The 68,983-nt window shown below is 45.3% G+C and overlaps 4 protein-coding genes and 2 pseudogenes across 6 annotated transcripts; 4 read left to right on the forward strand and 2 right to left on the reverse strand.

Annotated features, from left to right (window-relative positions):
• Window positions 1-7,958: 7,958 nt before the first annotated feature.
• Window positions 7,959-12,311, forward strand: LOC101778453 (probable LRR receptor-like serine/threonine-protein kinase At2g16250). The gene is made up of 4 exons (XM_004955366.2): window positions 7,959-9,750; window positions 10,737-10,865; window positions 11,405-11,427; window positions 11,549-12,311. Exons 1-4 carry the CDS (start codon window positions 8,153-8,155, stop codon window positions 12,121-12,123), a joined length of 2,325 nt encoding a protein of 774 aa, XP_004955423.1. The 5' UTR covers window positions 7,959-8,152; the 3' UTR covers window positions 12,124-12,311.
• A 3,606-nt stretch (window positions 12,312-15,917) lies between these two features.
• On the forward strand, window positions 15,918-16,643 carry LOC101781678 (annotated as a pseudogene).
• A 2,685-nt stretch (window positions 16,644-19,328) lies between these two features.
• Window positions 19,329-21,219, reverse strand: LOC101782082. 3 transcript variants are annotated; one of them, XM_022824427.1, is made up of 6 exons: window positions 21,041-21,218; window positions 20,701-20,770; window positions 20,357-20,616; window positions 20,144-20,269; window positions 19,925-20,018; window positions 19,329-19,791 (listed from the first exon to the last, which is right to left on the reverse strand). In XM_022824427.1, exons 1-6 carry the CDS (start codon window positions 21,110-21,112, stop codon window positions 19,718-19,720), a joined length of 696 nt encoding a protein of 231 aa, XP_022680162.1. In that variant the 5' UTR covers window positions 21,113-21,218; the 3' UTR covers window positions 19,329-19,717. The 3 variants fall into 3 exon arrangements, with proteins under 3 accessions (XP_022680162.1, XP_004958934.1, XP_022680163.1); XM_004958877.4 differs by having other exon boundaries at window positions 21,056-21,217; XM_022824428.1 differs by lacking the exon at window positions 19,925-20,018 and having other exon boundaries at window positions 21,041-21,219.
• Window positions 21,111-25,874, forward strand: LOC105913709 (annotated as a pseudogene).
• A 1,378-nt stretch (window positions 25,875-27,252) lies between these two features.
• Window positions 27,253-28,564, reverse strand: LOC101782491 (BTB/POZ and MATH domain-containing protein 1). Its single transcript, XM_004958878.1, has 2 exons — window positions 27,356-28,564; window positions 27,253-27,261 (listed from the first exon to the last, which is right to left on the reverse strand). Exons 1-2 carry the CDS (start codon window positions 28,562-28,564, stop codon window positions 27,253-27,255), a joined length of 1,218 nt encoding a protein of 405 aa, XP_004958935.1.
• A 534-nt stretch (window positions 28,565-29,098) lies between these two features.
• LOC101782902 (transcription termination factor MTERF2, chloroplastic-like) lies at window positions 29,099-34,143 on the forward strand. Its single transcript, XM_022824070.1, has 6 exons — window positions 29,099-29,362; window positions 29,543-29,948; window positions 30,367-30,582; window positions 30,847-30,954; window positions 33,292-33,566; window positions 33,770-34,143. Exons 1-6 carry the CDS (start codon window positions 29,229-29,231, stop codon window positions 34,008-34,010), a joined length of 1,380 nt encoding a protein of 459 aa, XP_022679805.1. The 5' UTR covers window positions 29,099-29,228; the 3' UTR covers window positions 34,011-34,143.
• The last annotated feature ends 34,840 nt before the right edge of the window (window positions 34,144-68,983 follow it).

The raw sequence follows: 68,983 nt of genomic DNA on the forward strand, positions 1-68,983 counted from the left end.
AGCAAGTCTATAAGCAAGGGTGTTTGGGTCATAAGCAACTTATTTGCTTAAATATAAGTTGCTTATTTATAAGCAAGGCTAACCAAACAGGCCCTATCACGTACGGCCACGTCACACGCTAGCTGTTCCGTTCCATTCCATCCATTGTCCCCAGGTGATCGAGCTGCCTGTATGTTGACTCAACCTCGGGTGTTGCGTCCACGGAGACGCTGAGCAGAGAGCAGGCCCGGCTCTGACCCCAGGGCCCATGACACAGTGGGGCCTAGAATTCTATACGTACAAGCACATGTGTATACCTGCATTATTTGAGGCCTCGAAGGCTGCTAACTTGCTAGACAGAGTCAATTAACGACTCATCTTCATTCTACTCTGCTCCAATTGGTGACTGAATCTTTACTTACTTCCTTAGCACCTAACAGGTTATTGACTTCCTGTCTAGATTTCTAGAGTTTTATTTTATATTTCTCATGTTTAATTTCCTTTGCAATTTAGGCCAAAGGGCCCATAGTTTTGTATGCTCAAGGGCCCTCAAAATTGTAGAGCCGGACCTGGCAGAGAGCACATCAGTTCAGCACTTGGCTCCAAAACTGCAATCCATGGCGGCTCTCTGACTCAACTTTTGGCCAGGTTAGTTAGGACTTAGGAGAATCTCAATCCATCAATCATTTGTACGTGCTGTGCCCACAGGTTAGGCCACCATACGTTAGGCAGCTGCCCTACCCATGCATCTTTATCAGTTTCGAAGCTTAATAATTATTCCCTCCCATCTTCAAATAATTGTCGTTTCCATCATCAAGACACCGATTTTCACAGTGAAATCATGGTACTGCAAAACACATTATATCGAATGACTACTGAAAACGAATCTAACCATTCCATTTTCAAAAGTCGATTCAAAATATCCGAAAGGAGACTTGACGATACAAACTAATTAAAATGTGTTGAGTGCACGCATCTCAAACCAACAAAAATTTGAGGGCCAGAGGGGGTAACTATCAAGTCTAACTGCAACTTTTTTTCCTCTCTCTCTACAATCAACAAAGTTGATCGTTCAACTTTGACCATCACTGTATATTTACAGAAATATTTACAGAAATAGCTAGCTAGCTATTAGTCTGCTGCGTTCAACGTTTTTAAGGATGTGACGGGTCTCCCAACCCTATCATGCATGGAAAAAATAACACAGCTGGCGTTGAACGTGTCAGCAATGGCTGCCTCGAGGTGAATTATTCTCGCATGATGGCTGCAGCGTTAACAATAATTTTCCTCATTCGCGTATACGGGCTCCATTCCAATAATTCCCTCGCCGCTCCATCCACCCGTCAGTTCTGGATCAGGAGAGATCCCAGCCGTTGATCTACATTCTTGGCGATGCGTGAAGGACATGTCTAACGCCGTGCGTCACCGTGCGGACCAGCTAATCATCAACTACTAATCCATCTCTGATTAAGACCACGGCCATCACCACTGGACGCGACGACTTCGAAAACATTAATCTTATATCTCAGCAAAACGAAGAAAAGGTTGAAATGTCGTACGTGTCCATGGAATCGTACGTTCAGCACCTGCAAGCCACAAAATGTAAACTACGCAACCTTGTAAAACGGGATAAAATTCAGCTGAATTAGCATATCAAAGTCGTCGTGTAATACCTAACTACCCGTCAGTGTAGACGAATGAGACTAGATGCATGCGTGTATAAAAAAAACACGTCAATACGTGACTGCGCTGCTTGCAATTCCTCTGGAAAATAACTTTTTTTTCTCTCCTTATTTTAACTTTTGTGAATGAATATGTAAAATGACAGTTTCGTCTCGTAGTAGTTGGAGACCTGTATGTTCTTCCTCCGGCCATTTCCTTTTTTCAGTTTTATATATATGTATTGGAGACGGTTGTAACACCTCAGGTGTTAATCCTAGGATTAGTGAACCTCATTAGAGCATAATAAGCATTATGAATTTAAACTGTGCCTAATTGCTTAAATAAGCATTATGAAGTTAAAATAAGCATTATGGCATTGCATTGCTTAAACACCTCCTAATTGTTGTTTACTTGTCCAAATACAACTTTATGAAGTAACTCAAAATTTTGCTGTGCCTCCTGTTATTTAATTTAATACTAGATTCTAAATTATGAATTTACAGAATTTCCTTAATTTTTGGATGATGTTTGATAGGGCTAAAAATTCAGTGAAGCTTAAATTCAACTATTTTCCTTTTCAAATTCTGTGCAAACCAGTTGAGCTCTGCCTTTGGTTACAGTTTCTTTTTGTTCTTTGTGATTTTATTTTTAAATGGGTATTTTTGGGAGTTTTTTTATCAGCTCTAGCTTGCTCATTGGAAGAGGGAAAGATATTTTCAGAAAAATGGCGCGGTGCCACATGTCATTGCCTCTCTTCTCCCTCCTCCCTTTCCTCCGTCGCTGCCGCTGCCGCCGTGTAAGGCTCGCCGCCACGCGCCGGCGTCCGCACCCGCAGGGCCCCAACCCTCCACGCGCCAGCTCTCTCTCTGTCTCGCTGCGCTAAGGCCATGAGTGGCCGTACCGCGCGTGCCACGGCCGTCCTCTGATGGCCAGCGCCGCCGTGCCCGAACGACGGCTGCCGCGATGTCAAGCAGACCAACTCGCCGTCCTTTCCTTAACTCATCGCCAAGCCATCCTCACCCCACTGTCGCTCGACCTTATCTTCTCAAAGCCGCTGGCCTCCTTCCTTCACCCTCCTTCTCCCTCTCACTTCCACTCCCCACGGCCAAAACCAAAAACAACCGAGCCGAGCAAGCAGCTCCCACCCGCCGGCCAAATCCGCCTAGTCCACTCCACCATTTTCCAATCCACGCCGCCCACAGCTATCTACCCGTCTCAGCTACCTCCACCACTACCTATTTCCCGTCTCCATCGGCCAGAGCGCCGGGGGTTGCCGCCACCCGCCACCACCTACCTCACCGTCGACGCCCACCTTACCAGCCTCCTCTTCGTCAACCAACAACAAAAAACGAGCTTTTGGTGAGCCCCTGGTAGTGATGCGCCCTCTATTTCATGGAGATAGGCTAGTTGCCGCGCTCGATTATGAGCTCGCCGCCGGAGTGCCGCCACCGCTAGCCGCGGGTTAGGCTATGGTTAGGGTTCCGGGGAAAGAAGTAGGGGAGGAGGTGAGACAGGTGATGGGGAAGGCGAGGGGTAGTCAACGGGGTGGGAAAAGCCGCCACCGTGCCGGCGTGGCTGCACCGCCACCGCCGGCCATGCACGCTTGCGGGCGAGCGTGAGAAGGAAGCAGGCCAGGGTGCTGTGTGTGAGAGAAATAGAAGTTCCAGGGGGTTTCCGTTAAATCTTGGGTTTAAGTTCTAAGGTGGAAAAGTTCAAGGGGCCTAATTAAAATATCTGGAGGTTTTAGCGTAAAAGGAAGGGCTGATATGTGATTAAAGTTTGTTTTTGAGGGCTTATTTGAAAATGTACTTTTTTCTTTTCGTCTTTATTTTTATTTGAAAAGGGCTGAAATTTTGGAAATCCCTATAAAATTGTAGAAAAAGGGTAGAATGCAAACTAAAAATTTTTATACTTCTCATGCAATCTAGTTTAATATAAAAATGACGTTGTGCCTGTTTCTGTTATCAATATTTTCATATATTTTATCATGTGAAAACCATGTTTAATGCTTAGTAAATTGTAGAAAAATACAAAAATGGTAAAATTAGTTTTGTTAGCTTCCTGGTGATGCGTAGACTCTAGATCTCCAACTTTAACTCATGAAAATGGTAGTCTCCATGTAGTTTTAGATTCACTTCCGTTTTGTTGAATGAATCTTGGTAAATGCTTGTAAAATTCTATAAACAATCTAAAAATGCAATGTAAATTCTTTTGTATCTCTGACGACCTTTTTTACTTACGAAAATTACTTATTCTGGTTAATAGTATGTTTTTGATGTTGAATAAAATGTATGTTTTTTAATGCCCTTTAATTGGAATCAATAGCTCTAGTGTTTATAAAATCTTGATAAATTCTAATTAATCCATATTAGTTTTTAAAACTATTTTGAGAAGTTTGTAGAACAAAATTATTGACAAGACTATAGTTATAGTTCATTCTTCATATCTGCAGTTTTATCATGTTTGATTTTTAATACATTTTGTGGTAGTCCAATCATGCTGAACTTTCTACAGTAAATTTGTGGTGTGATGAGAAAGCTCATGTACATCAGTCATGTTGATATACCAATAGATGATTCCTGAACATTTATTCATGTTGAGAGTTGGTTTATTTATTAAAGATAATTGCTACTAGAATTACAGGTCAATGAATTATTCTTTATGCTCTTTATCAATAGTATATTCATCTTTGAAAAGTTCACTAGCGAAACCGTTATATTTACTTGCGTGTGTCATTTATTGAGTCTCTAGCATGTTGTCACCATAGCTTCATGCATGAACACCTTAGTAGTTCTTGGTTTATATAAATCATGTTCTTGTGTAGATAGCAATGCACTTTTATGCTCTACTTTGAACTTTTAATCTTGTATGATTGAGTTGCTGCACTCTTTAAACTTGATTCTATGCTTGTGTCATCGCTTTTCATTTAGCTCACACATATGCATTGTCATGTAGATAATCCGCTAGCCGACAGTATTTATGAACTAATTGCTAGGCCCGAGAGTGAGCCGCTCGAAGCTTCCCCAGTTGAAGAACCGCAAGCCCCGAACCAAAGTTCGGAAGAGCTCAAAGCTTGGGTTGAAGGCAAGCACCTGAGCATGACCCCTAATTTCAAAACTATGCAATTATCTTACTTAAGTAATTACCTTATGCATTAAGTTTCTAGGAGTTGAATGAAACCTTAGCTGCATGATCCCTAGGACTCCCATGTTCAAATACTAGTATGTATAGGTCGATCGAAATCCCATGCTTAATTAAGATGGTAGAAGTCGAGTGATTATCTGTCACTCGCGAGATATAGGCTCTTTACTAGTCATGGTTAAAATCCAGAATTAATGTGAACATGAGAAAAGTTGGAGACCGGGTGGAGATATAAATGGTGTTGGTTATTGTTTTTGGTGGCCCTCTTCTTGTGTCAATTAAGGCCTGTTCGTTGTGGCCCCCTTTTGATCAAGTTTGAACTGTACTATCCATATGCCGGAAGTAAGAGGTAGTTGAAATTGGTAAAATCTAGTACCATATTGCGTGATGGTAGATTGAATTCGGTCCTGTTTCATATTCGTGTGCTAGTCAGTAACTCACGGCAAGCTCGGGGAGGTACTGGTGGGAATTAGTACTCGAGGGTCGCCGGGTGGCTCAAATGCTATTGCTCTTTAAGGGAACCATTTGCCATATGCGGCTCGACGGGGTATGCATATGTCTTGTGTCTAGGTCCACCTTGCAAGGTTATAAATCAAATCGATTCGCCACCGCTCTCAGTTAAGATAACCTTGATCACTGAGTCACAACGTAGTAAGAAGTGGAATGAAAGAAATTGAGAACGATGATTATGTTGTTATTTAATCAATTATTTTTCAATGCTGAAAAGTTTGGAATGTGATGCTCACTTAGAATGGTTAGTTCAACTTCAATTTGAAGGCTAAAACTTGATAGTAAGGATCCACTCTTAGTTACTTTTTGGCAAAACAAACTCCTCAGCCAAAAGCCTCGCATCCTAGGAGTCGACTAAGTATATACCATAGTCGGGTAAGTCTTGCTGAGTATTAGTATACTCAATCTTGCTTTATTGTTTACTTTCAGGTCTTAGTGGGGAAGAAGTGATAGAACTGGTTGCTGGTCAATCTTGGGATGGCTGTCCTTTGCCTGAAGGGTGGTCGGTTGAGTGGTCCTTGGCCTCGTCTTGAGGTGGTTTCATGTTGGATGACATGTTGTTGGGCTACCCATGTCGTATGTATCTTCCTTCGCACTTTATCGTTTAGACTTCCACTGTGTTTTATTTAAGAACTCCAGCTTGTAATCTATTTATTTATTTCGAACTCAGTTTGTAAATTAAGTTTGGAAACTCTATGTTGTAAAATGAATGCCATGTTGTATTGTCTGCGCTCATCTTGGTGTGAGATTTGTTGCATATTATTTCGATCAATGGAATAAGTGGTTAAATTGGGCTTGACCTGACAGACTATCAAGTTATACCGTTTTAAGTGCGTATTGACCAGATTAATCATTAAGAGGATGGTTAGCACACTTAAGCTAGTTTTAGTAGTTGGATGGCTCTCATCATTTTCAAGCACTCTAAAATTTTCTGTTATATATATACTTCATTCGGTAAGAAAAATATGGAGTATGCATCAAGTAACATCACCATAAAGCACCGAAATAGAACAGAAGCATACGACTAAAAGAAGATATTAATAATATGTTGGAGACAACCTGGGGTATGTTTAACTTACCTGATGAAGATATTTAAAGCTGATCTTATGGTGATTTGTTCAGTAGTTCCACCTTTAATTTAGTGTCATCTCGGAACGCGCCAATTGAAAAAATATAGGTAGAAAATGCCATGTGTGTTGCAAAAGACGGTCATTTGGATGCATGTATAGAAAAATAGCACAACAAAGCAAAATAATAGGGTGAAACCTTTTATTTAACACTACAAAAGTTCAAAGTTGATGGTTATTTTTTTATGAAAGGGAGCCATAAGCTTGTTTCTTTTGTATGCTTGAAATCCCTTGAAGTTCCATATGTCGTTATAACTTCAAAGAGGTTTTTATCGGTAGAGTCACATGCCCCATTCATTCAAAAAAGGGGTTATTATTGTTACAAACTCGAGTTCTTCGAAGAGGATTGCTCAAACAAGCGATACCGAGCATCTACCATCTATTCAAACATGAGCTTGAATTTAGCTACCTAGTTCAGTGTGATTCCTTCTGCTATTAGGTGATCTCCAAAGTTATGCTTTGTTTAAAAACACTTCTTTCTTTTTTCCCACAAATTATTTATATATGTTCATCCGCCGCAAAACCTTAGGCAAACATACACATAAACCTACAAATGCCAGCTGAGGGTGTTTTTTGGGCAAGAGAGAAAACAATACGTGGGACAAAAGAGAGGTGGGATCACTCCATTCTAACTAGAATTTTGGTTTTGACGTTCTTGGAACAAAAGAAACATAAAACCTTCCACACTCTTAGAACAAATTATATCAAAAAAAAAAGAAGAAGAAATCATCAACTGCATGGTTCACTAACCCCTGCGCGAGATGTCATGTTCTTGGTATGTAGACATCAAAGACCATTTAACCGTTGTGCAGCACACCATCTAGTCTCAGTAAAAACATTCCTATACATAACACACTACGCTTGTTGATATATGTACACTTGTCGCTTGTTATCAACGTCCGCACGTCACTTTGGTCTGAAAGGAAAAGGACATTACAGTCCACATCTATCTGAACGCGCAAAAATTAAATACATGAATATCCCATGGATTCACAGCTATGAAAATCATACCACCCCAGCTAACAACAGATCAGGAGTCGTACAAGGAGCAAGCCTCCAAAACTTGAGCCGAGCTGAACATTCCTCGGTATGGAACCTACGACGAACCAGTAAAACCCGGGGCCCCACATCGTTAGAATCAACCGCACTGCCTCCTCCTCACCTGGCCTGGTCACAGACACATGGGCCCCATGTGGTGGCAGCCCACTAGGCCGAGCCCCGGGCCCACCAGCACTACACGCGCTCTGTCCGCTCCACCCCGACCCGAGCCGCCGCCTCCGGGGCGGCCCCACGCGCCCCCGCGTCGCCGACAAGTGGGCCCCACCATCTGTCCACCCCCCGCGTCGCCGGCCTGCCGGCCGCCTCCCCACCGGTGCACGGCGCTGCAGGCACGGGCGCATTGACGCGCGGCGGCCGCGGCGATGCCCGTGAGCCCGGGCCCACGTGAAAGCGGCCCGCGACGGCTGGGCGTGGGCCCCACATCCCCACCTCTAGTAGTCTAAAACTCGCCCCCGCGCACGCCCCGATGCGCCAGTTTCCTCTGGCTTCTATTCTTCTCCACCCCCGCTTGCTCGCCGTCGTGCTCTCGTGGGTTGGTCAACCCCCTCCCCAAGCAATTCCGCGAGCACCTCGCGCGCGTCGCCGCCCACCCACATGGCCGCGCGGTCGCCGCCCGCGGCCCGCTGCTAGACGCCTCGCGCGCCCGCCGCGGCCTCCCGGCTGCTGGTGCTACCATGTTCCTCCTCCCGCGGCAGTGGCTGCTGCTCCTCGCGGCGGTGCTAGCGACGGCGGCGGCCGTGGCGCGGGGGCAGGCGCCGCTGGCGTCGCGGGCGGACCTGGGGGGGCTCTACAGCCTTCGCGCCTCCCTGGGGCTGCGGGCGCGGGACTGGCCGCTCAAGTCGGACCCCTGCGCGGCGTGGTCGGGCGTCGCCTGCCGCGCCGGCCGCGTCGTGAACGTCACCGTCGCGGGGCTCCGCCGCACGCGCCTCGCCGCCCTGGCCCCGCGCCTCGCGCTCGACGGGCTCCGGAACCTCACCGCGCTCGAGCGCTTCAACGCCTCCGGGTTCCCGCTGCCCGGGGAGATCCCCGACTGGTTCGGCTCGAGCCTCCCGCCCTCGCTCGCCGTGCTCGACCTCTCCTCCGCCGCGGTCAATGGGACGCTCCCCGCCAATCTCGGCGCGTCGGGGAACCTCACGATCGTGCTCCTGTCCGGGAACGGCCTCTCGGGTGCCGTCCCGGCGCCGTTGCTCTCCGACAGAGGACCTCGCGTCCTCGACCTCTCCCGCAACAACTTCACCGGCGGGCTGCCCAACGTTTCCGCCGTCGCCGGCGGCGCGTCGATGTTTAACATCTCCGGGAATTCGCTGTACGGCGTGGCCGGCTATGCCATTGCGGCGCTGAGGAGAAGGTTTCAGGTCGTCGACGTGTCCAGCAACTACTTGGATGGAGCTTTGAACGGGTCCGATGGAGTAGTGATTACCACGACGAATTGCTTCCACGGCGTGCCGGGTCAGCGCAGCCGTGTGGATTGCGAGGAGTTTTACAGGAAGCAGGGCGTGAACCTTGTTGATGCTCCAGCTCCCTCGCCGTTGCCGTCGGCTTCGCCTCTGCCACAGCCATCACCGGAGGTGAAGAGGAAGAAGCAGGGTATCTCCAAAAATGTACTCATTGGAGTCCTTGTAGCTGCGGGAGCATTGATGGTTCTGTTTTTGGCTGTATTGCTGTTCTGCTTGGTGAAGATGAGCAGCAGGGGAAGAAGCAGAGGGAGGGGAGTGGAGATAAACGAGGAAGGTACTGGCACACGCTCTGCGCGTAGGAGGGACAGCAGTGTGAATCCAGTGGCGTCATCTCCATCAGCAGTTTCTCCAAGAGCCAATGGTGGACCTAAAAAGGATGTGTCTGCCATTGCCGGTGATTTCAGCTATGAGGAATTGGTAGATGCCACTGGGGGTTTCGGTGACGACAAGCTCATCAAGCATGGGCATTCAGGAGATATCTATCACGGTGTCTTGGAGAATGGCTCACATGTCATTGTTAAGAAGGTCGGTTCAAAGGGTATCAACAAGCATGCTAGTGAATTGGACTTCTATTCGAGGTACTCCCATGACAGGATTGTTCCGCTACTCGGGTATTTGAGCAAGGATGATGAGGAATTCCTGGCTTACAAGTATATGCCAAAGGGAGACTTGACCGATGCATTGCACAAGAAACCTGTAGACACTGCAGATGGCTTGCCCTCGCTGGATTGGATAACTAGACTGAAGATTGCGACTGGTGTGGCTGAGGCAATGTGCTTCCTTCATGACGAGTGTAGCCCACCATTAGTTCACAGGTATGCCTTTCTATATGATCCAGGCATCTACTTTTTCCATTTGGTACTGTGGCGCTATGCTGTTGTTGCTTGGTACAGACCTAATATTCAAAAAATTAGTCATCCATGTACTAGTTTTTATTTTGTCCCAATACTTAGACTCTTAGATCATAGTCTAGAAAACCATGGAAGGTCCAGATGCCTTCCTTTTCAGCATCTTGTTGGCAAATTAAGGAGACAGTTACATCAAAGACCACAAAAGAGGTAGGAACAGTGAAGAAGTATCTAATCTTATGAGATAATTTACATCTTTAGTTTTATAATTGTTGTGGGTCCCCTTTGTTGCTTTTATGATGGCACCAATGCATTTCATGTTATCGAGGCACTGTTGCTGAAGAAAATGAATTTCTCTATGCTTCAGTCTTTTGTTTGTGAATCACTTGCTAGTGTGAAGAGGATCTCAGGCCTGTAGACTGACCATGGTCTGTCTCTGTATATTGACTAGAAACAACCCAGTGTAAAAAAAACATTTTGGTATGATTTGTCGTTTTCTTGTAATTCTTTATGTTGGAAAAGAAGTATTGCTAGTATGTATGACTATCTCAACTCATTTATGCATTATTCTGGAACGGCATGCTCTTTCCTTTTACTAAAGTCTAGAACAAGTATACCATGGCATTCAGTCTCTATCACAGAATTACATTTGCATTTGACAAAATTTACCTTTGTGTTATGCGGATGTCATCAATCATTCAATGAATCTTTGTTTAAAGTATGTTAACATAACTAGAAGTAGCCTTCTTTTGTTCCTCCTACAATTTTTGTTTGACTAATAACTTTTACTTGTATCACCTTGGCTTGTCTATCCTATCAGTAGGTGAGTTCAAGTTTTCTTAGTTTACAGGAATACCTCCAGTTTCATGCATGGTGCTCAATGCCTGTATTTTCCTTTATGTCATTGTTGACATCTGATTTATTGAGTACTCATTTCTTTATTGCGATTGCAGAGATATCCAAGCAAGCAGTGTCCTTCTTGATGATAAATACGAAGTGCGACTTGGGAGTATGAGTGACATATGCGCCCAGCAAAGTGGGGGAAGCCAGAATGTCTTCTCTCGGATATTGAGATCGTCAAAGTAAGATTACCTTTCACTTTTCTTTCCTTTTCATGTAGCACACAAGAGAACAATATTCTCATTAAATGGCTGAATTTTATGTTTTTTTAGTTTGCTTTGATTTTTATTGGTGTTAGTATGTAGGCAGTGTTGATTTGGGTACTGAAATGCACTCATAAAAGGCATAGTAAAATAAACATCACCTTTATTCTTACATATAGGTTAGTTTACTTAAGTTGTCTTTGTAGGCTCCGTTGAATGTATTGTGGTTGAGATGTCTACCCAATACGTGATGTTACCATCGCTAGTTGAGTGGGAGTAGTTAAATGATACATGAACATGTTGTTGGTGATATTGCACTGAATTTCAGATAACCTAAGGAATCTGGTTTTCAGGCATGTATTGGTTTATTGTTGGTGACTGGTAGTTGGTAGTTCACTGTCTTGTGCTGCTACTGTGTGTAGTTGAGCAAACTCCAACCTTGTGTGTGCCTGAGACCATTTGTGTTTTCCTCTGAAGTTGGTAACTGACCTTTGGTATCTGACGCTTTGTTGTGGCAGGTCTCTCGACAAGCACACATCAGGTTCGTAAATGTTCCACATCTGCTGCTCCTTTTTGTAATCCATGTTCATATGAACAAACTCTGGAAAATTTGTCAACGAAAAACTCCTAAAAAAAAAATTCTCCTCTACCTTGCATGACAGGTCCACCGGCCACTTGCTCCTACGACGTCCTCTGCTTCGGCAAGGTGCTGCTGGAGCTGGTGACCGGCAACTTCGGCATCAGCGGGTCGAACGACGCCGCCTCGGAGGAATGGCTGGCGAACACTCTTAACCAGATCAACGGCGGCGACAAGGCGAGCGTCACGAGCATCATCGACCCCTTGCTCCTCGTCGACGAGGACCACCAGGAGGAGGTGTGGGCGGCGGCGATCATCGCCAAGGCCTGCCTGAGCGCCAAGCCCTCGCGGCGGCCGTCGGCGCGGCACGTGCTCCGCGCCCTGGAGAGCCCGCTGCGGGTGGTGCGGCAGAGCTCATCGTCCCGGTCCGACTCGGCCCGGCTGCGGAGCTCGTCGTCGAGGAGCTCGTGGCAGTCCGTGTTCTTACAGGGGAACAACCACCGGGTGCAGAGCCTGGACCGGCGGCACTCGGTGAGGTCTCACGGGAGCGGCGGGGAGGCGTCGTTCTCGTTCTCGTTCAAGAGGGCCGTGGCGGCGGCCCCGGAGGTCGCGCCGGAGCCGGTGGCGGCGGCGCTCGACGAGGAAGCCGTTGTTGTGTAGTGTTACTGGTAGCGAGTAGGACGCCATTTCTTGGGTTCTTTCTTACAGGCATTCCTGATTCTTTCCTTACGTGATGTCAGTCACATCGCATTGTGTGTATAATTTGTTGTTGTTGTCTGATGCGTTGATGCGGTGTTCCAACATGACAAGAAAATAAAAACTGTGCATAAAGAGCATGTTTTCAAATATTTTGAGTGAATTTTAAACTTCTTTTTAGGATTTCTCCTCCATAGTCCTCAGCTTCTTCTCCGTGCAGATGGCAATTAAAAACGGAAAGGTGATATGCAAATGGGCCGCCGTGGGCGCACAGATGGCTCTCCGGCCCAGCCTAGCCCACCCAAATTAAGGGCATTGATCCATCACTATATGGTACACGTGGCCCAATAGGGTAAACAAGACGAGAGGCGGAAGCAGCAGCGGCATGGCGTCACGATTCCTCCTCCGCGCTGGCGCCCTGTCGGCGCGCGGCCACCGCCTCCTCGCCGGTCAGATCGTGGGCACGCCGCCGTTGGCTGCCGCTGCAAGCGTCGCACTCGCCGGTCAGGTCTGCCGTCCGTTCCCAACCGTCACCTCCAACCCCGACGTGACGCTGATCACATCTCTTTCCACTGGATCGTGCTAACGCGAGCTAAGCCTAGCTAGATCTGTACTATCGCGTTCGTTCTTCAAAAACGCTGCCTAATTCGTTTTAAAACCCAAACTTTGTTAGTTTGAATGAATTAGCCGATCTTGTTTGATTTTAAATCTGTTGTAGGCTGCTGCTGCAGCAGCAGCCGCCGGCCTGATCCTCGTTCAGATTTCAGAAGGCGAATGAAAATTTAAATTCGTTTTCTTTTCACTGAACCCTTGTTACAAGTGGCAATTATCCGGCACCACTGTACAGCAGTGTCATTGTCACGAAGATCAAATACGAGGCTAGAGATCGTCCCCAATTCCCATTGGATGATTGTTGCATTGGCTCTCATTTTTCTTTTCCCCAAAATGTTTGCAAATGCGGTTCTTTACTCTTCCCTATGGATGGCCAATGCAAGTTCAGCAGAGCTTTCAAAAAAGGTGGGAAAAAGTTGCAATTATTGTATGCTATAGATGAAATTTGTTTTCTTTAATCCCTACATTGATGCATTGTAATAATTACTATAACAAGAAATTAAAAATCGATGCAGGGCCTTCGTCATTACTCAGCTACATCCAGACCTCGCAGCAGCATAGCCGAGCTGGACGAAGCCATGGCGAACGTGGAGGGGAGACTGGACGCGATCGAGGCGGCAAACCGTCATCAGCACAGCAGCAAGGCGATCCTGACCAAGAGATCCAGCATCAGATGGGTGCCTCCCGAAGCCGGGTGGGGTCAAGATAAACGTGGACGCCTGCTTCGCGGAAGAGTTCGGCGAGGCCACGACCGGGGTGGTGATCCGCGACGAGCGCGGCGGGGTGATCCTGTCGGCGACGCAGGAGCTCCGATCCCCGCCGTGCTGGAGGAGCTGCCGGCCCGCTCCTCCAAGGAAGAAGCCCGGCTGGCGGCGTGCAGGAGAGGGCTTGCACTGGCTCTCGAGCACGCGCAGGCAACGCGTGCGATAATGGAGTCCGATTCCGCCGTCTGCATCGACGCCCTCACGCGGACGTGCAGAGACCCTTCCCGGCTGCTGGCGATCAACCGGGAGATCATGGAGCTCAAAGGAAGGATTCGAGGAGCTCAGGTTCGCCAAGTCCATCAAGAGGCGCCAGAACACTGTGGCTCACCTCCTGGCCCTGGAGGCTAGGGGCTGGGGCAGCTCCGTGTGCTTCAAGGGGGTTCCAGCCTTCAAGGTTGTGCTCAGCAACAGGTGCTTGCTGAATCATCGAGTCCTACGGTCCTATCCCCAGATGATTAATTGATATACTCTGTCCCCCTTTCGCGAGAGAATCGGATTAAAAAAACATTCATTCGTCATAGAAGTAATTAATTGATACTAATGGATTGCTCAATTAGAATCTTTATTTTCTTGTGTTTTTTTGCAATTCTTTATGAGGTGCTCGTGTTTCTTTTCTCATGCCAATTCACAGTCCTTGCCATGTGTAACCTTTTCTGTTTTACTGTTTATGATACATGCGTATGATCCGGCGTTCCAACGTGACTAAATGGGTATTGTGCATAAAGAACATTTTCTTAAGAAAGGAAATACCTTTTCCTTTTTTTCTGAGTAAATTTTATTTTTTTGAGGGACGAGTAAATTTTATAAATGAAACATTCCCACACGAAATATATCTTTCTCGCTCGCTCGCTCGGAGTGTGCAAATGGGCCGTCGCACACAGGTGGCGGCCCGGTATGGCCCAAACTTTTGCTCACTGATGTCGGGCGAAGCGGGAGGTTGCTGCGCTGAAACAGCCGAAGAGCGACGGGGAAAAGAGCGGCGGCGGCATGGCGGCGCGACTCCTCCGCAATGTGGCATCCGCTGCGGCCTGATCGGCGCGCGGCCACCGCGTCACCGACCCCTCTGGCGCCATTGCTGGTCCCGGAAGCCGAGGCATCGCCCCCGCCGCTCAGGTCTGTTCTTTCCCCATCGAATCCCCTTGCTCAGCTTCCCGTGTGTGCTATCCCTAGCTCCGTGCACGCGATGCCCCGTTGCTGCCCAGCTGTGATTGGCTGGGAGGCGAGGATCTCCTCGGCGTCCATCTAATTCATCTGGGCGCACCAATACTAGCGAGCTTGGGATGTTTCTTTTTATTTTTATTTCATGCCTTCCCGAGTCATGGAGTCGGGCGTGAGCATTTCGAAATCCTGTCTGGCTGTCCGCACTGAAATCTCTACAGGATTTTTAGTCCCGCTGCTCCATCCGCGAAATTGAGCGAGCATATTCACTTTTTACTTGAATCTACCGTGTGTGCTACTTGACAATTTGTAGTTGCAGTAGCCTGAATTTTCCTTCCTGCATGTTAGACTGCTCGATTATTATTATTTTTCCTCCTTTAAAATTGATGATGCATTCCTGAAGACAAGCCAGCATTTTTATCAATCCTTGAATATCAAACAAAACCTAAGGAACAGGGCAAGCAAGGAACAGAACCACCTTATGGCCTTGGTCGAAAAATCAGGTGCAGAACTCAATTATAGGGTCATTTGCATTATTGTGTCCTGAGGCTGAATCTGAATGCATCACAGAAACCTGATCCCTGATTATGTGCGCTGTTTGTTTAGTTCCACAAGCACCTTTTTTGTCCTCACACTGCTTGCAGCAATGAAAGTTTCATTAGAAAGTTTTTCATTGTGTGACAATGCAAAAAGGAGTTTATCACTGATGATCATGTTAGCTAATTGGCTTGATGGTTGGTTTACCTTGCAGTAGTGTGGTTTGAGGAGAATTAGTGCTTGGCCCAAATCCTTGCACACTTTTTTGATGATCGCACATTCATGTTACTGTTTAAGCAAATCAATCTTTGATCAAAGTAGACAGCCTACAACCAACAACTCAGTTGAATCCATAGTGGCATAGTCCCATACTCAGTGTTATGTGTGGCTGGTTGAATGAACAACACCAATTGGTTAAAAATGCAGTCATCTTACATTTTGCATATCTCTAATTGAGCAATGGTAAAACAACTTTCCTTAGTCCAATCATATCAGATTGGACAAACAAATTAAATTAAGATCTGTCCTTGCTCAAAACAGATCAGATTGAACAAATCTATCTCCTTTTTTTTGGGTTTCCTTTTGGTTGTCACTCTACATGGTACATGTAGTTCATCCTTTTTTTTATAATGCATTATAAGAAGGCAATGCTTTTACTGAGCTAATTACAAAATTTCCATGCAGGGCCTTCGTCATTATGCAACACCATCCAGTGAAGCAGTGGGCTCGGAATTGGATGCACCCAAGGTGAAGCGTAATCGATCAAGTATCTCAAAGAAAAGCGGAACAGCCATGATGCTTCCACTCCATCTCCATTACGAAGATGTACTTCGTCAGGATCTGTTGCTCAAACAGAATCATGCCAATATCATGCAAGTTCCTGGATTGTATGAGATCAGATTAGTACCAAAAGCAGGTTCTGATTTGAGGGTCCCAATCGGAAAACTGGCAATGGAGATTTTGAGCGGCCAGAGATTCAAAGAGGCACAAGTTGACCCTTTTGCTAAAGCAAGAAAGTCTGCTCGAACCAATCCATTCATTGGGCTGGCAAAGACAGTGGCAGCGTCTTTGCACGACAGAGTGTTCTCCGAGGGCATGCAATGTACAATTTCTTGGTCAGAATGTTGACAGTGATGTCCATGCTCGATTCTCAGGCCGAAATTCGGGAAAACACCATAAACTTCTTCATGGAGACGGAGTTCTGTGAGTTCTCCCCGGAACTGGAAGACCACTTTGAGATCTTTGAGCATATCTGAGTGTTCAACGTAACTATTGTCACTTTGGCCGACACAAAAGATGAGACCTCACTACTGTGGAGCGGCTTCATGCTAAATGATGAGGGGGAAACCAAGTAAGGTAATACCGTAATAGTGCCTATCTTTCTCTACGCTGTAATATCCCTGACACTGTACTTTCTGCCCTGCTTGAACTGAACCTTCAGTTGACTGTTTGGCAGGGGCTGAAGGCAGTCGCTGATGTCAAAATGGTTCTGGAGTTTTGGTGGTTCTTGCTCAAGGAGTAGAATGCAGCATCCATCAGTTTTGTAGACTGAATGAAGCCTGCGTGATTGTTATTTCTTATTTGTAGCGATGTATGGAGCTCATGTTTGATTACTACATCTAGTACTATGGACTTAATAATCTAGGCTCTAAAAGTGTCTTTCGCTTATTTCTGTGGTTCCTGATGTGGCAGTAATATAGAATGCTCGTTTCTGTTTGTCAAAAACATTACAAGAGAGGGCAATGAAACGGAGCTCATCTTTACTACATGTAGTACTGTGAACTTATTATTAGTTCAAGTTCCATTTTGCTTGTCTCTGGCTCCTGTCCTGTAACATGGAAAGCCTGGCTGTTTCTCGAAACCTTTTCTTTTCAGCTGGAGGGAGAGCCGCAGAGGGTCAACCCCTGCCGGGGAGCACGAAACAGAGCTCGGGTCTGCTCCCATGGCCAAGGAGCTAGATTTTGATAGGAATTTGGAACTCTTGGAAGATGGTGGGAAAAATTAGAGAGATACGGTGGGCACCGAAGCAGGAAGACGGGCAGAAGTACACTGATCCTCTTTGTTAGCCATCAGAAGGTGAGAGAGGTATAAAGGAGGCATGTAATTAGAGTTTGCTCATGGTTTTATACTAGAGGGTAGGTGGGTTTGTATGGACGTTAACAATAGTAGAAAAATTCACATTCGGCCAAATTTTGGATCGGTTTGGTTTTATTTTGATGCTCACCAAAATGGGTAAATTTCAGGTTATTTTGGACTGAGTTGCAGAGCCCTACTTCTATGCATTAAATGAAGTGCAATGGAAAAATTACACCTTGATTTCCACGATGGATAATTATTGCCAAAAGACTTTCCAAGTAAATGGTCGAGGTCCATAAATGTTAGATGGGGATTGTTTAGACTTGGGCAACGTTAGAGGGTGTTTGGATCCATGGATTAATTTATAGTTCATGTCACATCGGATGTTTGGATACCAATTAGAAGGACTAAACGTGAACTAATTATAAAACTAATTGCATACATGAGGGTTAATTCACGAGACGAATCTATTACACCTAATTAATCCATAATTATCACATGTTTACTGTAGCACCACATGGGCTAATCATGGACTAATTAGGTGCCTTAATATATGGCAACATATCATGTGCAAACCAACTAACCTGTGCAAACTTGGAAACTAACAATCAGGACCACTAGATGCTGATCCAATGGATGGAGTGAAAGGTGGGACGATTTTGCGCTTAAACCCCCCACCTGCCAGCCTTTATTCCAAAAAACCCCTGCCCTCTATTTCCCCATCGCCCTGGGCGTTTCACTGGGCAGGCTGCCGCCACACCCGTCACGCCGTGCGCCCGGTGCCAGTCCCGCCGCTGAGCGCCCGTGTCCCGCCGCCGCCCGGCGCCCGTGTCCCACCGCCGCCCCTTCTCCCTCCGCTAACAGTTTCCGATGCCCGATTGCCGCCGGGCAGGTCAATCGTCGCCATCGTGAGTCCTGCCAGCCTTCGCGAGTCACGCCAGGTGAGTTCATTTTTTAAACTACTGGCCAACGTTGATTCCTTTTTAAACTACTGGCCAACGTTGCCAACGTTGATTCCGGAAAGCAGCACAAAAGTAACTCACCTGGTTTTTGTATCATTCCGCTAGTGTGCCCGATTTCCTTTTCGTTTGATCTGCTACTCCATCTGGTGACCTTGTGTTTGCCTTGCTATCTTGCAGGAGAATGTACCCGGACGGTGCGACGATGCGGAACGACGGCGACAGCGGCATGGCCGCGTGCAGCTCCGCCCACGACATGGACACCGGCTTGGGCGAGACATTGACAGGGAATGACGCGTCAAGTTATGGACAGCGAACGGGCATGGACGGCGGACAGCAGCAAGAGCTGCAGCAGCTATGGACAGGGAATGACACCCTCTCTAAAGCCGTCGCCGTTGATCCCGCCGTCGCCGGACTTACAGGAAGAAGTTTTGAGGCTGCCACCATGGATCATTTGAAGCCTGTGGTTGGAATGATGTTTGATACACTTACAGATGTGGAGAAATTTTACAAATCATATGCACATGATGCTGGTTTCTCTGTTCGTGTTGGTCAGCACAAGAAGCAAAATGATGAAATATTATTCAAGCGGTATTATTGTTCAAGGGAAGGGTACAGAAAGGAGAATGTAAAAAATGTTATTGACGAATCCGGAAAAAAGAGAAAGACACATAATGTGATGGAAACCAGATGTGGTTGTGAGGCACATATTGTTGTCAAGCTTTGCAGTGACAAGAAGTATCAAATAGCTTCAATGGTTGAGGAGCACAACCATGGTTTTGTGTCACCAGATAAGAGGCATTTGCTAAGATCCAATCGTAATGTTAGTGAGAGAGCAAAGAGTACTTTGTTCAGTTGTCATAAGGCCAGCATTGGCACCTCACAGGCATATAGACTTCTCCATGATGCACGCAATTGCCCAAACAATGTTGTTGGCTGATTTTTCAAGTTCATGTAATCATTTAAGACCTTTTGGAATGCTTGTTGAGTGATATTTCAAGTTCACGTACCCATTGAAGACTTTTTGGAATGCTACTTGTAAACACTTTCATCATAGAGCATATATCATTATACAACATGGACATGGAGTCCACTGCAATTTATTTCATCAGTGCATTTGCATAAATATCATTGCATTTACATCCTTACACATAAGTCAGTCATTACACATATTACTGCCTTACACAGAGTACATTCAGATTGCTAATGAATCACTAATTTCATTGCAAATGCAAGACTCAAAGTAACAGCTAGAGGCAGCCCTTCAGGAACAGCAACAACAATAATAGTGACTGCTGTTACAAAGTAGTTCACTATGGTCAACAATAATCGGCTTCTCAATTTCGGATGGCTTCAAGCTTCATCTCACGTTTCCTTGGTAAAACACGTTTAGTGTTCTCACGTCATAAAACATTTAACCTTAGATTTCCTTGGTAACCACGTTTAGTGTTCTCACGCAGCAGGAATAATTTTAGAAGATCTCTTAACCTTAAAGTTTATAGCTGGCTTGACTCTTTCGTGAATTCCTGTGGAATATTTTGTTAGCAACAAGAATATAAAAACAATTAGTAGCTTTTAAGCACGATTACATCCCAAAGCCAACATCTATTCTTCAAAAAAAAAAGCCAACACCTATTCTTCAAAAAAAAAAGCCAACACCTTTGACAACTTCATGTGAAAGGGTAGGAATATAAATCCCAGCATATGATTCACCAGCTATGTAAAATGGATTTGTCAGGAACTCATGGTAGAGCTGAAACCACCGTTAAGAGTAAATGAAAAAAGCAGAGAGAAAGAACTCAGGTTTTTGTTCCTCAAGAAGATGATAAATATCCAGAACCAACATGATGAACCTCTACATATACGAATACGATATACCTTGAAAAGAAAAGTATGCAAATCATGAGCAGTCTGAAGGTCGCCAGTTGTATAAGGTTTGGACTTATCCTTCACGTATGACAGACCAACACCAGCAGGGGAGTCCAAGTATATCACACTAGACACCTGAAACGAAATGGAACAACGCAATTCTCGTTAAGATTATTGAAGAACAGATAGTTTCTGCGCTTACATTATGTAAATAGATCCAACCTTGGACCAGCTGTACGGGTTGCGATGAAGCTTTGGCAGGCTTCCAGCTGACCCTCCTGACTCAAAGTTGAATGGTCCTGAACGAGAAAGCCACAGAGGATGCAGCATCAGTTCCAGATTCAGAAGGCACAAGCTGGGTACTGAAAGCTTCCCCTTGTTCCATGCTCCTGAAAGCTTCAAATCATGCTCCTGAAAGCCAGAGGGTACTGAAAGCTTCGAATCATGCTCCATCCTCCTATATTTCCCCTTGTTCCATGCTCCTGAAAGCTGGTACTCTCAAATCATGCTTGTCATAATGCTTCATTTGAATTCTTTATCAAATTATGACAACACAGCTTGCAAACCTGCGGGCTTGCTATCAATCTCGATATCAAAGTAGACCTTGTGGGTGACCTCCGTCAGGTCCTTCTTCGCCTGAAATCCCGATAAATTTTTCCATGACGCATCCATATCGATATCCATACAGGAAAAAAAAACAAATCAGAAATCAAACACAACAGTTAGCTACTTGTATAGTTGGATCCGTATCTAACAGATTCAGACACCAGCGCAAGGGTCGCAGATAATCAAATCGACGAATAGCTAGAGCAGTAACGCGTACTAATAAGATCAGATCGTGGAAACAAACACGCAGATGGGGAGAAGGAGAAGTGCAAACTATGGGTAGGTGGGCAGGGGACGGACGAGGTTGATGAGAACCTGGGCGAGGCGAGCGTCAGGGCGGCAGCGGGGGACAGGGGCGGCGCTGAGGGCCATGGGCGGCGGCGGCGAGCATGCGGGCGGTGATGGACAGGGGCGGCGCCGGGTGCACGGGCGATCCCTTCACGTGGCGGCGGCCTGGGTGAAACGGAAGGAAAGGCACGGGGTGATGGGGAAACAGGAGGAGGAACGGAGTTAGAATCGCCGGGGGGTTTTTGGAAAAAAGGCTGGCAGGTGGGGGGGCTTAAGCGCAAAATCGTCCCACCTTTCACCCCATCCATTGGATCAGCATCTAGTGGTCCTGATTGTTAGTTTCTAAGTTTGCACAGGTTGGTTGGTTTGCACATGATATGTTGCCTTAATATATTCGTCTCACGAATTAGCCCTCATTTATGCAATTAGTTTTATTATTAGACTATATTTAATACTCCTAATTAGTGTGCAAACATTTGATGTGATAGAGATTTAGTTCGGATATCCAATAGATTTGTCTTGCAGTCTTGGAGTACTAAAAATCATACCCCAAGACACATACCCCAAGAGATAGGGATGCTATTGAATCTAGCAGTTTTAGATTTGTCTGAAAACCTTCTGAGTGGCTCGATTCCCCCGAGCCTAGGAGAAAAACTTGCAGGGCTAAAATAATACTTGGGTTTCTATAGCAATCTCATACAAGGACCCATTCCTCAGAGTATAGGAAACCTTACGGGACAGAGCTCTCTGATCCTTTCCGATAACTAGATAGCCGGTTCTATTCCTCCGACCATATGAAACCTTACCAAACTCAACCTGCTAAGCTTGTACACCAACCGAATTGCCGGTTCCATTCCTCGAACGATAGGGAACCTTGATCAGCTGAACATTTTAGAACTTTATGACAACCAGATTGCTGGTGATATGCCCAATGAGATGGGCAATCTCATCGATGTCGTCATCCTGTACCTGGACGGCAACAAGATTTCAGGATCAATCCCAGCGACTTTTGGGAACCTGACAAACATGAGAAACCTGAGCTTGTTTGATAACCAGCTGTCAGGGACTGTCCCGCGAGAATTCGCGAACCTCACAGGTATGGTCAAATTCAGCATAGGGAACAACTCCATCTCGGGATCTTTCCCGTCAGACGTGTGCAAGGGAGGACGGCTTCAGATGTTTGTTGTCTGCATGAACAACCTAACTGGCCCTGTTCCGGCGAGCTTAAGGACATGTAACAGCTTGACAAATTCACGGGTGACATATTTGTTGCCCGTAGCGAACATGATCCATTAGATTATAGTTTGTGATTTTGGTGATTGAGTGACAACATATTTATTGGGAGTAATGTCTTGTCTAGTATGTACATTGTAGATTTTTTAGATCCTAAGAATGCAAATCGAACCATGGTAAGGTCCAAATCATAGTATTTAAGTATCCAAGTTATAGTATTCTTGATATCCAAATCATGGTATTCAAGTTTTCAAGCTATGGTATTCAAGTGACCGAGCTATGCTATCTAGGATTATTTTGTGGTATTCAAGCATCCAAATGACAGAGCATCCAAGTGACAGTATGTTTGGTGCTTGCAATGGACGAGTTAAAGAAAAAAAAGGTACCATCAGATGTTCTGACGGTTCATCGGAGCAAGTGTTGAAGTGAGCATCGGACGAATTGGTACAACTGCAGGCGGCAACCTGAGTCAAGATCATTGGATGTTCCGATGCCCATCGGAGCAAGCGTTGGAGTGAGCATTGGACGAATTGGTACAACTGCAGGCGGCAACCTGAGTCAAGACCATTGGATGTTCTGATGCCCCATTTTCAAGAAGCGTCAGATGAATTCTGAGGTGAAGGTGCGGGAAGCAGAGGAAACCCTAGACCATCGAATATTCCAATGCTAGGTCAAGAGTAGCGTCGGACGAAGCATATTTACTTTGGAATCATCCATAGAGGTTTTGGGAGAAAACCCCTCAGCACCGGATGTTCCGATGGTGCCATCGGAGGAACCATCGGATGAATTTTGGATTTGTCAGTGAAGAACTTGGGCGTGGAGAGGCCAACGGCTTTGCACTGGATTTTTCGATGCATGCCAAAACAGACCATCAGAACATCTGATGGTATACTTTAACTAGCCGTTGGAGCAACGGCTCTTTGATGCCTTGGGCTATTTATACCCCCTCCACTCGCCCATTTGGAGTTGCTGGAGTGCGCAGGAATCCATTGGAGATCAAGACTCATCAAGAACACATTCAAGCCACCAAAAGTACTTAAGTGATTTATCAAAATCTTAGCACAAGCTTAGGAGAGTGATTAGTGCTAGGATAGGCCTAGAGAAAGAGAGAGTGCAATGTGTGCCTACCTTGTGATCGGTTCTAGGAGTGAACCATAGTTACAAGGTGTGTCGGCACCTTGGAGTCTTGGTGGCTCACCGGCGAGTCTTCGACCCTCCGACTTGGTGTGGAGCGGCGACGACGATCGTGTGCGGGGGACATGGAGACCCCCTTCCTTCGTGGAGAAGCTCCTTAGTGGAGACCGCATCAAGGCGACTGGGGAACTTGATGTGAGCCTTAGTGGCTAAGCCTTTATGGTAAGTCAAGGGGTGTCCCGAAGAGACTTGGTGACCGGGAAGCAATACTCTTGTGTCAGTGCTTCAACAACGTGGGCTAGTGGTGGTTTAGTGCTTACCGATACCACGGGATAAATCATCGTGTCAAGAGTTTACTTCTCCTCATCCTCACCTCTTACGTTTCCGTATTTCATACTTACAACTTGTGTGCCTTTACTTTCTTAGTGTAGTATCTTGCCTGGATTGGCTCTAGGTTGCAAAACTTATTTTGTGATGAGAGTTTTACACTAGATCAACTATAGTTGCACATCTTAATAGTATGATCTAGTTTAAGTTTGATGCAAAAGTAGTAGAAGCCATAGGTGCCTAATTCACCCCCTCCCCCTTTTAGACTAGGAGTACCGATTCCTTACGGTACCTATCCACATCTTATTAAAGCAAACTTGAGATCAAACAACCTTCATGGGGAGCTCACCCCAAACTGGGCAGCATCCACCACCATGATTATGTTCAACGCAGGAGAAAATATGATCACCGGAAGAATACCACCCGAACTGTCGAAACTGACCAACTTGGAATCGCTTAAGCTCTACTCCAATTTTCTCACTGGTGAGATACCACCTGAAATTGGCGACTTAACCAACCTTTACACACTCCATTTAACAAATAACCAGCTGTCAGGGCCAATACCTTCTCAGTTTGGTCAACTAAGCAACTTGCAGTTACTTCATTTGGGTTTGAAAAAGTTTGAGTGGGCAAATTCCAGAGGAGCTAGGAAGATGCAACAAGCTACTGTCCTTGTACCTGAACAACAATAGCTTGACTCGAAACTTGCCTGGTGCAATAGGAAATTTGGTGAATCTACAAATTATGTTGGGTGTCAACAGCAACAAGCTTAGTGGTAGACTGCCACGGCAGCTTGGGAACTTGGCAATGTTAGAATCTTTAAATCTCTCTCACAACCAATTCTAGGGAGGTATACCGCCCATTTTTGCAAGTATGGTTAGTCTGAGAACCCTAGATGTCTCATACAACAACTTGGAAGGACCACTGCCAACGGGGCTTCATCTGCAAAATCTATCAATAGCTTGGTTTGTCCATAATAAAGGTCTCTGCGGCAATCTCAGAGGCTTCCTTCCACTATGTCCTACAACGCCAGATCATCATAAGGGGAAAGAAAAATTCCATTCTCTGATGATTGCAGTTCTTGTCCCAGTGGGTGCTGTTATTGCACTTACAATTGTTGCCGCTGTAATGTTTTTCTACAAAAAGGAGAAGCAGCAAGAAAGGGTTACTACTGAAATAAGAGAAGTATTCTCCGTATGGAACTTTGATGGGAAACTAGCATTTGAGGATATTGTCAGGGCAACTGAGAATTTCAGCGACAAGTACATCATTGGAGTGGGAGAGGATATGGCTCCGTGTACAAGGCACAACTCCAAGATGGACATCAAGTGGCCGTGAAGAAGCTTCACCCAACTGAAGAGGAGATCGATGATGAAAGAAGACTTCATGATGAAATTGAAATCTTAGTAAAGATTCGACAACGAAGCATTGTCAAGTTATATGGGTTTTGTTCCCACCCACATTACAAATGTCTTGTCTACGATTATATGGAGAGGGGAAGCCTTTGCGCTGCCCAACAACATGAGGATGTAGCCAAGGAGATGGATTGGACAAGAAGAATTGCTCTTGTAAAGGATGTGGCTCATGCTATATCGTATTTGCACCATGATTGCAGCCCACCAATAATACATCGAGATATAACAAGCAATAATATATGGCTGGGCAGGAATCTCAAGGCACACGTTTCAGATTTCGGCACTGCAAGAATTCTAAAGCCTGATTCATCAAATTGGAGTGCCCTAGCAGGAAAATATGGCTACATAGCTCCAGGTATGTCAAAAACTTTTTGTCTGTCAACCGCTAACTGCTACTAGTCTTCTTTGAAATCAAAGAAGGCTAATACTCTCATTTATTTGGAATAGAGATGTCGTACACATCTGTGGTGACAGAGAAATGTGATGTTTTTAGCTTTGGTGTGGTTGTGCTGGAGGTGCTATTGGGAAAGCATCCAGGAGACCTACTTCAGTCTCATTTAGAGGATCATATGTTAGTCAAGGAATTTCTCGACCAACGGCCTCCCCAACCAACAAAAATAGAGGAGAATGATGTGACTGAACTAGCTCAAGTAGCACTGGCTTGTTTGCAAGCTTCTCCTCAAGCACGACCAACAATGAAGGAGGTTTACCAAGGGCTAAACAAGTCTGGATCTTGACTTTATGTATACTTACACAAGGCCGGCCAACTAAAGGATGCATAAATGTGTTCCAAAGGACTTGCTGCAATGTTACTCAATTATTTTTTTAATCAAGGAAAATATCCGGTCTTAAACATTCACGTGTGAATGTCTATAACCACAAAGAAACAAATCTAGCTACATAGCCATATGATACATAAGTACTTAGACTCCAAATCCTCTACACAGAGACACTCAAAATAAAAAGAAAGGAAGCTAAAGACTAAGCGAGAAAATAAAGACTAAGCTTCAATCTTCTTCCATGTCTTTGCTTCAAACTTGAGTTGTCCTCATGCAGCAACTCACGGAGCAACAGTCCTTCATCTCTCTTGTCTACTTAGAAACAGTTGATGATAAAACATTACTGCCACAATATAAGCAATCTTGACCATGGCATCGCAGGGCTCAACAACTCCTCCATGACGACGCTCTCAAGAGGGAAGCGACATAAAGATGCTGCCGCCGCTGGAACCAGCCAAGTATTTCACCTGAAGAAGACGGCGATATCCTTCCAACGACGCATTGAGGAAGGAATGCACAATATCACCGCCGCCGTTGACCGATACAAGATCAAGTAGAGCTTTCACCCAAAAGACCTGCCATGAGCCCAATCTGCTGCACCATCAGTTCCAGCGATGTGCGTGCCAACTGCGACCTGCCGTAGGCAGCCATCCTAGGGAACCGCGTGCCCACTGCGGCCTGCCGAGAGCCTGGCGTCCCCTGGCCGCGCGCCGGTCGCAGGCACAGCCGCTGCCGCGCTACGGAAGGAGAGACGCCGCGCGCTAGCCGCGGGCGCCGCCGCAACTGTGCCACAGAGGGTGCCGGGTCACTCCGCTCGCCGCCTGCTGGGCCCTGCCGCTCGCTGGCCGCACGCCGAGCCCCGCCGCACGCCGGGCTCCGTCACCGCTGCCGGGAGGCACCGAACGGCCCCGACGTGCCGCTGCCCCGAGGCAGCAGATCCGACGGCTGGGGGTGCGGATCCGGCCATCCACAGGCGGATCCAGCGGCGCACCGCCGGAGACAGCCGCCGCCGCCATGGACGACCAAAGAGAGTACGAGGGGGAGGGAGGAAGGAGAGAAGGAGGGAGGGGCGGTGGAGCTCCGCCGCCACCTTCCTATTTGTGCATTTCTTCGTGGAATTGAGGCAGATACTTCCTTGTACTATCAAAGAGTGGTTGATAATTTTATCTATAGAACTGACAAAATGTGTACTTGACTTTTCTCATTATCTATTTAAATGTAACTGAACTGGTTCTTGAAAAAGAGTGAAAAATAAGAACATTACGTGTGCAAACCACATGACCTTTCTTCCAACAAAAGACCAACCACACAAGCTTTATTAGAATTCGATCATCAGCTACATCATCTACTTAAACACAATAAACGCAAAACAGAGCCCATAAGCCAAATAACAAGATGAAAATGCAAGCATAGAAGTAAAACGAGGCATCTACGCTGACCATCAGGGGATTGCTCGGCGTCGCCTCCCTTGCATCCAGAATCTTGCCGAGTATTTCCCTGACAACGGAGGGGCAGCTCCTCGCCAGATGCTCGACGTCGTCGGTCGCCATGACTGCCCTCGTGTTCCTCCCGGAGGCGATGAACTCCAGGCACTTCTTCTTGAGATTCAAGCACTGGTGGTGCTCCGCTAGCGCCAACATCGGCAACACCGTGCTCACGCTGACACTGTGCCTGCACAGCTTGTTCTCGGTGAGTGACTTCAGATCCTTGAGGTTGAATCGATCTGCCGCCACGAGCAGGTCCTGGGCCAACGCGGCGGCTTCTTCCCGTGCGGTCGCCGTCGCCGGCAGTGTGTCGGTGTAGATGTAGTGCAGCAGGGCCTCGAACGCGTCCGGGTGCATGTCGCAGATGCGGATGTAGCCGGTGGTCTTCTCCTTGTCCGGGCCGAAGAAGTCCGCCATGAAAACCGGTGACCGGGCGGCGAGCACGACCTTGTGCGCGGCGAACACCCTGCCGCAGACCTCGAAGTCCACGTCCGACCCTGCCTCGGTCTCGAGGAGGCGGCCGAGATCCGCCGGCAGCCCGGACATGGAACGCAGCGCCCTCACGGCCGGTGGCGCCGCCGGCAGTGGGGAAGACGGTGGAGGCGCCCTGCTTGCTCCCGCCGCCGGCGGTGCTGCCTGCTGGACGGATGGTTGCGGCGGCGAGGGCCTCGCGACGGCCGGAGTGGCGCCGGCGGTGGGGAAGACGGTGAAGTCGCACCGGATCACGAAGCGATTGTGCTTGACGACGAGGTCCAATTTATCGAGGTCCTCCCGCGAGACGAAGCGCTCGCAGCCGAGCGTTTCCTGCCGCCCGCCGCCAATGGCGCCGGCGACCGTGGAGGACACGAGGCGCGGCGCCGCGCAGCCCACCTTGTGCAGCGCGAACCTCGACTCCACGCGGACGACGTCGTCGTCGGCGACGGGTCCGGCTCCGGCGTCGTCCAGAAGGAGGTAGACAGATACGGAGCCGGTGGTGCCGGCGAGCCTCCCGTTGGGGTAGAAGGCGATGCGCCAGGAGTGGCCGCCGGCGGCCACCGCGATGGACCTGAGGCACCTGCCATTGGCCAGCTTCTTTGTCTCCGAGTAGCTGTCGACGAGCAACGAGAGCCTTCTGTCGCACGGCGACATCGCGGTGCCCGGCGGCGGCGGCGGTGGCGCCGCCATGGCAGAACCCTAGAGGCGGACGTTGCCACGAATAAGCCACGCCCGATGTAGAGATGGGAGAAACAGGAATTTTATTATAACAGAAACGCAAAGAGGCGACGCGTCGTACGTCGGGGGTCCTCCGCTCCATGGGCCCGCGCTGCATCTAATTTTCGCCGTCCGATGCAGCCCCGCGCGGGGGACGGTAACCCAGTACAGCAGCCCCGCGCGGGGGACGGCATCGATATCGCGGTCGCGGAGGTGGCAGCGGACGCCGCTGCCGCGCCAGGCCGGCGTCCGCGCTCGCCTCCACCGCGCCCTCACTCCCCTCGCCCAACTCGGTGCGGGTCGTGCAGGGCCTGCTCCTCCCCAACTCCGCCTCGCCTCCTCCTCCTCCGACGTGCTTGCGGGCACCGGCGTCGCCGTCACTGTCGAGGTCCCCGACGCGCTGCTCCAGCCCCTCGCCTCCTCAACCAAGGCCGCCGCCGCCTGATTCTGCCGCTTCCCGGGCTCCGTCTCCGCCCCAACGAGCTCCGCCGCCCCTATTGGGCTCGCGGAGGCGGAGGATGCCATCCTGCGGCGCGCCCTCGAGGTGCGCCGCGCGGTGGCCGCCGAGGCGCTCGTGGCCGCGCTCAGCGGCGGGAAGGTCGGCGGCCTGACGTACGTCAAGAACCTCACAGCGCGGATGGGGCCGTTTGTCGACCGCGTCGTCGTCGAGGCCGCCGCAATGCGGCGGGACCGGCCCGACCTCGCGCACATGTCCTTCAACGCGCGGGCGAAGGCGTACATCCAGGAGTCCGGCCTTGTCGAGCTAGTCAAGTAAAGATCCCAGCTTTGCAATCCTTCATCTGTTTCCTTTGTTTATTTCTGTTCTGTTTGCACAAGAATTGTGATAATTCGAATACCAGAGGCATTGCAAATCATAAAAATGCAAGTTTGTAGTTTATACACGTGAAATTTTCCTATTATGATTGTGATGATTACAATTACATACTTCAGGTGGTTCAAGCACAATTCGATGACATATCCCCAAATTGCCAAAGTTGTTTGCGCTTGTTCTGGCGATTTGGGGAAAGTAAGGACGATGATAAAGTGGCTGAGGTCAATTTATGTAAAAGGAGATTTTTTGGGGCGTGTCCTTGCAAACGGTGGATCTTTTCTGAACCGAAGCTTTGAAGAGTTGGAAGATATTATTGGCTACCTGGAAAGCTGTGGCGTGAGGAGAGACTGGATTGGTTATGTGGTCAGTAGATGTCCCCAGCTGCTGAATCTGTCCATGGATGAGTTGGAGACACGAGTGAGGTTTTATACAGATATGGGTATGGATGAGAAAGACTTTGGCACGATGGTCTATGATTATCCAAGAGATCTTGGATTTTTAAGCTTGGAAGAGATGAACAGTAAGGTGTTTGCTTTACGTTTAGTTTTACTTCTGTGCTATATTCGGCGCACACTGCACATTGGCAGGATTATTAGCCTCTTTTCTTTTATGCAGTTCATTTTCTGTTCCTTGTTATGAAAAAAAGTAAAGAATTGATCTTCAGAATGGTTGAAGCTCTATTTATTTCAGCTCACTAATCACTATGAACAAAAATAGGATGAACAAAACTGAGTCGCGGTATGCCTTTCGCCTGCTGAAAAAATAGGATCAATGTGCTGATGAGTAATATGTGCTGAAAGTGTGAACTGCTAAGGAACTCATTGACTAACCTTCCTTGTACCTTTGGAAGGTTTTTGATAAACTAATTAGTTAGTTGAATATTATATTCAGTTCTTGACTTCTATTTTTCTAGTTGGTAATGAAATATCATTCTGGTTCACAGGTTCAATATCTGAAAGAGTTTGGTTTGAGCACTGAAGAACTTGGGAGGCTACTGGCTTTCAAGCCACAACTCATGGCCTGTAGCATTGAAGAAAGGTGGAAGCCTCTTGTGAAGTATCTGTATCACCTTAACGTTTCACGGGATGGCATGAAGCGAATGCTGTTGGTCCAACCTACAATATTCTGTCTTGATTTGGAGACAGTGATAGCACCAAAGGTAACTTCTTAGTTGCTTTGAAATATATTTGCATCTTTTTAGCTGTTACACACTTCTTTTCTACTTTTGGTATTCACAAAAAATGTTATGATTTGTTAAGCTGCTCCATAAAAATAGTTTGATTTTTCAGACTTGCTCTTCAAAGCTCCAATAGGACTAAGTAATTATTTGTTTCTGCAAAGTGTGCTACTGGGATTTAGAGCTCTGAATGTTCTGAAGTCAATTAATATGACTCATCTACCTCTATGCAAAATTCTGTTTCAGGTACAATTTCTACAAGATATTGGTGTACGGAGTGATGCAATTGGCAATGTGCTTGTGAAGTTCCCTCCTGTATTAACTTATAGCCTATACAAGAAAATACGCCCAGTGGTGCGTTCTTATATCTTGTTATTATTCTTTTCAGTTTTGATAATATTGATTCATTTTGTTTGGATTTTATTACATCGGCTTTTACTATACTTGGTTTCAATAGGAAATTAGTGTACAAATTGTAGGAATTTTATTTCACTGACAGTTGGGACAGTACAGATAGAACCATAGTAAGTACTGAGTAGTACAGTGAGTCAAATCTCAGAAAGCCTCATTCTATCTATAGCATTAACTTCATTTTTTTTATATAATTGGGACCTTTGAATAACGAAACTATTTGACTATTCAGTGTGCAGTTACTTAAATAATTCTCCGTATTGGTTCATCATGATGAGCTAACACATAAGCAGTCAATTTGTGCATATACTAATTGGTCAGACTCCTTCGAGTGATCTGTTCCTTCTGTTTGTTTCCCCTTTCTTTTCTCCTTTTCTTCTCTCTGTACAGAACTTTTGTTTTTCATATTTAATAATATTACTAGCATAAATGCCCGTGCGTTGCTACGGTTTCTTACCTGCTCCCAAGTTCTCATTCGCTAGCTCCTAGTTTGCTTGCTTCACTTCCTAATCTAGTTTAGAATGTTTCATAATATTTGTATACATCTCTGATAATAATAAGCGGACAACTCCTTTGAATTCTACATGGCCTATTTGAACGGTGGAATCTCAATTTTTATACATATGTAATGTGTCCTACATCTGGTTCAAACATGCATTAAAACTTCTGGTAAGATTCAGTACTAATGCAACTTCTGTCTTAGCTTTTATGAATATGCAATTTAAACATAAGAGATTGTCCACAAAACTTTCAACCTATAAAAAGAAAAAAATTGCAAGGCTAAAATAAATGCTCAGTCCTTGATTATAATATGCTCAACAATTCATGCTTGGGCTTGACAGCCTGACATCATGGCCTAGTTGCTCCAAGAAACATGAGCAATCAACCAATGCAAGTATCCTTATGCAATTTGCTCCTCGTAATATAGTTAATGATGACCAAATGTTCTACCTACAAATTAAAGACTCGGCCAAATCCGCATTGGAGGATTCGACGTTTCTTCCCAGACTTTTTCGCGAGACCACATCAGGTCGGCAATCCATGGCGGCCACCGGCCAGCACCTTCCTGCCGCCACACCCCTGGCCTCGCATGGCCGCCGCAGGACGGGGCGCGAAGAGGAGGGGTCGCTGCCCCTTGAGCTCGCCGTGGCCACATCGCAACGACTTCGCCCAACCTCCCAATGCCGCTCCTCGAGCTCACCGTTGCCGTGCCGCCGCCTGCTTGAACCTTGCCCCCGACCTTTGCCGCCCCTCAAGCTCCCACTGCGGTCCGTGCGTTTGCAGTGATGCCGTCCGCACGTGCTTCCCACCGCAGCCCGCGCGTCCGTGGTGCTGCGGCTCGCAGTCGTCACCACTGGTGTTGGCCATGGCGAACATGATCGGGTTGACGGTGAAGAGCAGCACAAATCGGGCTTCCTGATGCTGAGCATGAGCTCCCTGCAACCCAAACCGAGCTTCAGACACAAAGCTTGAGCTCTCCGCTTCCAAAATCGATCTTCCAGATGCCAAGCTTGAGCTTCCCGCTGCCTGCGAGGATGGACTAGAAGGGTGTGACTACTGCCGCCCGTGGTGTTGGCGCAGGAAGAGGAAGGGGCAACCTCCCTCGACGCTTGCGCTCTGCAGCCACCACGGCCATGGTCTTGTGCCTTAGATTTCTTGTATCCCGCGTCACTGGGAGAGTTGAGGGAGGGGGAATCGTAGCATGTGCCTTCAGCCGTCGTTGCTTGCAGCGATTTGCACCGGAAGCAAAGAGGCTGCCAGAAAGAGGAGGGGTAGGCTCGCCGCTTGCCGGTTTTGCTTGGCTTGGGCTCACGAAGGGAGTGCAGGACGGAGAAAGAAAGCAGACGACAGGTGAGAGAAAACGAACTACGGCAGTTTAACTCCCAGGACTGCGGGTTGATTACGAAAAACTTGAGAAACTTTTTTGCAAAATGATCACGACGGTTGGAAGAAACAACCGCACTTTAATATTAGGTATAGATATCCAGGAGGGGCTTCTTTAAAAAAGAACTTTGTGCAACATTTTTTCAGTTAATCTATTACATATAAAAGATTTGAACCTAATATGCATCTTTCAGCGATGATGCAATACTTGAAATTGAACATCTCAAGTTAACATCAGTAAATTTGATAACTGTCCTAGTGCCTTGTTTGAAAACACAAGTGTTATGGTGGAACAAGGGACATAATTTTTTCAAAGTAGAGTGTTTGTTTCCAGATTTTTTACTTTTACATATTCCTTCTGCTACTAAATCTCTCTTACACGTGTGCAAACCGTAGGTTATTTTTCTGTTGACGAAAGGTGGAGTAAAACAGGATGACATTGGAAAGGTTATTGCTCTGGATCCACAGCTCTTGGGCTGTAGTATTGCACACAAGCTAGAAGTTAGTGTCAAGTATTTCCGGTCATTGGGGATCTACCACTTTGTGCTCGGTCAGATGGTTGCCAACTTCCCAGCACTTCTTAGATACAACGTGGATATCCTAAGACCAAAATACCAGTACTTGAGGCGTGTGATGGTGCGGCCACTGAAAGATCTCATCGAGTTTCCACGGTGAGTTGGAGTTCATGTTTTCTTCTAAAACAAAGATATTGATAGCCTAATTGATGCCTATCCTTGTGAGTTGTAATTGATGGGTGTCCTTGTTGTGAGTTGTGACCCTCACCCCTTGTGCCTTTGTGAGTTGTAATTGATGGGTGTCCTTGTTGTGAGTTGTGACCCTCACCCCTTGTGCCTCGCTGCTGGATGGTTGTCAGGTTCTTCAGTTACTCCCTGGAGGACAGGATAGAGCCTCGGCACCAAACACTGGTGGCCAACAGGATCAACATGAAGCTGCGGTACATGTTGACTGGATCTGATGAAGAATTTGCAGAGAGGGTGCAGGAGGCCGTCGAGAGGAGAGCGAGATTCGAAGCTGGAAAAGGTGTTGCAGAGACAATTCCAGATGCTCCAGAGACATCTGAGGAGGAAGAAACTACAGAAGCAGCAGCATGCTGAAACAGCGTGGAGGTAAATTAGATAGATGTAGTATTTCTGAAAAAAAGAAAAGAAAAGAAAGAAAACAATCATAGCTTGCCTCCTTGCCTTGTACATGTTCTGAAGGAAAAAAAAAACAGGTATTTTAGATTTTTTTTGAACTGTAACCCAGAATGTAAAAGCACTATGTTCGTAATCCATGAGCCATGCCGAATTAACAAAGATAAAAGAGTAAAATATACGGCAGCCTGAACCTGTCATGGTGTCATCTAGGTTACTAAACTTTTAAAATGCATTTTCAAGTGTTTGAACTTATCTTAAGATGACATCCGAGTCCTTAAACACTCAAAACACATTTTCAAGTCTCTCAACTTATCTCAGGGTGTCATCCGAGTTTTTCAACTCTTAAAGTGCATTTTAAGATCCATTATCAAGTGCCAAGCAACACATGCATGATCACCAGCATTGCCATCAGCGACAAATGACAGGTTTTAGGATTCGAAAATATATTTTGAGAGTTTAGGAATCCGGATGAAACTTGAGGACAAGTTTGGGGGCTAAATATGCACTTTGAGAGTTTAAGCATCTTGAGACAAGTTTGCGGATATGAAAATACATTTTGAGAGTTCAGTGACCTGGATAAACACCATCGCTGGTGTATTTTAACTCTAGATAAAATTATAGACATTCTCTCAGTGATCAAAAGTAAAATCATACACGTATAATATTCATGAATACATACATGTGCATACATACAGAATTACAAAACTAACATATGTATGGAAAACTTTACACAAGAATAGGGATAAAATGAAGCCATCACAAGGAAAACACCAACTGACAACAGAACACAGACATCTGTTTGAAACACTGCAGAGTGCGACGTATGCGGCATACGTGGCTTGCTTAATTAGGCCTTGGGAGGTGGCGCCAGGAAGGGGATTGTTGGCATGCCGGGGATGGACACGGACGGCATCGGCGGCAGCGTCACCTTCGGCATGCCAGGGATCGGCGGCAGGGTCACCTTGGGCACGGCAGGCACGACGGTGGCGGGAAGCGGCGGGAGCGCGGCGCCCGGCACGGCTGGCATCGCGGGCACCGCTGGCACGGTCACCGCCGGCATCGGCGGCAAGGTCACCGCGGGCACCGCTGGCATAGGAGGCACAGCTAATAGTTTTAGAAACAAAGATCAGAGCTGGTACATTCCCTTTGACTTTCGTTGTTTCCTTCAGATAGTAACAACTATACGCTTGCCGAACTTGTTTCCACTTGCAGTCTAGGAGAGTCCGTCCATCTTTGGTGCCGCAAAACTAACACAGCTAGCTCTGCAAATGTTTGCTTCCTAGGAGTTTTTGATTTGTTCCGATTAGGTAGTACAATACCCCATGGTTAGTGGGGTCTTTAAGTTAGCCGGGGACTAGGATAACTACTATTATTATGCTTGGATGCAGGGGAGTTCTTATCTCCTTTTAAGATCGATTGCACGGAAAATTTGGATCACTAGTGTCTTGTAAACATGAGTACAGAATGTTACTGCTTCAAAGTAATACACGCATGTGAACATATCCATACATTATCTGCCAGTTGCAACGAGGTTCTCACCATTATCTGTAATCTCTGTTATCCAACTTGAGAGGCATGAATTCCGCGACAAGCTACTCCTTGAAGTTGTGGTTTTAAAAAAGAACACGAGCCACGTAGTTGTACCTCTGTTATCGATCATTCATCCTTGAATACCCAGAAGTTAGTACTTATGCATTGCAATCTCAACTGCATTTCCTTAATCCTAGGGTGGACGCAACAATGGATCTAGAGTTACTAGGAAGCCATTAACGGATGCAGACCTAGATAGAATTTTTAAGATTCAGTCAAATTTCTAATATTTTTGAAGCTTTAAGATTCAGTCTTGTAAGGCCCTTACCAATCCCAAGACTTGCACTAGCATTAACATGATATCATTGCGCGGTATGCTGATATCTAAATGACTGCGGAAGAGAGTCTCTTGTTCTTCTTGGCTTTCCATTTTTACCGAAATACCTTTTCTCGTAAAGTTGTTTTTATTAGCACAATGCATTAACACATCCTTGCAAGAGTTGCTAATTTCCAGAAAACGACATCCTTGCAAGAGTTGCTAATTTCCAGAAAATGATTATACATCCAACTCGAACGAAGGGTTGCGTGCCATTCATCCAAAAATAGGAGAATATAATAGAATGATGTTTGAATGGAGTAAAACCAGGAAAATAGATCTCGCCAAACAACTATTGCATTAACAGTGACTAGCACTAATAGTAAGATTGCGAGCAGGATCACCTGTTTGTATCGAAGAGTTGTTAAGGCAAATATCAGTCGGGGTTTCATTTTCATTAACAGTGTGGCATGCCATCATTTTTGGTCATGTGGCAAAGAAAACAATAAAAAGAAAAGATGCAGTTTATCAAACTACCAAGATGCAGTTTACTCTCTTGCTTATATTGTCTACGAAGTAATAAAAAAATAAATATTGTGTTGGAAGGATTATTACGATCATTAAATAAATATTCTCTTGCACATGTGGCACCAATGAAATGCCAATATGACGCACCTTTCAGCACCAAGGATTTTCAGTAGCACTTGCAACTTTAGCCACCTGTCTTTCGTAAAAAAAAAAAAGGCATGTGTACGTTAAGCACAGTAGAGCACTAGAGCTCCTCTTGCAAACCATGGCGCACAACCGATTGATGTATATACGCAAAGTCGCGGGAACCTGTCTCCCATGGCGCGAAAATTTCGTTTCCCCCCAAACCCACGGCCGCCTTGTCTTCTCGGAGAAGCTTTACGGCCGCGGCGGCAACCGGCGACGACACGGTGTTCCTGCAGCGCGGTCGCCTCTCCAACCCCCGCAAGCTCCCGTCAACAGCCCGAAGGCGCGGCGCGCCCCGCTGCAAGCCTGCAACCACTCACCGCCGTCGACGACGGGACGGCGGCGCTCGCCGCCGACGAAGGGTACGCGCTCCTGGCTCCTCATCTCGACGCGCCTGCCGCCTACCCTGCCGCCGCCGTCTCCCTCCCCGTGCCCTTCGCCTCCTTCGCCTCGGCCCCCTCTCTCGCGGCTCCGCCAGCTCCTCCTCCCCACCGCCCCGCAGTTCCTGTGCCTCGCGCGCGCGCTCCTTTCCGTACCGCTCTGTAGCCGGCGGTCGGGCCTCCTCGGCCCCCGTCTCGACAAGCTCCCTGAGCACTTCGACGACGGCGCACCTGACGGGCTCCCGCTGCAGGGCGACGTGGGGAGGCTCATCTTCCCGCTGTTCTGGTGGCTGGATTTCGTCGTCGACGCCGGCGTGCTCATGACAAGCTCGTGCTGCTGCTGTCTGGGGCGCCTCCTTAGCTCCGGAAGGAACTCACCCGCTTGCTCCTGAGATCGTCGTCTACCTGAGCCTTGCCATCATGGTCGCCGCACGGAAGAAGCTTCTACAGGAGGACTAGGACGTTCGTTGTTGGACTTGGACCTGTACCACAAGATGTTGCAGGATCAGGTGATAGTGATAGTTATAGTATACGGTTATTTTCTTCAGATTTATTTCTGTAATCTGGATATGGTATCCTGATGTGGGCTGAGCGATTGTGGTATGCTCTTGTGGAATGTTTGAAGGAAGTTGCATCTGGACTGGGGACCAGATTGCTGTCGGCTGTGCCAGTAAATGCTGGGAACAAATTCCAGATCCACGGGGCAGCTGAAGAATTTTGGTGCTGTGGATCTATGGGCTGCTCACAGTAAGAAACTGAAAGGGAAGGCATCGGCCGATAGCACTGATGAGGCAAATCCTTGATGCACTGAGATCAGACCTGTGGTTTAAGAAACTATATTATTTGAGCCAGCAGTTTATCACTGAGTAATGTGCACTCAAGCTTAATCTTGTCCGTTCTTGTTTTCCTTGCAGATGTCTTGTGAGGCTTTTGTGAAGGAGTAGAACTCAGTTGACCATCCAAGGGGTTGCAAAAGTTATTGATGTTTGGATCATCATGCTCATCTCTGCCAATGGTGCTGCTCTACAGAAAGACCAGAGAAAATATTGAAGTACAAGATGTTACTGGGATGCATACAAGAGACACTGCTTGATCATTGCATTCACAGGAACACTGAATTGGTACAGGTCAGTTCTTCATTATTGTGCACTGAACATATAATGGTATACAAGGTGCGACTTTAGTGCTTAGGTGTGCCAATGATGGAAGGAGAGGCTTGAAGGAGTCGAGAGAGACTTGAAGGAATGGAATACATTCAAAGAATAATGTTTCGATAGGAACATGTAGAAGTTAGCAATCCACATGCCCAATCCAAAAGTTAGGATGTTGATATCCTTGTACTGTTATTACTAGAATTATAAACCTTTTATCTTTTGTGTACTTTTTGTTGGTGCCTCTTGTCAATTTCATCTCTAGCCTACCCAACTTCATTTAAGGGCTATGTTGTTGTTGTGATTGTAGACTGGCAGCATATGCATCAGCATATGCCAATGTGACTATTCGTGCCAATGGGCAGTCTACATGAGACATTATTAAAATTGAATCAGAAAAATTTCATGTCATACCCTGCAGTGAGCGATTACTTATTGGCTTGCAGGGTAAAACAGAGCTAGAGAGTTAACGACCGGCCTATTTGTTTATGGAATTGCTCAAAGAAGTTAATCATACTTGCCTAGGCAAGAGGAGGTACCCCATTGCTGCCAACAGTTGAGTTGGCTATGTGTCCATGGCCATAATAAAATAATCGAAAAATTTCTTATGTATGCATAACGAGCTGACATGCTCTTTGTTATTTCTAAAATGGTAAATTATGTACCTTTCCTGTTTATCCAGATAGGTTGTTGGTCAATACAGCGGTATAATAAATGGTTTAGACTCTTAATTTGTGAATTAGCATTTATTGTACTGAATGCCTATGTACGGGTCCAGCATATAGTCCAGCTTATATAAAAAACCTATTATCCTAGTATGTCTTCACACTAGATGGAATGTAGTGCTGAGTAACACTTGCAAGTAGTAAGGTCATGCTTAATGTTACGTATCATTCCAAAGGAACTACAGGGAACCTATGATCCAACACGATAGGTTGCGATGGGAGTGAATGGATGCCTAATGTGCTTCTTTGTCAGGTCCATGGCTTTAACGTGTAACGTGATTCAGAAATGGTAGACATTTTGATAGAGAAAAAGTCTTCCAAAGTATGTTTTGATCCTTAATATCTGTTGCAATATAATGTAGATTGCTAAAGACTCAATATAATCTCAATGGCTCCCCAGTCTCCCTGAGATGGAAGAAGAGGGGCGTTAGTTGCAGAAGTGGTCTGTGGAGGAACGGAGCTGTATCTGAAATAGGAGCGGGAGGCATGAGGAGCACCAACGAGGCATGGTGTCCGCAACTGCTAAGGTATCTTTAAGAAGCCAAGGCCGGAGAAGATACCTCTAGTCTGGTGTCGGCAACTGCCAAGGCTGGAGATATCTGCAATGATCATGAGTGCAACATCGGAGTTTGCCACAGAACGCAGCCGGCAGCCATGCACATCTCCTTGCTTATGGGTGTCATCGGTTACTAGGCTTCGAGCTTTGTACGTTACAACGAGAGGATACCCTCAGGCCTCGTTCGATTCTTTCGGAACCGCTCGGAACGAGATTTATTCCGCACGGATTGATCTAACCCAATTTAAAATCCAGCCTAATACAAAATAACCGTTCGGTTCGAGCTGGAATAGAGCTGGCCTTGATTCTATTCCAGCTCGTTTTGTATTCCGATCTCTTAGCGACCAGGAATCAATCCCATATCTTGACCTCCGGAATGAAATCCTCCATAATCGAATGACACAACCGGATCCACTCGTCCCCTCCAGGAACGAATCCATTCCATAATTCAATCCTTAACAACCGAACAACGCCTCAACCCTCTTCCGTGACGGACATGACCATTCCGAGTGCATGTATATAGTTGACCAGGGTCTCTGTACTGTGTTGTGTTGATAGAAATGTTCCATCATTTTAGCCTTCGATGCCCTCAAAGCCTGCGGTTACCATGGTAGGGCCGCAGCTGAAGCCTTGTGGCTCGAAAATCACAAGAATGTCTGCACCGTTGCCTCGTTTATTTTCTTCTCGGTACATAAATGTTAGAATAAGAAGTTCATGACTAGTACTCAGCCGAGTGGGGATAACAAGGAATGGTTGGATTTTGAACCAAATTAACAACGCTTACACAGTAGCCGCCCTGCAGGTTAAAATTGAGAGCGTGGACTTGCATGGTTAGCCATCCACCTCACTGTTTTAGTCTTTTTGTGCAAACACTTTCAAAATCCTAATGCTTTTTATCGGTTTCCCCCACACTCATCTTGTTTCCTCGGGAAAAAGAAAGAAAGAAACTTCATGATTGAGCCACGAGGGCAGAAGGCACCATCTACTCTAGAATAAGTTACCTGCTGTCATAACTTCTTTTAAGAAAAAGGGAGCCCTGCTAGAAAATAAATTTATATTATTTCTTATTCTAAGATACTGTACAGATGCAGACGCTCTATTAGTATCTTCGAGAGACTGAGCCGGCAAATCTTAAGATTGAAGAAGTTACTGGTAGCGTTTCGCTGTGCCTACCATTGAATGTGTGGCAGAATGTTACCTCCATCTATAAAAGATTAAGGTTCATCTACTTTGGTATTCTTTTTTTCGCTTGCTAGCAAAGCAAGAAGTACTCCTTCCTACCATAAATCTGAAACCAAGAAAAGAGATCAACAAAGGTAGTGGCTCCTTTAATTTCTTAATAAATGTACAAATGGCTGTACACCTTTGGAGTTGGAGTGGAAGGATAGTTGAGGCCAATATATATAAATAACCAGTCAGCCAGAAAACTCTCTACAGGTGAGCTTTAGATGTATCAGAACGGCCTGAAAGTACTATCCTTTTTCAATTGGAAGTACGTTTTTGCTACACTGCTCCCCTATGCTTCCCAAAAAATTAGGACTAGGAGGCATCGGGAGGAAATTAAAGAACATGCATGTTGTCCGCTTCAAGCTACCCGGTGTGGTTGCTTCCAATTCATGTGCGGATGGTGCACAATGTGTTAACGTTGCAAGCAAACCCCAGCAGTTTGTGAAGGTGCACAGCGATGAACGGTGCTGCACGCAAAAAGAAAAACTTTAACCCTTGCTGGACAGGTGGTTGACGCTGAACGGAAATCTTGATCTGAACAGGTCAAGGGTTCATTTCAGCTAGCTAGTTTAGACTGTCTTAGGCCGTTCGGCAGAGCTAGTAGCGGCTGCCGCTGCTGGCTTCTGCTGCCAGCGGCTGCAGCGCAGCTGCTACTGCTTGCGGCTTCAGCTGCTTCCAACGGCCGTTTGGGCCACTCCAGCTCCAAACTGGAGTTTCTCACTATTACCTGCAAACAAGCATCTATGTTGTTTTCAAAAGAATTTATCCACCAAATAATTTAGCTAGTCTCATTTGGCTATTCTTTTTTATAAAATGAAACTATTGTCAGGCGTGGGACTACAAATCATTCGAAAATTATTGAGAATTAAAAAATGTAAGGTTGTTAAGAATAAAGAAAATAAACTGTTTCCCTACGGATGGGAGCGAGGGAGCGGTGGCAGCTGCTCCTTAGCAATTTTCGGTTTGTTTTCCCTACGGATGCGCTGCTACGTTCGAAAATTAAATTTCTAACGGTAAAAGGATCTACAACATTTAAATTTTGTCGCGCAAACATAACCAACACACTGGAGGGTACGAACGTACACAACAACTACTACAATTGGTTACATACAAATTACAACATCAACGTACACATCATACACCCATCATTTACATCAAAGAGACTCCTGCCGCAATCCAATCTCGTACAGAGGCCATATCAGGAGTAGCATTTGCTGCCACCCATTCGGACACCCCATAGTCCGGAGCTCGCGCCATGGTCGAACCTGCAGTACTTGCATCGGCAAGGTCCAGCAAATAATTATGGAGTGCAAAGCAAGCAATAACAAGCTTCGTTTGCCGATCTCGAGAGTATAGTGGAACTTCCCGCAGAATGTGCCACCTGGATTTCAGCACGCCAAATGCGCGTTCGACCACATTGCGAAGACTGGAATGGTGAAAGTTGAATTTCTCCTCCAATGTGTCCGCCGACCTTCTGCTAAACTCCTCCATACCTGGTATTTCGATACGGCCCCAAATACCCTTCTCGAACTGCGTAGCCCGAGTCGACCAAATAATATCGGCCTACATATAATCAAAAATATTCAACATTAGTGCACCATATTTTGCAATTGCAGCTTCATGTGCGTAATTAGTGAAGTACCATACCTGCAGGTGGATGGGGGTAGTTCCTTGCCGCCATACAATCACGCAACACCGCCATGTCGTGACAGGATCCTGCCATCCCCGCTCCTACATACGTGAAGCGCATGTCCATATCGACTATAGCTAACACATTGAAGCTCGTCCACCCTTTTCTGTTAATAAAATCCACACGGGACTCACGCCCGACCAGTACTGGAATGTGCGTACCGTCTAGAGCACCTATGCACCCATCAAAGAACGGTGCATATTGGTTGAGCTTATGATTCACCTTAGAGTACGCAGGATCCTTTGGAGCGATGACTGTTTGGGCAAATGAAAACATTACATTTGCCACATGCGCCATCTTCCTACTAACTATGTCCAAACTTCGATCAAATCTTTCTCTAATTTGACGGCAAGCCTGCTGTGTCGCACACGCCCACACGAACATAGCTAAAGCCTCAATAGATTCTACCCCTTGCGACGTTTTCAATCCATGATTGCTAACCAACATGTCATGCAACTGAAGGAACGTGTCGGGATACATACGAAAATTATCGAAGCACCGCCGCCTGTCCTGCAGGTTCAGCTCAACCCATTGCCGTCCCGTCATGCGTGGCAAATCAACTGGCGGGTTCCGTCCAGGACGCTGAATGCTGCGAACCTCCGCATATGCGGCTGCAGCTCCTGCTAAACACTTTAGATCGACCACAGAGCTGCTGTCGCTGCCGGTGTCACTGTTTTGTTCCTCTGCACTACTCATACTTGAGTGAACCTGTGCATGCACAATCGGAGGGGCATCAGCAAACCCACCTTACACATAGGTACTTGCACCGAATTATACATATGCATTTGTTTCAAACCTGTGCAGTGCCTGTAAAGTTCACTCTCCCCCTTCCTTGAGCTGATGCAGAAGTAAACCAATGCTCCTGGTACTGATGAGCGGAGGGCCACCAATGCCCTACTGAAGTACCTGTCCAAAAGTTAGACACAACAGACATCGAAATTCCGAATAACTTCACAGCACTGTAAAATGAGACAAGGTAAAAAAGTTTTGATCCAACTTGAAAGGAATTTAACTTGAAAGGAATTAACTTGAAAACTTAACAAAAAACTTGAAAACTTAACTTGAAAGTACTGAGCGGACTTGAAAGGAACTTAACACAAAGTACTGATCGAACTTAACAGAAAGTACTGAAAGTAACTTAACAGAAAGTACTAAAAGTAACTTAACAGAAAGAACTGATCCAATTTAACTTGAAATAAATTGCTAAGCATGGACGGCAACAAACTTCAAAGGAATTTAACTAGCACTAAAACGAAAGGTTCAACGAACAAGACATGTTACAGAAGCTAACATTACTGTTCCGACACAAATGGAAATATTATTTTCGAAACCCATCACTACAATAAAACAAAGTCATGCCACAATCACTTCTTGTTCAACATGTCCCAGTTGAATTGTATCCAGTTCATTCGGCCCTCTTTCGTTGTCATCTCCATCAACGCCGACCGATACTCCACGCTCTTAGTACATAAATACAGAGCCTGGCAGTGAAGCGGAGACCCCTCCTTTTGTTCATGGGTACGGTCTGCACGTTGCAGGCTCCTCTTTGCCACACTCTCAGATAGCTCCCTGATGTACTGCTCCAAGTTGTCACTTTTTTTTTCGTAGGACTGTCCACAGAGAATTCCCGGACCGGCCGTTTGGACATGGCACAAGCACTACTAGCAGGGGGGTCCTGCTCCAAGTCCGCTGCATTGCCCTCAGTCCCCACGCTAGGTGTCGCCTCACGCATACCTCCTGCCGTCAGCAAGGTGCCCCTGTCTTGGGGTTCATGGCCAAACAACTGAAATAATTCGTCGAGGAAAGGTGGAGGCTTAACAAAACTCGACTGGGACCTTGCCTAGGCGTCACCACCAGTGGTGTCCTGCAATGTTGAAGCAACAGTAAATGATCAAGGTCACAAACATAACAGTACAAATAAGATGCCGAGTAACTTAGGGGCCTAGCATAGGATGTACCTCTGCGTCCTCCTCCCAATAGGTGGCATCAGCAGACACAGCACCTGTTTGTGTGTCGCGCCCTAAACCAGATTTCTTTTGCAAGGCCAGCCAGCTGAGGAATGCCCTCCTCAAGTTGTTGAGCTTGTTCTGCAGCTGCTTGCTGCCCAAATGCAACCCAGTTTGTGCCCTGAAGCCTGAGTACACGTTCTTCCATCCCAACTTAGTGAGGCATTTGTTGCTCCAATTGAACTGGTTCTTCTAAGCAATGCACAAGTCCAGCAAAGTTTTCGTCGTGCCCTCATCCCAGCTGGCACAGTTATTCATCTGAGTACACAGGAGCTGCAATTATATGGCACCGAGCTACGGATAACCAGGAGCTGCGTACAAGTAAACAATCTAAAATTACTGGATATGTTACTTGCCTTAGCAGGTGTCTTGGCGCGTTTGTGGCGGAAATTGTACGGGCACAGGGGGGGAGTAGGACGAAGTCGATGATGATGCCAGTGTGGGCACCGTTGGTACTTCCTCGCGGTTGGCCTCCTAGTAGCCTTGTATCAGTCGCCTGGAAGGTGAGAAAACTGAAAACATACTGTCAACATAATCCAGAAAGTTGAAAGTACAATCACGGGCACAAAAGAAAGCTGGCACGGTTTTGATGTGCAAATTTCATCATTTGAATGAGTTATCCTGAATTTAAATTGATACACTAGTTCCATTTGACAATTACAGTAAGAGTGATATGCAATAAAAATATAGAAATAAGCATGCCATGGTAGGATGTTGCAGTAGGTAGTTTATTATCTAACATAGTCAAAGCATAAGCACGTTCATCTACAAACCACAAACAAATAGAGCGAAAACAGAGCCGAAGCAATAACTTAAATGACAACATGACCATTTCCTCAGTCAACAATGCATCCCAAAAGAGCTTCTGTATTTTTTGACTGAGCTCTGAGCTTCCAACATGAATCAAAGGAATTTCACATGTGAAGATTTCAATTTTCAGGAATCTCAAACCTTAACTTAGAACTTACAAATTTCAACTCCATTCTACAATACAATCACAATTCTAGAGAAGGTTCTGCAATTCACATCAACTATGTTGAACAAAATATGCTGCATTTTCGCCCACTCAACCATTTTCACCCATGCCAATACTGTGTAAGTAATGAAAATTAGAGTAAGAAGAGAAACAAGTGATGAAAACATATATTACTAGTATTAGAATCACGGCCAGAATCCATGAGCATAATACGTCCTCCAACAAGCCTCAAGAAGCATAATCCGATGGGGGAGCAGCCATACCTGTGAGCGAAGGGGAGCGAGGGGGCGACGGACTGGGAGAAGGTCCTTCCACGCGACGGCCCGCCGGCGGCGGAGAAAGGGCGCGACCGAGGGAGCGTTTGAGCGGAGGGAGCGGCGCCGGCGGATCAGGAGCGACCGCGACCGACGAAGGGGGCGATATCCGCGCGACGGAGCGGGCGACGCGACGGCCGGCCGACACCGGAGACCGGGCCCAAGCGCGGGAGCGGGTGCGCCCGGTCAAAGCTGCGGCGGCGGATCCGGAGGGACCGGCGGCGGCGGATCCGGAGCGAGTGACGGAGGGGGCGAGCAGCGGGACCGACGGCGGCGTCACCCGGCCGAGCGCGAGGGAGAGGGCGGCGCAACTCAATGCCGGCGGCGGAGAGCGGCGATAGCGTAGGCGCTGCGGAGCGGCGGGGGCGACGGCGGCGGAGCAGGGGCGAGAGCACGCGACGGAGGGGGCGAGCTGCGGGAGGCACTGGATAAGCACGGGGGCAGTGTCGGTGCGTCGTTAAGCCGCTCGAACGGCTTCCACGACAGGCCACCAGCGGAAGCGCACCGAACGGCTGGGCTGAAAAGCCCAGCCGGAAACATAGTTATTAGGACCGGACCGGACAATGAACCGTTCAAGCTCTCGGTTCGCGGTTTGATTGGTTCAACCGGTTGAACCACCGGTTCAACACGGTTCAAATATGGTAACTTATCAGCTAAAATCACAAACACAGCTGCAGCCTGATGGTTGCTATCCATGTTGCCGAAGGCAAGGTTGGGGGTTCGAACCCCAGCCACGCCATTTTTCCTCCCATTTTCTTCCCTGCGCGCTGATTTTTCTCCTTGCGCTCGGTTTTCTCCGATCTGTACCGGTTTCTTGCTAAAAACCGCCGGTTCAACCGGTTTTTCCCGGTTCGATTGCTTATCCGATCTTTTAGGCGGATTGAACCGGCCGAGGCTCTGGTTCGGTCTTTTACTGGTCGGACCGCCGGTCCGGTCCGGTCCCAATAACTTTGGCCGGAAAAAGCTAGCTCATTTGAGATGTTACATAAGATCCGATGTTTTCCTGCAATAACTTTGCAAATGTTAGGATTTTGTCTCTGCAGAAGAGTCTTAATTCTTTTCTGCATAATCACACTAAATAATAATTAATGTTGTACAAATACGGTGTTGTACAATATAATGAGATGATCTGTCGTCTATCGTGCATTCTATCCACAGCATCACTCTCTGGGTCTCCATGGATATGCTTCGTTCTCTTGTTTGAAGTCAAACTGCAGCTATGTGTGTTAGTGTTGTTTGATGTAGTTCTGTGGAGGTGTTTCTCTGTTTACTTAATCAAGGCAAAGAATTTAGAGCATCACCACGCAGCAGGCGTGAAGAGCAATCACTCATACATAAAAAGAATTCAGAGCACCATTATTCTTCAATGCAAGCAAATGACTTCAATGAGGTTAATTGTTTGTAATAATATATAGTCACTCGATAAATAAAACGGGGCATTGGCCGTGTGCGGCTGCAGAGATCGGAAACAATTTCCTCTTTTTTTTTTGCCATGGGGCGCTGATGACAAGATTGAGCCATTTAATTTATTCCTGGTTCTGGAAGTACGGTAGGATGGGCATAGCTAGATGAGCATTCTCTCTTCCTAAAACATACGCATCCGAACCAAAGGCGTCCTTATATATGTACGCTTTACCGTCGGAATCAAAGACAACTTCTCCAAATTGAGCTCAGACCCAAATCAGGAGCTGAAGTGTGCAGAGGCGTGGTGATTTTAGTATGTTATGGTAAAGTCAGCAAAGCCTGTAGGGATAAGAGGTGTCAGGAATTCAAAACATGCCCAAGGCAGACCATTATCAAGTCAACAGCAAGAACATGGGAAAAGCCGTGTATGTTCTAGAATCCAACTGGATCACCGCCGGCGTGCATGCACATACATTGAGCAATAGCTGTCTCTGTATGATATTTCCATGGAGATCAGAGCGACTCACTGCAATCCGTCTCGTAAGTAAATGGTGAGTTCTAAAATCCCATCCATATGCAATGCAAATGCGATGAAATTAATTTACACTTTAGCATGTGTTTTTAGCTATCAGGATTACGTTTGGATAACAGTTAATGATCCCGGATACTTATAGGTAGCCAATCAGCCAGAAAACTCCCTATACTTGGTTGACCTCTCTGCATGAAACTCAGAACGGCCGCAGTGGAGCCTGAACGGTTTGTGAGGTACTCGTCGTCTTCGGTATTTGGTCTCCGGCAGAATGGCTTAATGTGTTGTTGCAGTGGCTAATTATATTTTTTGCTGTAAAAACTCTATGCTCGGACTTATAAATTGTGTAATTTTGTAGTGATGCCCCATGCCTTTAGTCTGCTTTGGACCTTTTTTCTTCAGCACAGCAAGAAGTGCCATAAAACTGAAACCAATAAACTAAAATATATAGTTGTACACATTTGCACCGTAAGCTTGTATAGCACTATGTTTGGACTTTGGATAGTAGGAGTAGTTCACAAACGCTGCAATTTCCGGTTACCTTCTTCCGATCCTTCTCCAATTTTAAGTTTCGCTACACTGCTCTCAAAAGCTGGCTGTCAAGAAAACTAGGAGTTGGAGGCATCCGGAGGAAAGAAGACGCGTACAATGATCTTTAACCTATCTACCATTTCGTTAGTTCCACCAGGAGAAAGGTTTTGCTGTGGCGATCAATCTCCTTCCGTTAGTTTGTAATTAAAGGTGCACAGCAGAAACTTTGACCCTTGCTGGACTTACATTGCAGTCGTAGCATGTTCTGTCCCTGAATCACCAAAGCATGAATATTATACTTGTCTAGCAATATTATTCATCGTAATAGCATAGATCAGAGCCTACAAGCCACTATAATGGAGGTACGACATTCCGTATAAAAGCAGAGATATATGCCAAACTAGTATCCAGTGTTGCAGAGTCCGTCGTGTTCTTAAGTGCAGCAAGACTTGTACGTACGGCCTGGTTCGGCACTATTGCTGAAATTGGGTAGTCCAGACCCTGGCTATAGCACCAGCGGTCTTCAATTGAAACATGTACTGGGATAACTGATATATGGTTGCAAACAGCCGTTGGCGTGGACACTTTCGTCTCGTTTTCAAATTACGTGTGCGACGAACATTTAGACTATTCTAGTCAAATAATAGTTTGTTTAGAAATGTTTCTGCTTCAAAGTAACACGCGTATATGTGAAAATGACTTCCATGTATGTGCATTTATCCAATCACAAGTTCAGTCTGAATGAATACACAAGCCGCATTTTTTTTGAGCCCACCAAGCTGGACGGCCCACGAGCCACATTGATCAGACGAGCCCATCAAGCCCGAGACGGCTCCCTCCTCTGTGCGTGGGCTTCGCTAGTAGAACCAAGCAAATCCTAGTTGCGCGCACGTCTCCTATCCGGCGCCGTCGTCCTCCACCAGATCCGGCCGATCCGTGCCATGGCGCTGCGCTACCTGGCCAGGAAGGTCGGCATCCCTGCTCTCCGGCGCGCTTCGGGCCCCCGTGTGTAGCCTTTGATGGGCACAAGTCGGCCTCTCACCTCTGGCTTCAATCGCTATCAGGTTCGCCTGTGCTCCTTCCTGTCTTCTGGTTGTCTTCAGGAAAAACATCATTCACGATTCCTGGCTGTCGGTGAGGATATCCATAACTGAGATACCGTTTGCTTGCTCGTAGGGGCCGCCGCACCTCCCCGCCGCTAGGCCCGCGTCCACTGCTCCGTGCCTCCGTTGCTGCCGGAGCCGTGAGCCGGAAGTCCGGCGAGCGGCGAGAGGGTGGCGATGGAGCCACCTGTCTCTCCCGAATCCCACCTCTAACCCTAGATCCCGTGGCCGCCGCTGCTGCCATTATCGCCAGGGCTCGGAGCATCGCTGCCCCCTCCGCCGCACCTTCGGCTCTTCGTACTCCACCTTGCCATTGACCCTGCTGCCAGCTGCCGCCTAGACGCCTCCTCCGGATCCCGATCGCGTGGGTTGACCTGACGCCACCACCGCTGGCGTGGCGGCATGGGGCGCCGTGTGAGGGCGCCATCACCATGGCACGAGGAGGACGCGGGGGGTGCGGTGGCTCGGGCGGCTGCGGCTAGGTCCGCCATCCCTGCTCCCTGCCTTTGCCGCCGTAGAAGCCAAGGCTTCGATGGGCGACGCTCGGTGGTCGGATTCCGGCAGGGCCTCGTCTCCGCCGTCGCCGCTGCCGTGGGGTGGCTCGCGGGCATGGGAATCACCTGTCCCTCCTCCGCCACCATGCCTGGGGCCGGCAGCGGGCCGTGGGAAGCGTGCGCGGCGTGTTGCGGGTTTGGAAACCCGTACACCGTCGCGGCTGCCTCCGCAAGGCTCGGCCTTTTCTTGGGTGTGCCGTCAGATGGTCGCGGGGTCGCTGCTGGTGGAGGTCGCAGGGGTTGCCGGATGGCCGCACGTGGGCGTGATGGCGACACCCTTGGTAGGGTCATGCTACGCTCCTGGATCTGGTGTGGTAGGGCTCGTGGGCATGATCAACCTGCGTGGTGTGCTTGTCATTGGAAGACGTCCCCTCGCCCTACCATGATCGCTCTTTGCCAGCTTGGGCTCCTACCTGCCACGCGTGATCCTAACCCCTTTCCCCTACCCTTCCCTTCCTTCCCCCCTCCCTTCACCCCACCTCACCTTGGTCATGCTTCGGTCTTCATGGATGGCCCGTGGATGACCCACTTGCTGCCGGAGCCTCCCGTCCTACCGTAGTGGGTCACTCACTCTTCTGCCGATGGTTGTCGTCGAGATGGTGGTCGTTGACTTGCAGATGTTCCCTATCGTCATCACCGTGGACTGCTCGCTATCATCCCATCGATTTGCCTCTCATCCAGGCCTTGGCGGTCGGCTGCATGGAGTTGGTTTTGGGGGTCTTAGCGAAAGTTTTGCCCAGCATTCGCCGGTGCCGACATTGATTGCGTTCCTTTACGTAGCTCACCTCGCTGGAGATGTTGTCGTGGCCACCAAATCCATTTGATTTTGGCAGGTGAAGACTTGGTGTGCTCCTTCATAGACGTACGATGGCGCGTTGGCGTCGCTTCCCCCTTGAAGGCATCGCTCTACCTCCGCTGGCTCCGAGTTGTTAGGCTATCGGTGATGTGCGCGTGTTTATAGTATCCTTTATCTCCTGCAGGTTTCAGTCATCTTAGGTCTATTTTAGTATGTTGGCGGTGTTGCGATTTTCTTTTAGTACTATTGTGCTTCTGTTGTTGGTTGCAGGTGGTGATTTTTTAACTTTGCGCTTTAGGATCTCTCCTGAAGTTGCATCCTGTAGTTCTCTTCTTCTTAATGGAAAAATGTGCCACGTCTGTTCAGCTTTTCATCCGGACAGTAACAATAATGATATGCTTGCCAAACTGATTTCCATCTGCGTCCTATCAGAGTCTGTCCGTCTTCGGGGCGGCAAAACTTATACGGCCTGACTCTGCAAATACTTGCTTCCTTTGTTTTGTTGCAATTATGTAGTACACAGACCCTGCCTGGTGGAAGTTTTTATCACTCGTGTTACCCAACAACTGTATATGCTTTAATTGTTTCCGACTTGAAATTATGGTTTGCATGTGAAAAATAATTCCATGGTATGGACATGTGTTTCATATAAGTAAACCTGACTGCAAGTTGAGTGCTGAATTACAAAGTACAACAGGTTGATAGGTTCTTCATATCCATACATTTATTAGCCAAAATGCAGCCATGTTCCCATTGGCATCCATATTGCCTGAAACAGTACTTGAGGTACATGAATCATGCTACTCCCAAGTGGTGATATGGTTTTGAGCAGGCAGTGGCGATATGAGAGTTGGGTATTCCCAGCTAAAAAAAAATTATACCATCTAAGCCATGCTCATAGGCAAATATGTTCGTGTGAAGTAGGTCCCCGTAGGGTTGACCTTTGTAACCTTTTGCCTATTGGTACATATCTTTCACAACCTAATAATCATGTGTGTCGCCAGAACATGGCTAGAATTAGCAATCGAGGGACATCCATCTTACAATGCATGGATCGATATGCAGGGTTGATTAATTGCTAGGCTAAGGTCAGAGGGGTCAGCATGGAATGTGAACTTGGAAATATTGGTTTCACTCCTTACTAATGCGCTTCCACAGCTTGCCAGAGGTGCACCCCTATTTGGTCCGTCGCTGTGATGTTGCCTGGGGACACCAGTGCGTGCGAGTGCACTACAACTCCGTCTAAGAATGCATGAAGTTGGAAAATTGCAGCTAGGGTTAGGGATTTGAGAAAGGAGAGTGAATTTTGGGATAAATCAAAGAGGGAGAGGTGAGAGCCTGAGCTTGACCGGGATGCTATGCCAGCCATGGTGAAAGAATTTGTTATATTTATGGAAGTTGGCACTTTTGGATGGAAAGAATTAGGCCTTAGCACGGATGATGCTAGTTGGTCCAAGCTGCATGTAGTTCGTTTTACACCAGCGAAATAAGAATTGCTGAGTATCTTCCAATTAATAAGTATAAACATGTATATAGCAATATATACATGATTTTTACTGAAAAATCTTGGGTATTCCTGGGAATACAGAGGCACCAACATGCCTCCGCCCCTGTGAACAGGGAACATGTACCACTTGGTTGTACGTCCTTTAGCGATCCATCATTACTTATGCATTTTGATCCCAGCTGTGTTCTTTAAAATCCTACTAGGGTGGACGCAACAATGGAGCTGGATTTGGTGGTACTAGGAAGCGAGTGAAAGGGGGATTGGGCAGCAATGGAGCTAGATTTGGTGGTGCTAGGAAGCGAGTGAAAGGGGGATTGGATATGGATCGCGAGTTTGCTGCAATGCAAGCTCAGTTTGAAGCCAACAGGTAAAGGCAATACGAGATATCCTTGTTTGAATAACTCAAATTGAATTGATCCCAACAATATTCGTGCATTTGTCTGCATTTTCTTTGATAGAGAGGCCATCAAGAAGATTATAAGAGGCGAAAAGATCAACAAGCGTCTTATCATCGGGTCTGGTGTCGCTGCTGTGGCCTTCACATGGGTCATTATATTACAGAACCAGGGTTGATAATATAGCCAGGTGGAGAAGAATTATTTGGTTAACTAACCTGGAGTTTGATGGCCCGGCATGTGAGACCAAATAATTCGTACAACAGCTTATTGGAGTCTCCCTGGGCGTCCAAGGCCTTTATTTTTCATAGACTACAGATCATTGGCCAGAATCAGAGTTGGGAACAAGGCTAGCATCTTATCGTAAACGAATATGATGTTGCTGACAGTTATGCCTCTAAAGGTTCTGTGTTACATTGTTCCCTATGTATCTAGTTCTTTGACAAAGCAATTGAAAAAAAACCCAGCCATATACGCATTGCGTTTCACACAGAATTTTGCACTAACTGCACCTAGTACAACAGGCGAGTTATGAGACCCATGTTTATATATGCACACCAAAGCTCGCTTCGGCTTGTCCACATCCTTGTATAAATTATCCAATATATGAAGAAGCAGGAGCACCTGAGAGGTAGTCTCATGGCATCAACTTATGAAGAAGTACTTCAGAGAAAATAGGAGCTGGAGACACCAGGAGCATTGACGACACTAGAGGTGGAGAGCAGCTGAGATATCACAAATGCAAATTCAGTGCTGTACGGCTGGTATGCATGGGCACGCTGTATCTCTGTTGTCCGCATGAAAGGGACTGTCTCAACGATAACGTCGTGGAGAGTTTCCTAGAAGAGATGGACTCCTTTTCTGGCAGTGAACATTCACGCATCAGACAATTCGGTGTCGAGAATAAAAAGGTTGTCCGGCCGTCCAAGTCCTTTTCCGTAGACTGCAGGTATCATATCATTGGTCTAAGACAGAAGAGTTGGGACCAATGGTTAGCATGTTATCCAATGCGATGTTGCTGACACCTATATGCCTCTGATGGTGCTCGCCTCCTTGAGGTTGTGGTAGTAACAGATCTCCTTGTGCCTATAATTTCAAACATTTATGAATGTTAGCTAACATAGTATCCTGTTAGTACCCCCTAAAGAATGCTCAATCCTTCTTCAATTTGCACACAGTTGGTTACTATACATATCAATTCCAACACGCTCAAGCCATCAAAGCATGCCTTGCCTGCCATGGCACCATGGGCGCCATGCATATGCTCGCCCCACCACCAATATGGATGCAGGTGAGCTTGAGCCATGGCACTACCATGCGTGCCACCTCGTCGCAGTATTTGCATGCAAGAACCGTACATGGTCCCATCATGGCATGCAGGTAGAAAAGATTATAAAGCCTTTTGTCACACACCCCTTGAGGGCACAAGTTTGACTTAATGTGAGATAAGGGAAAGAAGAATTAATAAGACAATGGTAGAATGTGAAGTTATTAGTTATATGAATCAAATTGATGGCCAAAAGTTATGATGCTTATGGCAACAAGGTATAGGTACTAAGGTGTTCCGTAAAGAAATTTCTGTAGTGGATAACAAGTCTTGTAGTGACACATAAAAGACCACATAACTTTACAGCGGTAAATAAAATTTATTTTTTCTTCTCTGATGAGGTATTGGTAGATGCTATTAACATGTGCGTTTTGACTCTCTTAAAACATATACACAAAGGCAACTTGAAGTTCATCCTTCAGGACTTCAGGTCAAGCTCAAAAACAGGGATGAACTGGGGTTACACATCGTCACACTGGAAGAACCTAGCTAGACTTATCGAGAAAGACACGGAGAAGAAGATCGAACAAGCATGCTGCTAAGCACACATAGGCATCACCCTTATATTCCTGCCTTGCGAATAACAATGTGTAGCACTAGTTTGCCGGTGTTTGATAAAAGCAACTGAACAACGTACCGTTGCATTATCTGCATGTTCGTTTACGCATGTGCTGTATTCAGTATTAAAAGTTCATGGAACCCACAGTATCTGCAGGTTGGTACATCACACAAAGTAATGCTGTGGATTACAATTCATAATATTTCCATTAGTTCCTCATTTATACGCGCACCCACCCCTTACATTGACACTCTTGCATTGCACTGGTAATATAAACTGAATATGATCATGGAAAAGAACATGCATGCAAGATAGACCATGGCATCGGTTGTGGTGAAGATGTCGGCAAAATCATAGGAGTTCGAGGAGCCAGGAAGATCATGCACACACGGCTCTGCAATCGCATTTACATATCTCTCAGCTGTTGTCCCTGGTAATGGAAACTCTCTGCCCTCTCCTGTTTTTGTCGGATATTTGGTGTCGCTCAAGAATTATGAGGTTTTGGACCTCCATTTCTACAATAAAAAAGATAAAACTTGAGGTTTTTGGGTCCTGTTTGCGTCAAATAATCCAGTACAATGGCGTGTTTATCCGGCGGAAGGTGGATAACATAGTGGCACGAGAGGAAATAGTACGTTACAAATTCTCTTAGATAAACAGGTCACTGTAACTTGTACCAAATATCATTATGTCTGATAGCATTAATCTGTTCAAGTATATTTCTTTTTTTCTTATCAGTGGATAAAATCTTAATGTTTTGTGCCATATGAAATACATACTTAAAACGCTATAACATGTTACACATTACACTGAAAAAAGGTGCCAAGATTGAAACAAAGCATGCTGCTACGCACTAGTCAGCCTGTGTTTGACAAAGCAACGACTGAAACAACAAAGTGGGACGCTATCTGCATACTTGTGTTTTATTAGGTACGAAAACTAAATAGGATCCATAATGACATGTCTGTACATCACATTGGTAATGCAGTGGCTTGTAGTTCACACATGTTCTTCGATTAGTTTCCCATTTATATGCACACACAACCGTCTCTTCACCGCTCTTGCGCTACATGCACTGATAATCATTTATAGTATATGTGGGATAGAAGAGTTGTTGGGGCGCTGGAAAGGTAGACCATGTATAGCATCAGCCGTGACAAATCATATCTGTCTGCGAAACTAGGAGTTGGGGGACCAGGAACACCAACTATGTTCGACAAAGGAAGTTTGTAAGGTCTACCTAGAGCAAATGAAGCAGAGGAACTTCTGCCACCGAAGCAGAGTGACATGTGGGTCCTGAAAAAACGGCAAGATAGACTTCCCACAAAAATTCGTAGAATCACCTCATGGTGCACCATTTTATACTAGATGAGGTGGTTGCTCAAACCACTCCGGTACATGTGTTTTCGCAGTTTACTATTTATATGGACAGCTGACCTCAGCTCCCCAATCTCCATGAGATGGAATAAGAAGAGGGGCGTTAGTTCGTTGCAGAAGTGGTCTGTGGAAGAAGGAAGCTGTATCTGAAAGTAGGAGGGGGAAGCATCAGGAGCACCAACGAGGCATGTTGTCGGCAATCGCTAACATATGCTTAAGAAAATGGCAGTGGTGCCCATTTGAGATCCAATGGAAGAAGAGCAAAGTGCTCTCTCGAGGATGGCAAGGCTACCCCGGTTAGCGTGCTACTTCCATGTCACTGTGCCAGAATCTTTCGTTGGAGACGCGGCTCAAGTCTCATATTGGAGATTAAAAAAATTCGCGTCACTAAATTTTCATGTGACGCGGATTTTTTTTATCACCGATGACCCCTTGTCGGAGACGCGTTTCTTATTTAACCACATCTCCTATAAGAGTTATCATTAACGTGGCTCGATACTTCCGCATCTCCGATATTGGATCATTGGTGACGCGCTTTGACGCGGTTCAATTCCGCATTGCCAAATATGGTGTCTTCTACGTTGGATTCTGGCATAGTGTGTGGTCTAGGCTGAAGGTTCTCTGGCAATGATCTTCAACGCAACATCCGAGTATGCCACAGCATGCAGCCAGCAGCCGAGCCCATCTGCTTGCCACTTAGTGTGTTAGAACTTAACGAGAGGATACACTCAACCCTCCATTACAGACACGACCATTTCCGACTGAGTACACGTATACATACAGTTAGACCAGGGTCTCGGTGTAACACACTCTTCAAATACGTCTTCCTCAACATGCATGTTCACGAACGTCGTTGCTGCTTTCTGTAGCCACGTACGAACCATGTGTTATTCGAGTTGGGAGCACCTGTTCTACATTTGGTGATTAAATAAATGAATGAACTGGATACGTTGGATGTGTGTACCCTCTGCATGTGATCACACCTATCTTTCATAGTAATTCCTCCCAGAATTAAATAAATAAACCATATATTCATTTATTTATGATAAGTAATTCCTTAAACCAAACACCGTTAATGTGTTTTGACAGTTACCCATTTGCATCGACAGTTGACCTCAGCTCATTCGATCTACATTCTTGTGCTCCTAGTATCAATGAGATGGAAGAGGAGAGGCGTTGGAGAACTTGTCCATGGACGAAGCTGTAACCGACATAGGACTCGGAGACATCAGGAGCACCAACGATGCATGCAACGGGCAACTGCTAAGTTACCTATTACATAAATGGAGGTATGCCCACTTGCGATCCAGTCAATGGAAACTTAAAGGTGGTCTCTTGATAACACCATGGTCGGGCCCGGTGGTTGTTGCAGCCATGTGGTCAACCTAGGCTGGAAGGTTCTTTGCCTTTTCTTCTGTTACCGTGTCCGACCACTTTGTCGCAAGGTGACAATCCAGAAGGCAACATTCGAGGCCTCTGAAACAACCGAGGGCCATCACGGTGTTGCTGGCAAGTAATGTAGGTTTAGGTTATGAGCCGAGGATGGAGAAGAGAACTATATGATGAGAAATCTCAAGCAAGGATGCCCTTCGCGCTGTGGGTGTTAGAACGAGAGGATACGTGCTGGACTGGACCCGATCTGAGTGCAATAAGTTGACAAGGGTCTTTGTATTGTGTTGATCGACCGACATGTACCATATTTCTACTCAATGCCATGCATGATTATTTTGTTCTACCGTGTCATTGCTTTGTTCTTTTTGCTATTCGCACAAGCACTGTTTCAAATTCTTAATACTCCCTCCATTCTTAAATATATGACGCCGTTGACTTTTTTCATTTGTTCGACTATTCGTCTTTTCTACAAATATTTTTGCAAATAGATAAATTAAATCTACAAGTTAAATCTATGACAATAGACATAATGATACACATTTTACTTTAATTAACTAACTCGTTCAATAGATATTGGTGGTCAAAGTTGGAGTAAAAAGTCAATGGTGTCATATATTTAAGAACAGAGGGAGTATATGTTTTAATCAGTTGCCCCCCACTTCCACTTGTTTCAAAAAAAGTAGGAAAAAGAAAAAAAAATCCATTACCATGCCATGGGGGCAAATGGGACCATGGATTCTAGAATAAATTGCCTGATGTGGTACAATTTTTTTTTATGAAAAAGAGATCTCTGCCAGTGTTTTTTTATGAAATTTGTATTATTTCTTTCTAGAGGTCAATAAACATGCCCTTATTAAACCAACTACAATCTTAATCTGATCGACGAGTTTTATCTAGTAATTGGCAAACCTAAGCTTGCTAGTAAACATTGACAAGATGGTCTGCCCGGTGACCTGTGCTGCCATGTGGTCAAGGCTGAAGGTATGCCTTCTCTTCTCCTAAAGCTTCTTACCGCTTCGTCCCAACATCTGATCGGCTACTGCAGCAGCTGCATCGTCCCAACATGCATTATTTTAGCGTAGAAAGGAAAAGCAGAGAGATAATCGGTCCTTATTTTACCAAGGAAGAAAGAACATACATGCCTGGTGGCGGACGGCCATGCACCTCCAAAAGTGAAAAACTCTGGTGCTCTATTAAGCGGGGAAATAAGTTATTACTAGCTAATTCGCGGAGGAAACCAAAGCTACAAATCTGGTCCATAAATTGGCATTTCAGAGCACTCACAAGTGCGCAGATTAAAGCTTGATTGCTGTACAGTAAATCATATTGTGTTTCGTTTTAAAAGTTCTATATGGGTATTGTGTTACAAAATGAAAAGGAGAAGCAGTTTTTATCTGGGTTATAAATTTATTCACGAACTTCTAATGCTTATGTCTTGTAAGATGAAATTCTAGCCCATAGAGAAGCAGGGGTTGATTGTCTTCTTCTAATTCTATACCACCAAAAGACCCATCTCAGACAATTGCTCCCCATCAATCTACACTAGTTAGCCGATGTTTCATAATAAAGCAACTGAAACACCAAGTGGGTGCTATCTACACGCTTCTTAATGTGCTGCATTGGGTATGAAAACTATTAAATGGAATGCATAGTTACGACATGTACATACTCCCTCCATTTCAAATTGTAGATCATTTTAACTTTTCTAGGTTCATAAATATTATTATGCATCTAGACATAAACTATATCTAGATGCATAATAAAAATTATGAATATAGAAAAACCAGAATGACCTACAATTTGGGACGGAGGGAGTACATCACTGCAACGAATTGTAATGCACACATGTACTTCCATTACTTCCCCATTTATATGCACACCCAACCATCTCTTCGCCACTTTTGCTGCACTGCAATCTTACTATTACTAATTGGAGGCTCCTTTTCAAGCCTCCAGGTGATGCCACCTAGGATTCCTAGGTGGACACTCTAGAAAAAGAGAGAAATCCTAGAAATTCTCAAAAAAAGCAAAACATCTGGCCGTTAATTGGTAGACTCACATCATCATAGCCATTGGATCTATTATATTTTCTAAAAAATTACCCACACATGCCATTATAAAAATAGCCTAAAGTAACCCTTTAAATCTATATCTAAATTACACACCTATGCCATTATATAAAATTAACTAAAGTAACATCCTAAATTTGCAACTAAATTTCCCACTACTAATACCTTAAAAGAAACTTAAAGTTACCCTTAAATTTGCATCTATATTACCCACATATGCCATTATTAAAAATAACATGAGGTAACCCTACATTTAAAAATATACAGCAATATATGATTCTAAATCATCTATTTCTTACACTATTGATATATGTATAATAATTAAGGTATATACGGTGTGTCACCATTTATAAAGATATAAAGGAAGTGATGAGAATATAGATTTCTATGTTAAAATTGTAGCTCAAACTTAGGATCCATTTAACAAATTCAAGCGCATACCTACAATGCAAAGTGAAAAGTTAAACATTATAAATATGGATAAAAATACTATAGAGTAAATACTAACTAAATTCTACCACAATTGGATGAAGATAATTAGTATATATCTATATAAGTATTGTGTTCAAATATTTAACAAATGAGAGGTAGCTCATGGTAATTGTTTTGTAGCAATGTGGTCTCTTTTTTCATTGGAGACTCCGCATTACGTTCCACGAGACACGCTAAAAGAAAGAGACAAATCCTAAAAATTCTCATAAAAATAAAAAATAGCAAATATCAATCCTATAAATTCTAATAATCATAGCCATTGATCTATTATATTTTCTAAAAAGTTACCGACCACTATCATTATGAAAATATTTAAAAATAAACTCTAAACCTACATCTAAATTACTGAGCTTAGACATTATAAAAAATAATCTAAAATAACCCCATAATCTTCATCCAATTTACTCATACATGTCATTATAAAGCATAACTTAAAATGACATTCTGAATTTGTGTCTAGGTTACCCACACATGTCGTTACTAAAAATAACCTAAAGTAAACATCTAAATTTTAATCTAATTATTTTCATGTGCATCATACAGAAATGTCCAAAAGTAAACTAATATATGATTCTAAATTACCTATTTAAGCCATTATTAATATAGAAATACTAAGTTAATGTATATACACATGATTAGTGTCACCATTTAGATCATTTATACATGTATGTGAGGAATTGATGAAGAATATTGATTTTCATGCTAAACACAATGTATGAAGGTGCGATACAAAATGAAAAAGTGTGAATGTGGATGAAAAGGTATATAGAGTAATTACTAATTAAAAATCAAACACAACTAGACAAAGATAAGTACATATCTATATAAGTATTATGTTGAAGTATTGAAAAAATAAGAGAGTAGTAGGTAAACAATTTTTATTATTAGCTAGGAGTTTAATTTTTAAATAATTTTTAGATACAATAGTTTTTAGAAACATTAGCCAATGCGGGAGCACAGGTTGATAGACTAGTAATGGTAATTATATATGTGTGAGATGGATGAGTCGAGGCGCTAAATAGTAGACAATGGGCATCAGATGAGATGAATCTGTCATCTAAACTAGGAGTTGGAGGGACCGGGAACACCAACTAGGTTCGACATAGAAAGTTGCCTAGGTCTAACGAGACAAATCGCTTGCTGCAAAATTAGTTTTTCCTTTCTGAAGCCTTGTTCAATTGTTCGACCGTTCGGTGATTCAATAAATAAATGGGATACATTGTTGGATGTGTGTACAATTTGCAGGTCGGCTATCTTTCATGGTAGTAGGTCGCCCGGTTGTTGTTGCCGTAGAGTGCCATTATAAACATGCATATGTGGAGAGAGTAGCACATCGATCCATGATACTTCTCTGGCGATTAACAGAGAAAGTGAACACATAGTGAGACACTGGATTTTCATTTATTTCACTGCACCATTATGCAATATCTAGTAGAATCCACACTAACAGCTCATAGTGCTACACGACTCTGCAGATTGTGGGGCACTTATAATAGACCACAGACCTCGGCTCAACCATACATTCTTGTGATCCCATTATCCATGACATGGAAGAAGAGAGGCGTTGGAGATCAGGAGTGGTCCATGGAGGAAGCTGTAACCGATAATAGGAGTCGGAGACATCAGGAGCACCAACTGTACATGATCTTGGCAAATGCAAATGTACGAGTAAGATAAATGTAGGGATGGCCACTTGTGACCCGGTGATCCTACGCAGCAAAACGATCACATGAGAATAGCATGATCTGCCTCGGGGACTGTCACTGCGACGAGAATAGCATGGCCACTTCTGAGTGCAAGTAGTTGACCAGGGTCCCTGGACAACATATATATTCAAGCTCGGATTCTCGATTACATTTTAGGAAACTGCACCTGGCAACCAATGCCTACCCCTGCCACACTTCGGTGGCGCAGTAAGTACTGCTTGCCTAAGGGAAAAGCATTTCTTTGCCACATGCATGGAACCTCTCGCTGGTTGAACTAGTTCGCGCGGCTTGATGACGCGCTTCTGGATGATGCAGCCCTTGTCGTCTATGCAGCACTACAGTCTACAGACAAATCCACCAGTGTCATCTGTGATCTGTCATATTGTAGCAGCTGCGTTCCGACGGTGTGAATCCCCAGCTAGTGCACATGGTGGTAAGCATCATCTTGTATGCAGCGCTACAGTCTACAGAGAAATCAACCAGTGAACGTCGTCTGTCATATTGTAGCAGCTAATCATTCCGAAGGTGTGAAGAATCCCCAGCTGGACAGCTAGAATGCTGGTTCCAATTTTTTTATAAAAAATTCTGAGACCTTTTGATGAGTCTGAAGTTAGAAAAGTTTGTGTTGTGAGTTTGATGTTTGAGGCTCAGGTTTGGACTTATATAGAAGTCATGAAATTCAAGAAAAATAGAGTATATAAGACGCTTAGTTGTTAAACATATTTTTCTGAAAAAAAGTAAGTTCAAACGTATTCTGAAATATTGCGTGCCTCTCTCATATTAATAAAGATTAGGATTGGAGTTTCGAAAAGCGAAACAGAACAAAATGTAGCCACAAGTTGGTGCTCGAGTCTATGCATAGGCTATATGCCTCAAAAGTCGGTGAAGTAGGTTAGGTACTCAATTCAAGTAAAATTAGACAACATATTTTTGTTGCGCAAAATAGCAACCACAGTCATCAATTTCCATCTAAATTATGAGGTCCTTTCAAATCCAAAGCTGTCCATATGATCCTTCTTTGGCTTGGATATATTGTTCAGTCCATTACTAGGTCTTAATAAAATGAAGCATAACTAATGTGATAGATCTTTCGAGTGATAACATCCTATGATGTTCTCAATTGTGCTTATTAGTACTCACATGAGTGATCAATGCAGTTACATTTGATCGAGTTCCTCCCATCATATATATAACATCCTATGACGGCTTCTCCATTTTCATTCAGCTCAAATTCAAAGACATGCTAGTAGCGTTAGAAAAATAAGCAAAACAAACCTAGAGTATATGGACACAAGTATAACGTTACAAGTACTCGAAGATAATGATGGTGCCAAAGAATTAGGATAGATAAGCATTGTTTGGAATCGGAGGTATCGGGAGCACAGTAGACGCAATATCCATTTCAGACTCGTTGACAATAAACTACAGAACCACGACCAGTTCACATTGTCTATCAAAGATTTGCCGTACCTCAAATGATGCGCTACTACATCCGCCATCAAACTTCTGATAGGGCTTCATTGGTTGCAAAAACATAATATTAGTAAGCAGTGTTAGATAGGGCTTGCTATTGTTGACTCACGTTCTGAAGCTTTCTGTAGGAATCAATATCCTTTGATTTAGTTACATATCCTAATTATAAATTTATTGCAGATGTAACATGTAAATGATGCAAACAAGAGTGTCACCCACATCCATGCCTTGCCCAGTGTATGGCAGTAGTATTTGCATTATTCATCTGCTCCTACTCTAAAGATGTGAAACAGGTTATGTGGTTGTAAAAACATTTATAGGATTATGTGTCATAATATAGTGTTAGTCATTTTCGATTATATCACCAAAATGCTTATGGTTTTTTTTCTTCCAAAACCTATGTTAATTTGCGCACGATATCTAGTGTTTGTTGTATTCATGTTCATTTGTTTGGTGCATTTAGCGTGCAATAATTGAACAAGAAAGTGGGAACACAATCCCATGTCCATTTATTTGCTGTATTCTTTACGAATCGTCAATATAATCCACACTAACTGCATTTTGTACGACACGAATGCGATGTCGGGGTGAACTTACGTGTTCAGACATTGTTTTTCCCTTTATATGCACATCCAACCTCGCCTCTCTTCTACATTTTTGCTTTCACTAGTAACCATGAGGAGAAAAGCGATGGCACCAGAGAAGCAGCAGTCCAGTCGATGACAAGTCATTAGCTAGTAAACATAGGAACTTGAGGCACTGGGAACTGCAACTGCAAAGATGTTCATCGTAGGAAGCACCATACGGCAGGAAGCTGCTAAGGTACTTCCAAAATATAGCTAGGCAGCAGTATCTGGCTACAATCTACAGGTTTCCCAAGTATTCCTGTATGCACGGCAAGGCTGCCTCCCACAATCGGTGTTGTCTCCGCATGGCGGTCAAGAAACATTTCCACTGGCATGCTAGTAGACATGAATAGAGCTGAAGGGGCGATCTGGAACACCCAGATGGGCTGGAGCTCGTTGCCACATTTCCACACATGTAGGCTGTTTTGTTGTAAATTGTAATTAGTTCATAGCTCAAGACACAGAGGACACTGGCCAGAAGAATGACCTTGACAATGATATTCTCGTGGTAATAAGTGATTTAAGCACAAGCGGATGCACTCAACCTCTCTTAGGCTCTTACTCAGTTCATTGCGCCGGACTGGATGCAGACTATGTATCGATCTTCCATGAGCATCCACGCGGTGATCCTGATCTCCTGATGCGTTGTGCTTATTTTGCAACCTCTGTGCACCCTCAGAGCTGGTACTCAACCTGCTTGTAGAACTGCAGCTCAAGCTCTACTGCTCTCATACTATCATATATACACACAACTAAACATAGTGTATATATATATGATCCAAGCTACTTATGTGTCTATAATCGATCTAGTGACTAGTGTACCATGACCTGTGTTGTCTATTCAGTAGCCAAAGCTCATTTTAACTGCTGAACAATGTCTGTAATTGAAACAATCAACAGATCAACATACTAGTGAGGGAGATAAATGCCTGCACAGGCATTATGTGCGGCACTGAAGTTGTCAGCATCAGGCGCTTAATATATAGGCTTCATGAAAAACTTTGGTTCATTGACTAGCTAGCTGCGTGTGAAAACATATCAAATACGACTCCTATGCTGCAGATACATACTCCCGATGGAACACATCCAAAAAGAGATAAGCTGGGCATCCAGCGAATCGGAAAGGAAGCCTCGCTCGTAGGAATCGAGGCCCAGCTGTGTTGAAAATTTGCTAACAAAATTAGGACTTGGAGGCTTCAGGAGCGTCAAGTACACTGATTGTGTAGTTGGGTCTGAGATGTCTATGGGAAAACGAGGAATCACCGGATACACTGGCCAATCAGACTGATGGCATTGTGCCCTCCTGCTATGGGGATATAAAATTACCAACAGGTGTCAACTTTCGCTGTTCCTGAGAAAAAAATAATTAAAAATTCTCATCGCTTTTGTGCAAACATGTTATGTGGTTCGTAAGTGTAGTACTAACATGTCACTAGTTTCCCATTTGTCAGTTCTGTTCCATACGGGACATAGAACAAAGTGAATATTTCACTTAGTTGCGAATTTCATGCATGGGTACCAGGACACCACCTTCCATTACTTTGAGATGTGTAAAATCAGTGCATATCTCCACTACCTGCCAATGAAACTAAATCTTGCTTCTTGCCCGTAGAAAATTGACATATCCTTTTGCTTGTTAGGGGAAGGAACCCTGCAACAAAGTATATATTTCAGTCAAATGTACACATATATTTTCCATACTGCAAATGCAAACAATTTACATACATACATATGAAGACGGTGTAGATTGATTTATTTTTTTATGAAAGACTGAACTTAAAATTAAAATTTATTGACAGTGTCGCAGTATAAATTGTTAATCTGTTCACGACCTGCCATAGTGTCTGATAAAGCAATTCAACAAGAAAATGGGAATATAATCAGCGTCCATTAACGATTGCATTCATTATGAATGATTTGAAGAATCCACACTAATTAATATCACAAAGTACAACATGCATGTGACCCGACATATGTACTGAGCATGGACGTGCTCAATTACCGTTTCCTTTAATTTATATGCACACGCCCAGCCTAACTTCTCTTTGACATTCATGTATGTAGTCACTAGTAACCATGTGAGTAGAAGGAAAGGGACGACACTAGAAAGGTACTCTTAGCCAGGTTTTTAATTTCAGTTTCAGACTTTTCTTTCGCTCACCACCAAAAATACCCAAGTTCTCGAAATTTTACCAAAATTTCTACGAATTTCTTTTAAAGTCTTGACCAAAACATATTATTTTCTAAAGTTTTTAGATCTAAACAAATGATTAGCATGGATTATGGCTATACGTCTATTAAGTTGGAGAATATGCACCAAAAACAACAAAAAAAATATGAGTCTAGAGACTAGAGTAATATATTTACAATAAAGCACAGGCGTAATAGTAAATTTTGGGTTTTTCTTTCGGTCACCACCGAAATTCGCAAATTTTCACTGAAATTTCACCAAAATTTGAAACCTTGCTCTTAGCCATGCATTAGCTATAAAATGTTGTTAGTGAACACAGAAACTAGAGGCACTGGGAATTGCAAAGGTGTTCATGGTACGAAGCTGTTAAGACTCCATGAAAAAATGCAGCAAACTCCAGCTATGATCTGCTGGAAAACTGGCAGGGCCACAGGGAGACCTGGAAATGACAAATGTACTCCAAATGGTTTCTGGTACCTTAATAAAGCATATATGTTTTTTAGATAAAAATAGTTTTATTGTTTTTCCTCTGCATGCATGAGGCATGCACTCAACCAATCCTTCCTACAATTGTCAGATGTAGAAGTAAAAGATATAATTCTGTCTGAATAGTTGATAGTACCATCACCAATCACTAGACAATTTTACTATTAAACGGTAGTTGCGAGACCTGCGCTGAAATTATTAGACTTGCTCATTTCAGTACCTCCAGCTATATATATAATTCCTGGTCCCAATGCAACTTGATCTTCACTATACAACTGAAACTACAAGAGTTGGTGTATATTATATCAGCACCATGAAGTGAAAGAACAAGAAATGCAGATGAGCATATGAGGAAGATGAGGGCCATATACTACTAGTACTAGATGATAATAACAGGAAAATACCGATAGAAGTGTTGTGGTCTTGGAGTCGGAGGCATCTGGAGCACAATGGACACTATTTTTATGCTTAGATTGTGCATTGCATGCCAGGGAAGTGTACCTGGTAGACAATGTCTAGAATATAGCCCAACCACACCTTGCAGCTACCGACACTCTTGTTAGACAAGGTGACCAACTAGGTGCACAACACATCTGATTCCTTTTGATGAATCTGAAGTCTTGAAAATTTGGGTTACAAGCTTGACATTTGAATATAGATTGGAGTTTTGCGTCAAAAACTTAGAGTGGTCAGGATGAAATTTTTAAAATTCTCTGGTTGAAATATTAACAACTGAACATATATATATATATAATCCATGAACTTCAAGCAAAATGGGGTTTGACAGTGACAACTTGTTGTTAAAGCAAGCTTATATATGCAGTGCAGGAGTGGAGGTACCAGTCTATACCATGCACAATATATTTATTTTTTAGGGAACACAAGTATATTTATAACTTGGTGAAGATCTTGAGCATTGTCGCTATGCATTGACATTGTATTTATAAGCTTGCATTGCTTATGGCAAAAGGGCAACAAAACACACAACTCACAGACCATAAATGGTGCCATATTGCCGTGTAACCAGTAAGCAAGCTTATGCCTCATAGCTTGAGATCGTGATATTAAGCACAAACAGAAGATAGTCGTGCTCGAACCTCTTCATACTGATTGCAGAGCAAGTTATGGGAGTTGCGCATGCTTGACCGGCTGCTTGCTTTACCCAATTCAATCAAAATTACCCATGAACTTTATTTGAACTTCTAATACATGATTTCTTAGTTACACCAAAGCTACATCGACCCCCTTGATGTTTTTCTGACCCAAAAATGTACCAAGAAGCTGGCGATCAAGCCGAAAATTACACCAATCTGCATGTATTGTATGTGGGTGCTTTCCGGGTCCCGTAGCCCCTGAAAGGTTGCCCGCACGTATTGCTCGTGGCGTCTCGGCGCCTCGAGTGCATCCAGCCTCCTCGCGACATCGCTGACTTTCGCCTCGATGCTGTTCACTGTCCTCTGCACATTGGCCACTGCTTCGTTCAGATCTGCTCTACTGCATGGTGGCCCTGCTGCATAGTGACGAAGCCCCTGCGCGTTTATGTACAATAGCAAATCAAATTAAAGATGTGGTTGATGATGTGTGCTAGCTGGTGTTGTTATACATCGATCGATCATATGCAGGAAGATGATCGACTGAGGGAACCTGAGCGGCGCGGGTGATGGTTCCAAGAGTAGATGGACCAGCAGAAGCTCGCCGGAGGAGACCGCCGCTCGCCGGTGATCGGATGGCAGCGCGACTCAGGAGGACGAATCGCGATGCCATGGCGCCGCCTCTCTCTGGCTGGCTTGTTTCGACGAGCTCCACGAAGATGACGACTAGCCCGCGGTGGCCTCATCTACTTATATTTCATCATCACGTGCTGGAAGAGTTACAATCGGTTATGCTTGGCTATTAATTAGTACAATCTAGGGTTTCCATAGCGTGGGCCTAAATCCCGATTCATGGGCTCTTGTGAGTCACAACTTACAAGTAGTGACGTGTTGTCGAGTTCCGTCCACCTCAACACACAACTTGAGCATGGCGGTTTATATCCTGTCATCCTCTTTTTAATATAGAGGACAGCCTCCTGCCGATTCGTTTAAAAAAATATATCCTGTCTAAAAAAAAGTATCATTTCACTAGTTCATGGTACCTAGTTGTGAGATCGACCTTTTTTGCATTTAGTAGCCATAAAATTCCTTTTATGTTTGCCGACTGTATTCCCTCAGGCACTCAGCGAACAAGTTCTTTATCGAGTGCTAAGTTGAAAACACTTGGCAAAAAAAACACTCGGCAATGCCGAGTGTCAAAAAACACTCGGCAAAGAGGGGATTTGCCGAGTATTTTCCTTTTTTTTCACTCGGCAAAGAAATAAAATCTTTTTTCTGGAAAAGAAGGAGAAGAAAAAAATGAAAAAAAAACTTTGCCAGGTGCCCAGGACACTCAGCAAACGAAAAAAATCCCATCCTTATCCCCCAGCATCCCTCCCCTCCGGAGGACCCCGAAAGTCTCCGCTGACGGGGTTATGATGTGAGGCTAGCCAGAAGAGATGCTAGAAAATTTGTGAGCGAAGAACACTGGTCCCCTTGTGTGAGTTGGTGGCACCAATCCCTCCGATGGTGGGATGATGGGCTTCCCGTGTCAAACAAAGTCACCGGAGCTGACTACCCATTTCACTGGATATAAATGTGGGGGGGACAAATCAATGGGGGAGCATCAAGGGGGATCCTACTGAGGTATGGTTCGGATGGTAGTTGACTAGTGTCAAGAAGCGATTTCTTGTCTCTCCTGCTGACCCTAGGATTAAGGTGTGCTTCACGTCCAATGTGCGGCGTGTTGGTTGGACCC

The sequence above is a fragment of the Setaria italica genome, chromosome II, assembly GCF_000263155.2.
Source record: "Setaria italica strain Yugu1 chromosome II, Setaria_italica_v2.0, whole genome shotgun sequence".
NCBI lineage: Eukaryota > Viridiplantae > Streptophyta > Magnoliopsida > Poales > Poaceae > Setaria > Setaria italica.

Bases quoted from the DNA above. Each gene is read 5' to 3' on its own strand.
- LOC101778453 (XM_004955366.2), top strand. From the start codon at position 8,153: ATGTTCCTCCTCCCGCGGCAGTGGCTGCTGCTCCTCGCGGCGGTGCTA. The intron at 9,751-10,736 runs GTATGCCTTTCT...TTGCGATTGCAG, and splicing joins AGCCCACCATTAGTTCACAG to AGATATCCAAGCAAGCAGTG. The intron at 11,428-11,548 runs GTTCGTAAATGT...CTTGCATGACAG, and splicing joins TCTCGACAAGCACACATCAG to GTCCACCGGCCACTTGCTCC.
- LOC101782082 (XM_022824427.1), bottom strand. From the start codon at position 21,112: ATGGCCCTCAGCGCCGCCCCTGTCCCCCGCTGCCGCCCTGACGCTCGC. The intron at 20,771-21,040 runs GTCCGTCCCCTG...TCGGGATTTCAG, and splicing joins CCCAGGTTCTCATCAACCTC to GCGAAGAAGGACCTGACGGA. The intron at 20,019-20,143 runs GTATATCGTATT...CGGTGGTTTCAG, and splicing joins TGCATACTTTTCTTTTCAAG to CTCTACCATGAGTTCCTGAC.
- LOC101782491 (XM_004958878.1), bottom strand. From the start codon at position 28,564: ATGGCGGCGCCACCGCCGCCGCCGCCGGGCACCGCGATGTCGCCGTGC.
- LOC101782902 (XM_022824070.1), top strand. From the start codon at position 29,229: ATGGGGCCGTTTGTCGACCGCGTCGTCGTCGAGGCCGCCGCAATGCGG. The intron at 30,955-33,291 runs GTGCGTTCTTAT...TGCAAACCGTAG, and splicing joins ACAAGAAAATACGCCCAGTG to GTTATTTTTCTGTTGACGAA. The intron at 33,567-33,769 runs GTGAGTTGGAGT...GATGGTTGTCAG, and splicing joins GATCTCATCGAGTTTCCACG to GTTCTTCAGTTACTCCCTGG.